Source organism: Triticum aestivum, chromosome 2B, assembly GCF_018294505.1.
Source record: "Triticum aestivum cultivar Chinese Spring chromosome 2B, IWGSC CS RefSeq v2.1, whole genome shotgun sequence".
NCBI classification, from domain to species: Eukaryota; Viridiplantae; Streptophyta; class Magnoliopsida; order Poales; family Poaceae; genus Triticum; species Triticum aestivum.
The window spans coordinates 699,050,094-699,122,011 of record NC_057798.1 but is presented as its reverse complement, the minus strand read 5'-3'; the positions used below and the strand labels follow the sequence as shown (position 1 = coordinate 699,122,011).

General features: G+C 47.2%; 4 protein-coding genes and 2 pseudogenes across 4 annotated transcripts; 1 reads left to right on the top strand and 5 right to left on the bottom strand.

The window, feature by feature from the left end:
• Window positions 1-30,341: 30,341 nt before the first annotated feature.
• LOC123042144 (BTB/POZ and MATH domain-containing protein 1-like) lies at window positions 30,342-31,439 on the bottom strand. The gene has a single exon (XM_044464663.1). It carries the CDS (start codon window positions 31,294-31,296, stop codon window positions 30,343-30,345), a length of 954 nt encoding a protein of 317 aa, XP_044320598.1. The 5' UTR covers window positions 31,297-31,439; the 3' UTR covers window position 30,342.
• A 460-nt stretch (window positions 31,440-31,899) lies between these two features.
• Window positions 31,900-33,659, bottom strand: LOC123042143 (BTB/POZ and MATH domain-containing protein 2-like). Its single transcript, XM_044464662.1, has 2 exons — window positions 33,524-33,659; window positions 31,900-33,313 (listed from the first exon to the last, which is right to left on the bottom strand). The coding sequence occupies exon 2, from the start codon at window positions 33,094-33,096 to the stop codon at window positions 32,008-32,010; it is 1,089 nt and encodes a 362-aa protein (XP_044320597.1). The 5' UTR covers window positions 33,097-33,313; window positions 33,524-33,659; the 3' UTR covers window positions 31,900-32,007.
• Window positions 33,660-35,821: 2,162 nt separating this feature from the next.
• LOC123042142 (BTB/POZ and MATH domain-containing protein 2-like) lies at window positions 35,822-37,233 on the bottom strand. Its single transcript, XM_044464661.1, has one exon. It carries the CDS (start codon window positions 37,049-37,051, stop codon window positions 35,939-35,941), a length of 1,113 nt encoding a protein of 370 aa, XP_044320596.1. The 5' UTR covers window positions 37,052-37,233; the 3' UTR covers window positions 35,822-35,938.
• LOC123042141 (amino acid permease 6-like) lies at window positions 37,233-38,599 on the top strand (annotated as a pseudogene).
• Window positions 38,600-39,452: 853 nt separating this feature from the next.
• LOC123042140 (BTB/POZ and MATH domain-containing protein 1-like) lies at window positions 39,453-40,881 on the bottom strand (annotated as a pseudogene).
• Window positions 40,882-48,436: 7,555 nt separating this feature from the next.
• Window positions 48,437-50,037, bottom strand: LOC123042139 (BTB/POZ and MATH domain-containing protein 2-like). Its single transcript, XM_044464660.1, has 2 exons — window positions 49,801-50,037; window positions 48,437-49,679 (listed from the first exon to the last, which is right to left on the bottom strand). The coding sequence occupies exon 2, from the start codon at window positions 49,625-49,627 to the stop codon at window positions 48,542-48,544; it is 1,086 nt and encodes a 361-aa protein (XP_044320595.1). The 5' UTR covers window positions 49,628-49,679; window positions 49,801-50,037; the 3' UTR covers window positions 48,437-48,541.
• Between the last annotated feature and the right edge of the window lie 21,881 nt (window positions 50,038-71,918).

Below are 71,918 nucleotides of genomic sequence, written 5' to 3'. Positions count from 1 at the left end.
GCATCTCTGGACTAAGTCCTGGGCATCTGCCCGGGCCGTTGGCCAATAAAATCCTGTACGGATTGCCTTTCCTACAAGGGCCCGGGCTGCTGCGTGGTGTCCTCCTAGTCTGGCATGAATTTCAGCCAGGAGGTTTCGCCCTTCCTCTTCGGAGATACACCTTTGAAGGACTCCGGTTGTACTTTTCTTATAAAGTTCTCCCTCATGGACCTTGTAGGCTTTCGATCGCCGGACTATGCAGCGGGCCTCATTTTGGTCTTCGGGAAGTTCCTGCCTAAGCAAGTAGGCTAGGAATGGTTCTGTCCACGGGGCGATTACTGCCATTATGTCGTGGGCTGAAGGTGTTATGTCATCGGCTGAATCGCCGGTTGGCGCGGTTTTTCCGGTTTGTCATTTCCGGACTCCTCTTCCCATAGTACGGATGGCTTGAAGAGCCGTTCCAGGAAGATATTTGGAGGGACAGCGTCACGTTTTGCGCCGATGCGTGCCAGTACGTCGGCTGCTTGGTTATTATCTCGGGCTACGTGATGGAATTCAAGTCCTTCAAACCGAGCTGACATTTTTAGGACAGCGTTGCGATATGCTGCCATTTTCGGATCCTTGGCGTCAAAGTCTCCATTTATTTGGGATATTGCAAGGTTTGAATCCCCGCGCACCTCTAGGCGTTGAATGCCCATGGAGATTGCCATCCGGAGACCATGTAGAAGGGCCTCGTATTCGGCTGCGTTGTTGGAGTCCGTGTACATTATTTGAAGTACGTATTGGACTGTGTCCCCGGTTGGGGACGTCAATACGACGCCAGCCCCCAGTCCGGCCAACATTTTAGAGCCGTCGAAGTGCATAGTCCAATTGGAGTATGCGCCGTACTCTTTAGGGAGTTCGGCTTCGGTCCATTCAGCGACAAAGTCAGCCAAAACTTGTGACTTTATAGCTCGCCGAGGTTTGTAGGTTATATCGAATGGTAAGAGCTCAATGGCCCATTTTGCAATCCTGCCCGTTGCGTCGCGGTTGTTTATAATGTCATTGAGTGGTACTTCGGAGGCCACTGTTATCGAACACTCTTGAAAGTAGTGTCGGAGCTTCCGGGATGCCATGAACACCGCATACGCTATCTTTTGATAGTGCGGGTAACGGGACTTGCAGGGGGTTAACACAGTGGATACGTAGTACACTGGTTTTTGAAGAGGGAATTTATGCCCTTCTGTCTCTCGTTCGACGACGAGTACCGCGCTTACAACTTGATGTGTTGCTGCGATGTATAACAACATTGGTTCGCCCAGGTTGGGCGCAGCCAGGACCGGATTTGTTGCCAATATGGCCTTTATTTCTTCGAGTCCGGCAGTGGCAGCATCCGTCCACTCGAAGTGTTCGGTGCGCCTAAGGAGGCGATAGAGGGGCAGTGCCTTTTCTCCCAAGCGGGAGATAAAGCGGCTTAGAGCTGCCACGCATCCAGTCAATTTTTGTATCTGTTTGAGGTCTTTTGGAATATCCAACTGTGACAGAGCTCGAATCTTGGCCGGGTTTGCTTCAATTCCTCTACCGGATACAATGAAGCCTAGCAGCTTTCCGGCTGGTACGCCGAAAACGCATTTTCCGGATTCAGCTTGATTTCATATGCTCCGAGGTTGTCGAATGTGAGCCTCAAATCGTCTACTAGAGTTTCGACGTGTTTGGTTTTGACGACTACGTCGTCTACGTATGCCTCAACTGTTTTGCCGATCTGGGTGGCCAGACATGTTTGAATCATGCGCTGATATGTTGCGCCGGCGTTTTTAAGTCCGAAGGGCATCGCGTTGAAGCAGAATGGTCCATATGGAGTGATGAATGCCGTTGCGGCTTGGTCTGCTTCCGCCATCTTGATTTGATGGTAGCCAGAGTATGCGTCGAGAAAGCACAATGAATCGTGCCCTGCGGTAGCATCGATTATTTGGTCGATGCGGGGGAGGGGAAAGGGATCCTTTGGGCAAGCCTTATTGAGGTCTTTAAAGTCGACGCATAGGCGCCAGGATTTGTCCTTCTTTGGTACCATTACCAGATTTGCTAGCCAATCCGGATGTTTGATATCTCTGATGAATCCGGCTTCCAATAGTTTGGCTAGCTCTTCTCCCATTGCCTGTCTTTTGGGTTCGGAAAATCGTCGAAGAGCCTGTTTGACTGGCTTGAATCCTTTTAGGATGTTTAGGCTGTGTTCTGCCAATCTGCGTGGGATTCCGGGCATATCCGAGGGATGCCAGGCGAAAATGTCCCAATTTTCCCGAAGGAATTCTCGCAGTGCGGCGTCTACTCGGGGTTCAATTGTGCCCCAATGGAGGCCGTCTTTGTTGGGTCCGTTGGATGGACCTGGAATTTTACTATTTCATCTGCTGGTTTGAAGGAGGTGGACTTGGATCTTTTATCGAGTATCACATCGTCCCTATTCACCGTAGAGCGCAGCGCGGTGAGTTCTTCTGCCGCTAGGGCTTCGGATAGTGCCTCCAGGGCTAGTGCGGCTGTCTTGTTTTCGGCGCGGAGTGCTATGTCCGGATCACTAACGAGAGTGATTATTCCGCCGGGCCCAGGCATTTTGAGCTTCATGTACCCGTAATGGGGTACGGCTTGAAAAATTGTGAATGCCTCTCGTCCTAATATAGTGTGATATCCGCTGTTGAACGGGGCCACTTGGAACGTGACTTCTTCGGATCTGTAATTGTCCGGCGAGCCGAACACCACATCGAGTGTGATTTTTCCGGTGCAGCGCGCTTCCCGGCTAGGGATTATTCCTCTGAAGGTTGTGCTGCTTCGCTCAATACGGCTCCAGTCTATTTCCATTTTTTGAAGAGTTTCCTCGTAGATGAGGTTTAGTCCGCTGCCGCCATCCATGAGGACCTTTGTAACTCGAAAGCCGTCCACTATGGGACTAAGCACCAGTGCGGCTGGTGCTCGGGCTGTTCGGAATTTAGGTTCGTCGCTGGCGTTGAAGGTGATGGCTGTGTCGCTCCATGGGTTTGCTGTTGCTACTTGGTAGACTTCGGCGAGGCCGCGGATTGTTCGTTTTCGCATATTATTTGATGCGAAGGTCTCGAAGACTGTTGATACCGTACCAGTATTGTTGGAGTGGTTTTCCGGGGCTAGAAGCTCCTCGCCACTTTTGGCCACCTGCCGTAATATCCAACAAGCTCGAAGGCTATGTGTTGGGACGGCACCCTCTGTACTGTGAAGCTTACAGGGTCCGCTGAGCCATCCCTCTAGTATGGTTCCGTACCCTCTATGGGGTTTTTGCTTTTTGGTTTTTGTATCTGGGGCCTGAGTATGATGCACCCTTTTGTTGCGGACTAGGGTTGTTTTCGGGGCCGGATTGTCCCAAAACTGGTTTTTGGTTTTCCGGAAACTCTCCATCGCACAGTACTTTCGTACTATGGACGCCAGATCGGTGAAGCGTGTAATTTTACGACGGCTGGTGGCGTTCAATATTCCCTTGTCCGTGCAATTATTGCAAAAGATTGAGATTGCGTTTTCCTCTCGGCAGTCCTTTATCCTGTCCATAACCAGGAGGAATCTGGCCCAGTAGTGATGTACTGTTTCAGCGGGCTCTTGCCGTATTAGAGATAGATCGCATATGTCTGGGCGGGTGGGTGGAATAAAATCTGGATCCCTACCCATCTCGGGGCTTAAGGGCCATGAAGTTTCCAAATTTGGAAGCTTGGATTGCTGGACGTTGTCCAACGAGTCCGGTCCGATGCCTGACTTTAAGTTCAGTGCTCGATCGAAGTCCATTCCTCCGCGGAAATCCTGCATGGAGGGTTCGGGAGCCCGGACATGACTAGTTTTCAATACAGGAGAAGAGTCGCCGCATTGTTCCTCTACCACTGCACGTGGTGGGTGACCTGGGGAGAGTTAATCTCTCTCAGATCGGTTTTAAGCCTAATCTGATTGTAGTCCGTAGCGACTCCCAGGGCGACGATGCGATCCAAGAGCTCGTTGACAGACGAGAGCTCTATCGGATCCAGCCGCTCGGCAAATTCCGAGCTGACGTGAAGATTGCTTTTGACGACTTGAGAAGTCATTGTCGAAGCAGTGGCCGGACAGGCGGTCATAAGAAAACCACCTAGACGGATAGTTTGGCCGGCGGCCAAGGCCCCTTTGGCAAAAATACCATCCTTGAAGACGGGTGGAGGCATCCTTCCTATCGGTGACGACACAGAGGAACTCTCAATGAAAGCACCAATGTCGGTGTCAAAACCGGCGGATCTCGGGTAGGGGGTCCCGAACTGTGCGTCTAGGCGGATGGTAACAGGAGACAAGGGACACGATGTTTTACCCAGGTTCGGGCCCTCTTGATGGAGGTAAAACCCTACGTCCTGCTTGATTAATATTGATGATATGGGTAGTACAAGAGTGGATCTACCACGAGATCAAGGAGGCTAAACCCTAGAAGCTAGCCTATGGTATGATTGTTGTAATGTATGTTGTGTCCTACGGACTAAAGCCCTCCGGTTTATATAGGCACCGGAGAAGGCTAGGGTTACACAGAGTTGGTTACAATGGTAGGAGATCTACATATCCGTATCGCCAAGCTTGCCTTCCACGCCAAGGAAAGTCCCATCCGGACACGGGACGGAGTCTTCAATCTTGTATCTTCGTAGTCTTGGAGTCCGGCAGACGATGATAGTCCGGCTGTCCGGACATCCCCTAGTCCAGGACTCCCTCAGGGCCAGCCCCCCCTTTCCTTCTTCCCTCCCCTCTCTTCCTTCCCTCTCCTACTCCTAATAGGAAAGGGGGGCTGTCGGTGTCAAAACCGGCGGATCTAGGGTAGGGGGTCCCGAACTGTGCGTCTAGGCGGATGGTAACAGGAGACAAGGGACACGATGTTTTTACCCAGGTTCAGGCCCTCTCGATGGAGGTAAAACCCTACTCCTGCTTGATTTATATTGATGATATGGGTAGTACAAGAGTGGATCTACCACGAGATCAAGGAGGCTAAACCCTAGAAGCTAGCCTATGGTATGATTGTTGTAATGGTTGTCGTTCTACGGACTAAAATCCTCCAGTTTATATAGACACCGGAGAGGGCTAGGGTTACACAGAGTCGGTTACAATGGTAGGAGATCTACATATCCGTATCGCCAAGCTTGCCTTCCACGCCAAGGAAAGTCCCATCCGGACACGGGACGAAGTCTTCAATCTTGTATCTTCATAGTCTTGGAGTCCGGCTGACGATGATAGTCCGGCTGTCCGGACACCCCTAGTCCAGGACTCCCTCAGTAGCCCCTGAACCAGGCTTCAATGACGATGAGTCCGGCGCGCATATTGTTCGGCATTGCAAGGCGGGTTCCTCCTCCGAATAATTCATAGAAGATTTGTGAACACCAGGATAGTGTCCGGCTCTGCAAAATAAATTCCACATTCCACCGTAGAGAGAATAATATGTACACAAGTTCAATCTGCTGACGTATTTCGTGGCATGACGCCATCCCACTACCAAGCCTTTACGTTTTTTATTATACCACCTCAGCGCATTTAGCGAAACAGTTTCCTTGGCACGTCTTGTCGAAGCAGAGGTCGTGTTCCCCTTATTCCGGGATTCTCATCAATACGGACGTGGGTAACCCAACCGCGCCATTGATGGTGGTGCTTGGGAGATAAGCGAGTTTTACCAGGCCGGTGGGGATGCATAGTCTTCGTCCGTCCATATATTAGGGGATAAGGATCCACCTTTTTACCTACGCCTTCTTCCTCCTTTGCTTATCCATCTCCGCACACTCGAACTCCAGCACCCAAGTCCGCGCATCTCGCCTCGACCTTCTCTAGGCATGTCCGGAGCGGGAGGCAAGTAGATAGTCTCCTCCGTTACGGAGGAGCACATCGAGAAGTTGTGCGGCGCCAGATAACTGTCCATCGACATCGCGCACAGGCTGCCCGACAAGGGGCAGCTCATCCCCACCCCCAGGCCCCATGAGAGGGTCGTATTCCTTCCCCACTTCCTCCGCGGACTGGGCTTCCCACTTCATCCCTTCGTCCGGGGGCTCATGTACTACTATGGCCTGGATTTCCATGATCTGGTGCCAAACTTCATCCTCAACATCTCGGCGTTTATCGTCGTGTGCGAGGCCTTCCTCTGCATCCAGCCCCGCTTTGGCTTGTGCCTCAAGACCTTCAATGTCAAGCCGAAGGTTGTGAAGGGCGTCCAAGCGGAGTGTGGAGGCGCCATGGCGGGCAAGATGCCCAACGTCCTCTGGCTCGAGGGTGCCTTTGTGGAAACCATCAAAGGGTGGCAATCGGGGTGGTTCTATATCACCGAGCCGCGGGACCCTGAATGGGCAGCGGCCCCCGAGTTCAGATCTGGTGCCCCTATGCAGCTCACCTCCTGGAAAGAGAAGGACTTGCTATGGGGTAGTTCGGAGGAGCTGATCGGACTCCGGTCCTGTCTCCATACCTTGGTGAACAAGAAGCTCAAGCTTGTCAACGTGATCCAGGTCATGCTCGTCCGCCGGATTCTCCCCTGCCAACAACGGGCCTTCAACCTGTGGGAGTTTGATCCGGCACAGCACCGGACCCTGAGCGGGCTCTTCGACACGACGTACGAAGCTGCCTGGAGGGTGCTGTTCAAGGGGGGAGAAGCCCCCGCATCCGCGACTGAAGATCGCGGATTCAGCATGAAACGCCCGGCTGGTGCGGTAAGTTATCCTTTATGGGACACGTATTTCTTTCATAGTTTGACTCTATGTGGGATCTAAAATTCCCAATGCCTTTGACAGGACTGGCAGAGGACGTCCGGACAGGTTAACTGTCCGGCTCCCCTCCCCGAAAAACCAGCGGATGCCCGTTTAACGGGGCTGCTAGTCCCGGCACTTTATGTGGTGCCGGAGAAGAAGGCCAAGAAGAAGGCCACGGGAACCCGAAGGAGTTCCCGGCGCCAGGTGGTATCGGACTCATCGTCCGATGACTCCGAGGCGGACTCCTCCCCCGAAGGCGAGGAGGAGAAAGAAGACTCTCCCCAGGAGGGGGGAGAGAGGAAGAGGAAGGCTTCCCCAATGGGGGAGGCCGAAGGGTCCAAGAGAGGAAGGACCCTTCCTCCGGACAGCTCCGCCAATGCCAACGTTGGCGATGAAGGGTGGCCCTCAAGGGCCAAGCCTCCGGCAAGATCGTAAGTATCCGGACCCCTGAATGGTTTATTTCTTTTCGTGCCACATGTTGTCCTTCTAATGCCGCACACTACCTGTTGTCCGGCCGAGGATGATCTCCCCGCTTCATCAAGCGGGTCCTCGGCTCCGTCGGATGTGGATTCCATTCCGACCGCCTCCACCCCTCGCGATGCCGACGACGCCGAGGTGGGGTCCTAGGAGGGGACCCATCAGGAGGAGGCTCCAGAGGCGCCGCAAGGCAGCCTCCCGGACTCTGCTCTGGACTCCGTGCTGGAACCCGCAGTGGTTCCGGAGTCCGGCAGGCGGCCCCTTCGTAAGAAGGTCAAGACCGTGACACCAGCAGCCTCCGTCCAACTGGAGGCGCCGGACAACTTGTTGGAGGCGCTCGACAGCGCTTCCATCGAGGAAGAACACCGCAGTATCATGAGTGCGGTGATTCAGAAGGTTCAGCTCGCCAAGAGCGGGCTGACCGAAGCCTGCAGTAGCCTTCTAACAGGCTTTGAGGTAATAAGTTTAAAATATGTAATGTGATACCGCATAGACAGTAGCCCCTGATGCTCGGTTCGGTGTTCGGAAAGAAAAACCGGACTAAGGATCTAAAAAAGATATACGCAGGAGTGCTAAAAATTATGTCAATATGGGTTTGCAGGCTGCGCTGCTGACCTCTGTCGCACTGACTGCGGCGGTCGGTGCTTTGAAGCAGGACCTCGAGCGGTCCGAGCAAGAGCTCGGCCTTGCCAAGAAGCAGCTCGAGGACAAAGAAGGTGAGTAACACCACTTTGAAATTTGTACCTTACAGAAAAAGGATTTTGGTTGCAATGGAAATAACAAGGATAACGTGGGTACTGCAGGGGCCACGAACGAGGTGGCAACCCTGAAGGAGGCCGTGTCCATGGCCGAACGCAATGCGGCCGCGGAACGAACGGAGCGAAAGAAGCAGGAGGCGCGGGTGGCGGAGGTGCGGCAAGAGCTCCAGGCTCTCATGGAAAAGCATGAGAGTTTGGAGCGCCACTCGAAGACTCGAGAGTCCGAGCTTGCCTCGGCTCTTGAAAGTGCCAAAGACGCTAAGGCCGAGGCCCATAAGGCCCTCCAGGAGATTGAGGAGGTGAAGAAAATAGCGGCGGGTAAGCCATTTTTCATGCAAAGCAAGCATGTGAATGTAAATTACCTGTTACTTACCCGAATTCGGAGCTCTCCAGGGGTGTTTGCAGATCTGCCTCGCAGCGTGTCTGATGCCGCCGCATTCTACCGGGCTGAGGAGGGGAGCTCAACGGAGAAGGTCTTCTGGTCTCAGTACGCTGAGGCCGGACATCCGGTGCCCCCTAGCGACCAGCTGAAGCAGCTGGTCGAGCTCCACAAGGTAGCCGAGCAGGCCATGAAGGGCCTCATAGTCCGGCTGTGGCCTGGAGAGGCCATGCCTGGGAGCTACTTCGGCCTCGTGCGACGGCTGGTGGATGCGTGCCCCTGGGTGGAGGTCATCAAGCGCTCCGCCTGCATTGAAGGTGCCCGTCGGGCCCTTGCCCGCGCAAAGGTGCACTAGGGCAGGCTGGATGCTGAGAGGCTTCTGACGGACGCGCCGCCAGCGGGCAAGGAGTATCGTACGCCCGAAATGTACTATAAGACTGTCCTGAAGGGTGCCCGCAAGATTGCGGATGAGTGCCCCAGAGATGTAATTATTGAGTAAACTCGCAATGTGTTATCTTGTGCGCTGAAAACTTTGTTCATATGCGCTAAGCAACGCTTATTGATTTAAAATATTACCTTTTGTGTGGCCATTTATAAATCTGAGAGATGGCAAGCCGTCGGCTTCAGCCCCCATGCCACGAGTGCTGGGGTGTTCGGGATAAACTTGAGCACTCTTGTTCCCATTTTTGGGTCCATCTAGGGAGGCGCTCAACACAACGAACAAGGCAACCGGACTTATAATGCTTGAACACTCTCACTTAGCCATAGAATTCTATAATATTAAATTTCGGCTAAGCCCCTAGTATTCGGGAGACCGAGTTCGGGGCGCTATCCACGCCTGGGCCGGACACAGCCGGTTCCTCGCTCGAAGCGGCATAAGTCTTTAGGGACTCGAAAAGACCTCTCGAACAGCAACCAGTCTCTCGCCTTATCATGACAGTCAGTTTTAGCTTTCTCCACTGAGGCGCTCGCCCAGCTCAACCGGGGTGCAATCGCAGTGGTTCTCCCAGTGCTACCTTAGCCGACAGAACGAAACGTAAGGTACCAAAACATGGGAGCCGGGCAAACCCAACTATTGACCCAAGACATGATTCGGAGCCGATGCATATAATGCTATAAGTTCGGGGTGCCGCACTTGTGAAAGTGTTCAGACTTATCACACCATAATGCGGGGAACACAAGCCCCTGGTGTATTCTGCCGTACCAAAATGTATGGGTGCAAGATATCATTAATGAACATATATGTAAAAAAAAGGAATGCAATTATAGGCAAAAAGTGCTGCATTGTTTATTCAAGGAATTTTGCTATGAGTGCAGGATGATACAAATAGTGCGGTAAGCAAGGGATTGGACTAATTAAACATGTCCCCCTCGAGGGGTGGGGCTGCGGACTGGTGTATTTAACAAATTTAATGCTCATAATGGAGACCACTTGAGTGTTCGTCGTAGCCTTTGTCCCTCCCTGGCTGTTGCATCGTGAGTTCGACAGATCTACTGCTGGACAGGGCCTCTGGCGAACGGAGTCCTGTGGAAAAGAAAAAAAAGGAAGAAAAAAAGAGTGACACACTTGGGAGCCCCTGGTGTGGTTAAGCCGCACTCCGGGCCTGTCGTGGTCGTGCCCCTCCCCCTATGCCCATGGTATCTCCAGAGCGTAGTGATGTACGCGAAGAGCTGGTCTTGCAATCATGCGAGGGCTGGGGTTGGGGCCGCATTGCTACGCGTGCTCGGAACGTGCCGGGTGGTCTTGATTGACGTTACTCCGGGCGCGTTTGGTCATGTCCAGTCGTTTAACGGTCGGACTCGAGAATTGCCTTAAAAGGCTGCTCTGTACTTCTGCCATGAGAGCCGCTGTGTGTTCCTCCGTTCGGAGGGAGCGTTCAGTATTTCCGTTGACCGTGATGACTCCACGAGGTCCTGGCATCTTGAGCTTAAGGTATGCATAATGCGGTACCGCGTTGAATTTTGCAAACGCAGTTCGTCCGAGCAGAGCGTGATAGCCGCTGCGGATAGGGATGGTAACGGGGACCCATACCCGCCAAACCCGTGGGGATTTCATCTATTAGGGGGTGGGGATGTGCGGAAAACATCCCCATGGGGATATTTACCAAACTAATTTATTCCCCATAGGGTACAACGGGGATGGGGATGATATCCTATTCCCTAGACCCAATACCCACCGGGGACCCGGTTAGTAACCGTGACACTGCGGTCAATTTTAAAATATTCACAAACAAACTTGCTAAAACAAAAAAAAGCTCTGAAAAAAAACCTTAAACCTGTCTCACATCCTCACCTCAGTTGCCACCATGACCAAGAAGTCAATACGATCTAGATAGGCATTAGCAGGACAAGGACAACACCATGTATGTATGTTGATCATAGGGTGTCATATTATGTATATGAGTATTTGTTTATGGGGATGGGGACCCTAATGGGGCCCCCTTCCCCAGTGGGGCATAGGTATGGGGAAATATCAACCCCAGTCATGTAAACGGGGATGGGGATGGGATGATAGGGAATAGATGGGGATGGAGATGTTGTAGGTATCCCCATAGGGGATTGTCCCCATTGCCATCCCTAGTTGCGGAACGGGACTATGTCGAAGATTAACTCCTCGCTTCGGAAATTATCCGGGGATCCGAAGACCACTTCCAGTGTGACTGAGCCTGTACAATTGGCCTCAACACCTGGTATGACGCCTTTGAAGGTCGTCTTTGTAGGTTTAATCCTTGAGGGGTCTATGCCCATCTTGCGCACTATATCCTGATAAAGCAGGTTCAGGCTGCTGCCGCCGTCCATAAGGACTCTAGTGAGGTCAAATCCATCGACGATTGGGTCTAAAACCAATGCGACGAATCCACCTTGACGGATACTGGTAGGGTGGTCCCTGCGATCGAAAGTGATCGGGCAAGAGGACCATGGGTTGAACTTCGGGGCGACTGGCTCCATCGCATATACATCCCTAAGTGCACGCTTCCGCTCACTCTTGGGTATGTGGGTTGTATATATCATGTTTACCGTCCGCACTTGTGGGGGAAAACCCCTTCTGTCCTCTACTGTTCGGCGGCCGGGTCTCTTCCTCGTCATCGCTATGCAGCCCCTTGTCATTGTTTTCGGCAATAAACTTGCCTGCCTGCTTGAATACCCAACAATATCTGTTGGTGTGATTAGCTGGCTTTTCGGGGGTGCCATGTATCTGGCAAGAGCGGTCGAGTATTCGGTCCAAATTGGACGGACCCGGAGTAGTTCTTTTGAATGGCTTCTTCCACTGACCGGGTTTAGAGCCTCTGAATCCGGCGTTAATTGTCGTATCCTCATTGCTATCGCCGTTAACGCTGCGTTTGTTTTTGTTTCGACGTGACCTGCCATTGTGGTCCTTAGTATCCAGACTGCCAGCATTTTTGCTGAGGTTGTTGCTGCGCGCTAGCCAGCTGTCCTCTCCTGCACAGAAGCGGGTCATAAGTGATGTGAGGGCTGCCATGGATTTCGACTTCTCCTGTCCTAGGTGCCGGGCCAGCCACTCGTCGCGGATGTTATGTTTGAAGGCTGCGAGGACCTCTGCATCCGGACAGTCGATGATTTGATTTTTTCTTTGTTAAGAACCGTGTCCAGAACTGTCTGGCCGATTCGTTTGGCTGTTGAATTATGTGGCTTAAGTCATCGGCGTCTGGTGGTCGCACATATGTGCCCTGGAAGTTGTCGAGGAATGCGGCTTCCAGGTCCTCCCAACACCCAATTGACTCTGTGGCCAAGTTGTTAAGCCAATGCCGAGCTGGTCCTTTAAGCTTGAGTGTGAGATACTTGATGGCGTGTAGATCGTCGCCGCGGGCCATATGGATATGAAGGAGATAATCTTCTATCCAAACCGCGGGGTCTGTTGTGCCATCGTAGGATTCAATGTTCACGGGTTTAAACCCTTCAGGGATTTGATGATCCATTACTTCGTCTGTGAAGCATAGTGGGTGTACGGCGCCTCTATATTGAGCAATATCACGACGTAGCTCAAGAGAGCGTTGTCTGCTGTGTTCGGCCCGGCCGGAGTTGCTGTATCCGGCGCGACGATAGTCGTCGTGGGATGTCGGGCGCCCACGTGATCCGTAGATAGATCTAGATTGTCTTGCATTGTCCTCCAGTATATCCCGCAAGTCCGGCGCATTCCCTCGTGGCTTCGTGCTTTTCGAGCGGTGCCGGGGTACGGTCCTGATGGAGGGCCTAGATGCCTCTCTGTTGCGACCACGGGGTGGTCGGTCTGCCGTATTGTGCGCTGGTGATGAAGGTTTGTATGCTTCCTCCTCTAGTCGAGGGAGCAACTTGCGTTTTGGGTAGCTCTTGGAGGGGCGTTCGAGTTCATACTCTTCGGCCAATAAATTTGGGAATCCAATATGGATTATGACGTGGATTGTATCGATTTATTTTTGGATTTCTATATGTGTAATTACTTCGGAACTTGAACCTGAGTCCAGCTTGAAGCTGTTATTGATGGAGGTAACACGATGTTTTTACCCAGGTTCGGGCCCTCTCGATGGAGGTAAAACACTACTCCTGCTTGATTGATATTGATGATATGGGTAGTACAAGAGTGGATCTACCACGAGATCAAGGAGGCTAAACCCTAGAAGCTAGACTATGGTATTATTGTTGTAATGGTTGTCGTTCTACGGACTAAAACCCTCCGGTTTATATAGACACCGGAGAGGGCTAGGGTTACACAGAGTCGGTTACAATGGTAGGAGATCTCCATATCCGTATCACCAAGCTTGCCTTCCACGCCAAGGAAAGTCCCATCCGGACACGGGACGAAGTCTTCAATCTTGTATCTTCATAGTCTTGGAGTCCGGCTGACGATGACAGTCCGGCTGTCCGGACACCCCCTAGTCCAGGACCCCCTCGTTCCTGAGCCGTGTGCGGTGCCCCCCTCCACCATATTCCACCTCGGTCATATCGTCGCGGAGTTTAGGCGAAGCCCTGCGCCGGTAGAACATCATCATCATCACCACACCGTCGTGCTGACGGAACTCATCCCCGACGCTTTGCTGGATTGGATCCCGGGGAATGTCATCGAGCTGAACGTGTGCTAAATAGGGAGGTGCCGTACGTTCGGTGCTTGGATCGGTCGGATCGTGAAGACGTACGACTACATCAACCGCGTTGTCATAACGCTTCCGCTTAACGGTCTACGAGGGTACATGGACAACACTCTCCCCTCTCATTGCTATGCCATCACCATGATCTTGCGTGTGCGTAGGAATTTTTTTGAAATTACTATGTTACCTAACAGTGGCATCCGAGCCTAGGTTTTATGCGTTGAAGTTATATGCACGAGTAGAACACAAGTGAGTTGTGGGCGATACAAGTCATACTGCTTACCAGCATGTCATACTTTGGTTCGGCGGTATTGTTGGATGAAGCGGCCCGGACCGACATTACGCGTACGCTTACGCGAGACTGGTTCTACCGACGTGCTTTGCACACAGGTGGCTGGTGGGTGTCAGTTTCTCCAACTTTAGTTGAACCGAGTGTGGCTACGCCCGGTCCTTGCGAAGGTTAAAACAACACTAACTTGACGAACTATCGTTGTGGTTTTGATGCGTAGGTAAGAACGGTTCTTGCTAAGCCCGTAGCAGCCACGTAAAACTTGCAACAACAAAGTAGAGGACGTCTAACTTGTTTTTGCAAGGCATGTTGTGATGTGATATGGTCAAGACGTGATGCTATATTTATTGTATGAGATGATCATGTTTTGTAACCGAAGTTATCGGCAACTGGCAGGAGCCATATGGTTGTCGCTTTAATGTATGAAATGCAAACGCCCTGTAATTGCTTTACTTTATCACTAAGCGGTAGTGATAGTCGTAGAAGCAATAGATGGCGTAAACAACAACGATGCTACGATGGAGATCAAGGTGTCGCGCCGGTGACGATGGTGATCATGATGGTGCTTCGGAGATGGAGATCACAAGCACAAGATGATGATGGCCATATCATATCACTTATATTGATTGCATGTGATGTTTATCCTTTATGCATCCTATCTTGCTTTGATTGACGGTAGCATTTTAAGATGATCTCTCACTAAAAATTGTCAAGAAGTGTTCTCCCTGAATATGCACCATTGCCAAAGTTCGTCGTGCCCAGACACCACGTGATGATCGGGTGTGATAAGCTCTACGTCCATCTACAACGGGTGCAAGCCAGTTTTGCACACGTAGAATATTCAGGTTATACTTGACGAGCCTAGCATATGCAGATATGGCCTTGGAACACGGAGACCGAAAGGTCGAGCGTGAATCATATAGTAGATATGATCAACATAGTGATGTTCACCATTGAAAACTACTCCATCTCACGTGATGATCGGTTATGGTTTAGTTGATTTGGATCACGTGATCACTTAGATGACTAGAGAGATATCTGTCTAAGTGGGAGTTCTTAAGTAATATGATTAATTGAACTTAAATTTATCATGAACTTAGTACCTGATAGTATTTTGCTTGTCTATGTTTGTTGTAGATAGATGGCTCGTATTGTTGTTCCGTTGAATTTTAATGCGTTCCTTGAGAAAGCAAAGTTGAAAGAGGATGGTAGCAATTACACGGACTGGGTCCGTAACTTGAGGATTATCCTCATTTCTGCATAGACGAATTACGTCCTGGAAGCACCGTTGGGTGCCAGGCCTGTTGCAGGAGCAACGCCAGATGTTGTGAACGTCTGGCAGAGCAAAGCTGATGACTACTCTATAGTTTAGTGTGCCATGCTTTACGGCTTAGAACCGGGTCTTCAACGACGTTTTGAATGTCATGGAGTATATGAGATGTTCCAGGAGTTGAAGTTAATATTTCAAGCAAATGCCCGGATTGAGAGATATGAAGTCTCCAATAAGTTCTACAGCTGCAAGATGGAGGAGAATAGTTCTGTCAGTGAGCATATACTCAAAATGTCTGGGTATAATAATCACTTGATTCAACTGGGAGTTAATCTTCCGGATGATAGCGTCATTGACAAAATTCTCCAATCACTGCCACCAAGCTACAAGAGCTTCGTGATGAACTATAATATGCAAGGGATGAACAAGACAATTCCCGCGCTCTTCGCAATGCTAAAGGCTGCGGAAGTAGAAATCAAGAAGGAGCATCAAGTGTTGATGGTCAACAAGACCACTAGTTTCAAGAAAAAGGGCAAAGGGAAGAAGAAGGGGAACTTCAAGAAGAACAGCAAGCAAGTTGCTGCTCAAGAGAAGAAACCCAAGTCTGGACCTAAACCTAAAACTGAGTGCTTCTACTGCAAGCAAACTGGTCACTGGAAGCGGAACTGCCCCAAGTATTTGGCGGATAAGAAGGATGGCAAGGTGAACAAAGGTATATGTGATATACATGTTATTGATGTGTACCTTACTAGAGCTCGTAGTAGCACCTGGGTATTTGAAACTGGTTCTGTTGCTAATATTTGCAACTCGAAACAGGGACTACGGAATAAGCAAGCACTGGCCAAGGACGAGGTGACGATGCGCGTGGGAAACGGTTCCAAAGTCGATGTGATCGCGGTCGGCACGCTACCTCTACATCTACCTTCGGGATTAGTTTTAGACCTGAATAATTGTTATTTGGTGCCAGTGTTGAGCATGAACATCATATCTGGATCTTGTTTGATGCGAGACGGATATTCATTTAAATCAGAGAATAATGGTTGTTCTATTTATATGAGTAATATCTTTATGGTCATGCACCCTTGAAGAGTGGTCTATTTTTATTGAATCTCGATAGTAGTGATACACATATTCATAATGTCGAAGCCAAAAGATGCAGAGTTAATAATGATAGTGCAACTTATTTGTGGCACTGCCGTTTAGGTCATATCGGTGTAAAGCGCATGAAGAAACTCCATACTAATGGACTTTTGGAATCACTTGATTATGAATCACTTGGTACTTGCGAACCGTGCCTCATGGGCAAGATGACTAAAACACCGTTCTCCGGTACTATGGAGAGAGCAACAGATTTGTTGGAAATCATACATACAGATGTATGTGGTCCGACGAATGTTGAAGCTCGTGGCGGATATCGTTATTTTCTCACCTTCACAGATGATTTGAGCAGATATGGGTATATCTACTTAATGAAACACAAGTCTGAAACATTTGAAAAGTTCAAAGAATTTCAGAGTGAAGTGGAAAATCATCATAACAAGAAAATAAAGTTTCTACCATCTGATCATGGAGGAGAATATTTGAGTTATGAGTTTGGTTTACATTTGAAACAATGCGGAATAGTTTCGCAACTCACGCCACCCGGAACACCACAACGAAATGGTGTGTCCGAACGTCGTAATCGTACTTTACTAGATATGGTACTCTTACTGATTTACCGCTATCGTTCTGGGGTTATGCTTTAGAGACGGCTGCATTCACGTTGAATAGGGCACCATCAAAATCCGTTGAGATGACGCCTTATGAACTGTGGTTTGTCAAGAAACCAAAGTTGTCGTTTCTTAAAGTTTGGGGCTGCGATGCTTATGTGAAGAAACTTCAGCCAGATAAGCTCGAACCTAAATCGGAGAAATGTGTCTTCATAGGATACCGAAAAGATACTGTTGGGTACACCTTCTATCACAGATCCGAAGGCAAGACATTCGTTGCTAAGAATGGATCCTTTCTAGAAAAAGAGTTTCTCTCGAAAGAAGTGAGTGGGAGGAAAGTAGAACTTGATGAGATAACTATGTCTGCTCCCTTATTGGAAAGTAGTTCATCACGGAAATCGGTTCCTGTGACATCTACACCAATTAGTGAGGAAGTTAATGATATTGATCATGAAACTTCAGATCAAGTTTCTACTGAACCTCGTAGGTCTACCAGAGTAAGATCTGCACCAGAGTGGTACGGTAATCATATTCTGGAAGTCATGTTACTTGACCATGATGAACCTACGAACTATGAGGAAGCGATGATGAGCCCAGATTCCGCAAAATGGCTAGAAGCCATGAAATCTGAGATGGGATCCATGTATGAGAACAAAGTATGGACTTTGATTGACTTGCCCGATGATCGGCAAGCCATTGAGAATAAATGGATCTTTAAGAAGAAGACTGACGCTGACGGTAATGTAATTGTCTATAAAGCTCGACTTGTTGCGAATGTTTTCAACAAGTTCAAGGGGTTGACTACGATGAGACGTTCTCACCCGCAGCGATGCTTAAGTCTGTCCGAATCATGTTAGCGATTGCCGCATTTTATGATTATGAAATATGGCAGATGGATGTCAAAACAGCATTCCTGAATGGATTTCTGGAAGAAGAGTTGTATATGATGCAACCGGAAGGTTTTGTCGATCCTAAGGGAGCTAACAAAGTGTGCAAGCTCCAACGATCAATCTATGGTCTGGTGCAAGCCTCTCGGAGTTGGAATAAATGCTTTGATAGTGTGATCAAGGCATATGGTTTTATACAGACTTTTGGAGAAGCCTGTATTTACAAGAAAGTGAGTGGGAGCTCTGTAGCATTTCTAATATTATATGTGGACGACATATTGTTGATTGGAAATGATATAGAGTTTCTGCATAGCATAAAAGGATACTTGAATAAAAGTTTTTCAATGAAAGACCTCGGTGAAGCTGCTTATATATTGGGCATCAAGATCTATAGAGATAGATCAAGACGCTTGATTGGACTTTCACAATGCACGTACCTTGATAAAGTGTTGAAAAGGTTCAATATGGATCAGGCAAAGAAAGGGTTCTTGCCTGTATTACAAGGTATAAAATTGAGTCAGACTCAATGTCCGACCACTGCAGAAGATAGAGAGAAAATGAAAGGAATTCCCTATGCTTCAGCCATAGGCTCTATCATGTTGCAATGTTGTGTACCAGACCTAATGTGTGCCCTGCTATTAGTTTGGCAGGGAGGTACCAAAGTAATCCAGGAGTGGGTCACTGGACAACGGTCAAGAACATCCTGAAATACCTGAAAACGACTAAGGATATGTTTCTCATATATGGAGGTGACAAAGAGCTAGTCGTAAATGGTTACGTCGATGCAAGCTTAGACACTGATCCGGACGATTCTAAATCGCAAACCGGATACGTATTTTTATTAAACGGTGGAGCTGTAAGTTGGTGTAGTTCTAAACAAAGCGTCGTGGCGGGATCTACATGTGAAGCGGAGTACATAGCTGCTTCGGAAGCAGCAAATGAAGGAGTTTGGATGAAGGAGTTCATTTCCGATCTTGGTGTTATACCTAGTGCATCGAGACCAATGAAGATCTTCTGTGACAATGCTGGTGCAATTGCCTTGGCAAAGGAATCCAGATTTCACAAAAGGACCAAGCACATCAAGAGACGCTTCAATTCCATCCGGGACCATGTCCAAGTGGGAGACATAGAAATTTGCAATATACATACGGATCTGAATGTTGCAGACCCGTTGACTAAGCCCCTCTCACGAGCAAAACATGATCAACACCAAGACTCCATGGGTGTTAGAATCATTACTATGCAATCTAGATTATTGACTCTAGTGCAAGTGGGAGACTGAAGGAAATATGCCCTAGAGGCAATAATAAAGTTATTATTTATTTCCTCATATCATGATAAATGTTTATTATTCATGCTAGAATTGTATTAACCGGAAACATAATACATGTGTGAATACATAGACAAACATAGTGTCACTAGTATGCCTCTACTTGACTAGCTCGTTTATCAAAGATGGTTATGTTTCCTAGCCATGGACAGAAGAGTTGTCATTTGATTAACGGGATCACATCATTGGGAGAATGATGTGATTGACTTGACCCATTCCGTTAGCTCAGCACTTGATCATTTAGTATGTTGCTATTGCTTTCTTCATGACCTATACAAAGTTCCTACAACTATGAGATTGTGCAACTCCCGTTTACTGGAGTAACACTTTGTGTGCTACCAAACGTCACAACGTAACTGGGTGATTATAAAGGTGCTCTATAGGTGTCTCCAAAGGTACATGTTGAGTTGGCATAATTCGAGATTAGGTTTTGTCACTCCAATTGTCGGAGAGGTATCTCTGGGCCCTCTCGGTAATACTCATCACTTAAGCCTTGCAAGCATTGTAACTAATGAGTTAGTTACGGAATGATGTATTACGAAACGAGTAAAGAGACTTGCCAGTAATGAGATTGAACTAGGTATTGGATACCGACGATCGAATCTCGGACAAGTAACACACCGATGACAAAGGGAACAACGTATGTTGTTATGCGGTTTGACCGATAAAGATCTTCGTAGAATATGTAGGAACCAATATGAACATCCAGGTTCCACTATTGGTTATTGATCGGAAATAGTTCTAGGTCATGTCTACATAGTTCTCGAACCCGTAGGGTCCGCACGCTTAACGTTACGATGACAGTTTTATTATGAGTTTATAAGTTTTGATGTACTAAAGTTTGTTTGGAGTCCCGGATGTGATCACGGATATGACGAGGAGTCTCGAAATGGTCGAGACATAAAGATTGATATATTGGACGGATATATTTGGATACCGGAAAGGCTCCTAATGAGATTGGGACTATACCGGAGATCCGGGAGGTTACCGGAACCCCCCGGTAAGTATATGGGCCTTATTGGGCCTTAGAGGAAAGGAGGGAGAAGGAGCAAAGGAGGGGGCGCCCCCCCCCCCAAGCCCAATCCGAATTGGGAGGGGGGCCGGGCCCCCCTTTCCTTCTTCCCTCCCCTCTCTTCCTTCCCTCTCCTACTCCTAATAGGAAAGGGGGGCCAAACCTACTTAGAGTAGGATTGCCCCCCTAGGGCGCGCCTCTCCCCTTGGCCGGCCCCCTCCTCCTCTCCCCCTTTATATACGGGGGAGGGGCACCCCTAAGACACACAAGTTGATCCACGGATTGTTCCTGAGCCATGTGCGATGCCCCCCTCCACCATATTCCACCTCGGTCATATCATTGCGGAGTTTAGGCGAAGCCCTGCGCCGGTAGAACATCATCATCGTCACCACGCCGTCGTGCTGACAGAACTCATCCCCGCCGCTTTGCTGGATTGGAGCCCGAGGAACGTCATCGAGCTGAACGTGTGCTGAACACGGAGGTGCCGTACGTTCGGTGCTTGGATCAGTCGGATCGTGAAGATGTACGACTACATCAACCGCGTTGTCATAACGCTTCCGCTTAACGGTCTACGAGGGTACGTGGACAACACTCTCCCCTCTCGTTGCTATGCCATCACCATGATCTTGCGTGTGCGTAGGAAATTTTTTGAAATTACTACGTTACCTAACAGGCTTTGCCTCCTCTAGTACCGCATGTGGGAGAGCACGACGAGACCCCGCCGCAGATTGGAAGCTGCAAGATTTGGGTGCTGCTATGGCCGAAGAATCTTATTCATTTGGAGCTGGCCGGGAGCAAACCAATAACCACACATCAACAAGCATGTGCGGAGACCACCACCCCGCCTACGCAATTACCAGCTCCTGTAGTGCCGGGTGAGAGCGGCGGACGACGTGATGAAGGGGGTGCAATAGTACTGGCTGATGTAATCGGTCCTGTAGAACAGGGAATGGATGATGAGACGGAGGTCGACCCTATGGGTTTCCCCAATACAAACGCGTATGACTGTGACTAGATATGATGAGTCAACCATATGACGAATCGGTCTATCAGCATGCTAATGAGGATATGGATGATATGCCCAGGCAGGAAGGTCGTTGGAAGGATTGCAAAAAGTCTCTCTTCATGAATTCCTCACAGGACACACCTGAAGATGCCGCCTCAACACAGGCTCAACTAGCCGGGGTTCGTACAGTGCTTAGCCTGGGAACCCTGGGGCAGGGGTTAAGGAAGGGTCTGGAAGGTGTGCCCAAGAAAAGGGAGAGGAAGAGATCGAGGAAGATAACTGCCTCCAAACAAGCCAGAGCACATAGCAGCCAGACGATGGATTCTGAAGAGCGTGTACCCGTGAAAGGTGCAGCCATGTTCCATCTCACGGGCGAGCCGATGCTACCGCCGAAACCGCTGGAGGCACTATCAGGGGATCTCAGGAGATTGCACGACCATGTGCTGTCGACTGAGAAAAGTCTACTAGCCTCAAAGGATCCAGGATATCCGACATACGCGGCTCGTGTGCCTGAGGGGAAGTGCTACGTCGACACACGACCCGCGGAGGTGTTCTTCCTGCGGTTTGACCATATATTTGAGATGTTTCTGACAAGGCGGCTCGATTTTACAATCGTCCGCCTTTTGCCGCTACATATGAGCTCCGTCATGAAGAGTGAAGAAGTCTCGCAAATCTGTGTGGCGGATCCGTACTACATGCACAAGTCTTTCTTGAGTCTCGGCGACTTTGAGCGTGAAACTGCTAGGGACTACCTCCAAAACTTCATGGTACAGAATAAGGACCAGGAAATTGTCCTCGTGCCTTATCATCCAAAGTAAGTCAGTTCCGGACAACCCTTTCGTACATTTCAATCATTCCTTCTCGCTCATATGGAGAATAATTTGAGGTGTCTTTTCCCCGTAGCAACGGGCACGCCGTCCTTATCGTTCTTTACCCGCAAGTCTCCCATGCCATGTATTTTGACCCTTCTAGAGACTACGAGAAAAGGACTACACTCACATAATGAATATTCTAGACGATGCTCTCCAAGGCTTCAGCATTAGAGGTGGCCACATGCAGATCAGGAAACAAAGAAACAAGAATATGGGTTTCGCGCATAAAACTAACTTCTCCTGCATCCATGTCCCAAAACCAAGCAAGAAGGATGGATTCTACATCGTCCATCTCATTATTCAGTTCAACACGGATCACCAAAAGCTTCGCATGACAAGCAGAAATGATGATCATATCCACAAGTGGCTAGAATCTCATGGAGAAGCGGATTATAAACTTAGAGATGACTTCTTTTGCATCCAAAGGGACATTGCGACGATCATCATGAAAGAAGTAGTCGATGAGAAGGGGATGTTCCACCACGGCCCTATATCGTGAGCTGACATCCGAACTTGCATAGGCATGCAATGTCTAGACCTCACGCTGTTCAAGAAGCTAGGCTCCATCCTCGATGATATGGAAGTATGGAACTTCTAGTGATTTATGATGCCCATGATGATGATATGTGTCGGTTGAACTTGTATACTTTTTGTAGCGATGAAACTTTGTGATGTCCACGGTCCCTGCTGAACTTGCATAACACTACTTTGTTAGTTTGCGTACGATGACCTGCGTACCTCTTGTTAATTAGTTTGTGTACTGTATGTTGCATCTAGTTGCTAACCCTTTCTTTTTCGTGCTGCTCTAGTATATTTTGTTGCATATGATTGTACATCCTCTTCATGAAGATGCATCTCTAATAGGTACCTAGTTTCTTGATGGCGAGATGGCAGTGCTATGTCGTGTACAAAGGGAAGGTTCCGGGGGTGTACAACGAGTGGCCTGAGTGTCAGGCGCAAGTGAATGGGTTCTCGGGCGCCAGCCATAAAGGCTTCAAAAGCAGACAAGAAGGAGAAGCTAGTTACTTGAGGTTCACGCTAGTGCGAGAGAGGACTCGTAACCGCCACCTCATGTACTGCATAGTTCCGCTCTCACTCATAGTGATAGCTCTTCTCGCGTATACCTTTGTTTAGATGGATGACGTTGTAGTTGCAAGCATTCGAGACTTGCATGTATCACTATTTTCAATATGATGACAAGATACCACTTTTGTGTTGGATGATGATTATGATGAGACTATTTGTATGTATATACTATGATTACATTTGTGGTCTGCAGGCATTTGTATGTGTATCATGATGACATTTGTATGTGCTAAAGATTCTTCTATAAAGCCTGTTCAAATACAAAAAAAATATGCAAAAAAACAAAAACTACTAAAATTAGCAGTAGCGAGTGGAGAAAAGTTAGCAGCAGCGTGATAGTAGCAGTAGTGCGCACAGGAGAAGCACACTATAGCTATTAGCAGTAGCGAGCTCCATGGAAGAGCGCTGCCGCTACACTTGTATATCTGTAGCGCGGGCACGCACGCGCTGCTGCTCTGGGTTAGCTGTAGCGCCGCCTCCCGCGCTACTGATATACCTAGAACCCGCGCTGCTGCTAGGCTTTTCCCTAGTAGTGTGTCTGCCATAAAAAATTTTCCAACGGGCAGTCAAGAAAGAGGTGTTTGATGGATTCATCCCGATCACAACAACTACATCTTGTAGGTCCTGTCTAGTTGCGTTTTGCCAAGTTGTGCTTAGTTAAAATGACTTGTTTATGTACAAACCACACAAACACTTTAACTTTCAAAGGTGCGTTGACTTTCCAAACATGTTTCGAACTAGGAATGTAGTTTGAATTGATAACATCCAGATACATGGATTTAACCGTAAACTCTCCATTCCTAGTTAGCTTCCAACACAACTGGTCGGGCCGTTGAGAAAGCTGAACATCCATCAGTCTACTCACAAGATGAAGCCAGGCTTCCCAACAGTTTCCGGCTAGCGTCCTCCTGAAGTGAATATTGAGTACTGAAGTACTTTCGCAATGTAAGCGTCTCTTCGTTGAACAATGCTATAAAGTGAAGGATATTGAAGCGCGAGGGGTGTTTCCCCTAGCCATATATCCTCCCGGAATCTCATAGTGGTACCGTTTCCGACTATAAACTTTATCCTATTGAAAAAAACTGATTTAACTCTCATTAGTCCTTTCCAAAAAGGCGAGTCCGTCATCCTAACTATCGCCTGGGACAAAGTTTTGGAATGAAGGTACTTATTATGTAGAATCTGCGCCCATGTGGCCTCCGTCCTTACAGATAACTTAAACAGCCACTTACTGAGAAGACATCTGTTCTTCACCTCAAGATTTTCAATACCTTGACCCCCTTGGTCTTTTGGTCTACAAGTAATATCCTATTTGGCGAGTCTATATTTGCGCTTCAGTTCATCACTCTGCCAGAAGAAGCGGGATCGATAGAAGTCTAGCCTTTTCCGAACTCCAACTGATATCTCGAAAAAGGACAAGAGAAACATGGGCATACTCGTGAGAACCAAATTAATAAGAATTAATCGGCCTCCGTATGACATCAGCTTGCCCTTCCAGCAGCTCAATCTCTTCTCAAATCGATCCTCAATGCACTTCCATTCTCTGTTTGTCAGCTTACAATGGTGAATTGGTATACCCAAATACGTGAAAGGTAAAGCCCCCAATTCGCACCCGAACAATTGTTTGTAACCATCTTGTTCCTCATTAGCTCTTCCAAAACAGAACAGTTCGCTTTTATGGAAGTTAATCTTTAACCAGGTCAATTGTTCGAATAAGCATAACACCAGCTTCATGTTTCTCGCTTTTGCCAAGTCATGCTCCATAAAGATGATAGTATCATCGGCGTACTGTAGGATAGACACACCTCCATCAACTAGATGAGGAACCAGGCCACCTACCTGACCAGCATCCTTAGCCCTTACTATTAGAATCGACAACATGTCAACTACTATGTTGAACAGAATAGGTGACATCGGATCTCCTTGTCTCAGGCCCTTATATGTCCGGAAGTAGTGACCTACCTCGCCATTCACTTTAATTCCAACACTCCCTTTTTGCGTGAAAGCTTCTACCTGGTGTCGCCAGGACATCAAAACCTTTCATACGCAAGGCCTGTTGAAAAAATGTCCATTTGACTTTATCGAACGCTTTCTCTAAATCCACTCTGAAAACAACTCCGTCTAGTTTTTTCGTGTGAATTTCATGAAGCGTTTCATGAAGGACCACAACCCCTTCTAGGATGTTTTTGTCTGGCATGAAAGCAGTTTGGGACGGCTGCACCACAGAGTGCGCAATCTGCGTGAGTCTATTGGTCCCAACCTTGGTGAAAATTTTGAATCTAACATTAAGAAGACAGATCGGCCTGAATTGCTCAATTCTCACAGCCTCTGTTTTCTTAGGAAGCAAAGTTATCGTTCCAAAATTCGGATGAAACAACTGAGTTGTCCAGAGAACAAATCATGGAATATCGGTATCAAATCCCCTTTAATAATATGCCAGCACTTTTTATAAAACTCCGCCGAAAATCCATCCGGCCCTGGAGCTTTATTATTCTTCATCTGTGAAATAGCTTCAAACACCTCTTTCTCCGAAAATGGGGCGGTCAAATATCATTCTTATCCACAGCAAGTTGAGGAACATCCTCAACCCTCGACTCATCCAAGGATATGAAATTATCCTCCGAAGGCCCAAACAGTTGCTTTTAGTACTCGGTAATGTATAATTTTAGGATTTTCCTGTCCTAAAATCGTTCCTTCGTCTTGCTCAAGCTGAAAGATTCTTTTCTTTCTGTGCTTGCCATGGGCGATCATATGAAAGAATTGAGTATTAGCATCCCCTTGGACAACTTTGCGAACCTTAGCTCGCAATGCCCACTTCAATTCCTCCTCTCACAGGAGTTCTTTCAATCTCATCTCCGCGTCTACTTTAGCATGTAGCTCTGTTGTCTCTAGAATTGTGGACTCGGCTTTTAAATCTAGGGACTGAATAAGTGTAAGGAGCCTTTCCTTTTCAATCTTATAAATCCCACTAAGATGCTTAGCCCACCCACCCACGTAAGAAACTTCTCAAGTGTCGTATCTTATTATGCCATCTTTCAACAGAAGTCCTCCCTCCTGCATCTTTAGACCATTCCCTGGCTATCAGATTCAGAAAACCTTCTCTTTCAAACCACGCCAATTCGAAAGAAAAGGTATTTTTATTCCCCACATGTATCGCCTCACCAGAGTCAACCAGCAAAGGGGTGTGGTCGGAGATTCCGCGTGATAACGCTTGGACTGTTGCCAGGGGAAATTTATGCTCCCATTCAACGCTCGCGAGGACTCAATCCATCTTCTCAAACGTCGGGTTTGGCAGAGTATTAGCCCAAGTGAATTTTCTACCTAAAAGCTCTATCTCTCTCAGATCCAAGCTTTCAATAATGGTATTAAACATGAACAACCACCTGCCGTCAAAGTTTGTTCTTTTCCTCGCTCCTTCTAATAATGTTAAAGTCGCCCCCAGCCGAGATTGGAAGCTGTTCAGAACCGCAAATTCGGGCAAGATCTGCCAAAAAATCTGGTTTGAGTTCTGACTGCGCGGCACCATATACCGCCACCAGTGCCCAATTAAACCCATCGGCCTTCGATCTAACCCGAAACTTAGTGGCAAAATCTCCCATAACCACGCTTCGGACTTCCAGCGACTCGCATCTAACCCCAAGTATAACCACGCTTCGGACTTCCACCTGATCTTCCTCTTGAAGGTAGGTAGTGCCAATCAAAATCGACACCTCCCAATAAAGTACTTAGAAACTGTGAAGAGTATTTGTCTCTTCTAGTTTCAGAGAGGGCGATAAAATCCAACCTATGTTCGATAGAAGCATCCGCTAGAAACCTTCTTTTAGCCAAGTCTGTCAGACCTCTGCTATTCCAAAAGATTCCTCTCATATTTCATCATGAAATTTTTTAGTAGTACGGTTCCTAGCACTTCTACGCACTGCCGAAGCTGGATAAATCTTTCGCTTCCACTTGCGTTTAGGCTTGTTTTGATCCTCCACCCGGTCCTCACAACCAGGCTCCGTGGACCTAACTGCCTGAGCCTCGATAGGGGTAGTGTCCCTTAGGGATATACAACCATCATCCTCCTCTGTCTCAGGAAGGCATGGGGCAAGATCCGCACAAAAATTATCGAGCACCCTGACTCCCAACGCATCTATGTCAGAATCGTTCGTTGGTTTGACCGCTGCTAAGTTTCAAATCAATTCTAAAGCGCGTTCCGCTGCAAGATCCAGGATATCATTAACGGATTTAGAGATTTCACTATCATTACTACCTAGTGAAACTCCTAACTGATTTGCATTATGAATAATCTCATCATTAGAAAAATACAGAATGGATTTGGAAGTGTTGACCAACATACCAGTAGTGACCTCAATGTCACGAAGTTTGGCCGCCCGCATGGCGCACCTCTGCTGCATGTCATCTACATCCGGCTGATCCTGGAGGCGGCAACTCATCTGTCGCCCCTCAGATACAGGATCCAGAATCACTCCAAAAGCAATGATCTCCTTTCGAGTGGCCCCATTTGGGGTAAGGCCTCCAGCCCCACCCCCAACGCACAACGGGGCTGCAACACCCGGAGAAGCGCCAAGAGCCGTCGCATGCATCGGCGAGGTACCCAACGCACCCCGCGTCGTCAGCCGGCACCCGGCGCCAGGGGACGCAGCGAGGGGCACCGCCTCCAAAGGCGCGTGAGGGGGAGTGAGTGCGGGTGCTGCCTGCCCACGCTCCCTACCCGACCCAGCCCTCTAACTGGAGGGAGACGCGGCCAACATGGCCAGCGTCGCCTGGATCACCACCTGCTGCTCAGCGGGCGTGGGCCGGCTCCCGGAGCCCATGGACGCCGCAGGAGCGGCCACCCTGACCGCCACAGGAGAAGTAGGGCCGAGGCCACCTGCTCGGGTCCCCCTCCCAAACCGGTCCCAACACTTATCCGCGATGTAGTCAATATCGCGCCCGGCATCAACGGAGTCCTCATCCGTGGAGAAACAATGGGAGAAGTGGGAGAACGAGGGGCCTCCTGCCGACGATCCCCCCCCCCCCCTGAACGAAGTCATCTCAGAGACAATCGCAACCAAGCACCCATCCACAGAGGCATCTGCATCAGCAAAGTCCAGGGGAGGGAGTGTGCGTTCTAGCACCCCATCACACTCCATCCAATCGCTCCAAAGGGGGTCGAAGTTCCTTTGTTTCTTCGCTTGCTTAAAGGTAAACCGCAAAGTCCTCAAAGTGTATTACTTTTTTGCTTATCTTCCTACTCTTCCACTATCCAGAGCCTTTGAACAATCTTCCTCGGATCAGACAAACTACTCCACAGAGAGAGTCATTACAAATCCTACTCTTTTTCAGAAACTCCACATATTCCACTCCTAGGCCCTAGACCACTTGCTCTGTCTTTTTTTTTGAAAAGGGGGATATATTAATATCATGATGATATTAATTACACCTAGCCTCTGCACCTACATGATGTCGCAAAGACATTCAGGATGCACACAACTAAAGAAGAAAAAAAGAAAAGAAAAAACAATGGTCCCACCATAGCGATCAACTCCTCATCAACAGCAGCACTCCTACCTCCACCAAATACAACACCCGGAAAATATAAAAGGTCTCCAAAAACAATGCCTCCAAGAAGGGAACAGTGCATCACAGCGCCGTCGTTGCCTGGTCCAAGATTTTAGATTTTCACCCTGGAGAAAGTCCGCACTCTCAAAAACAATTCCTTTAGCAAGGCAATCGCCAGGCACAACCAATGAAGGTCAGACCTTAGGTTTTCACCCTGAAAGTCACGACTTTGGTACCCGAGGAGTACCTAAAAATATAAAATCCTCCGGTGTTCCCGCTCCCACTTATTACTGCTGCTCCATAGAGTTATCTAACACCTGGCTAACTCCATTGCCTCGAAGGCTCCGTTCATGTAATTGATCCTTCGATCTCGGCCACCATAACTTTCTCCACCGCTGTCTCCACCATGAAAATCGAGAAGTCGAAATGTCCCAAGGTGTCATCAGCCAATAGAGCTTCGCGCCACGCCTTCAGAACCTCGTAGGCTGATATGGACGTGCACGACCAGAAACTAACCGATTTAGATATGCTGAGCAAAATCTCCGGCGGTCGTTCCGGAACACGTCGATGGCTAGATCAAGAAGGAGCGATCATGCAGGTCGTTAATGTGATACGAGAAGAGCACGGGACCGCCACCTTTATCATCACGGCAGCAGGCCCCCATGCTGCCCCGATCCAACCTGTCGCCGCCAGGCCGGGCACTGGCACCAGGCCAGGCATCTCCAGCAGACGAGTGGCGCTCGAGAGGACAACGGGACGAGGCTGGGCCAGATTCCTCTGGCACCACACACATGGACGGCGCTGCTGCTCGAAAGAGCTGGACATGGCCGCGCTTGACGTCCCTCGAGTAGTTGCCAAAGAAACAGGCAATCAACCCAGATCTTGCCCACGTCTCCTCCGAGCAACGCACAACTCCGCCATGGGAATGTCAGCATCGCATATAGCGGCTGGGCACCACCACATAAGAGAGTCGACTCCACCAGCACAGCCAGGGAGCGACGTCACTGACCGCCGCGCGCGTTTTTGCTTGGTTCGATTCTTCAATAGTAACAGTGCACTAGAAATCCAGAATTAGGGAAGAATTTCACTTTCCCGGCCTCTGCACCAACTAAGGATGTATACGGCCTTTTATGTATGAGTACTAGGATTTTTAATCTCGGTTACGCACCGAGTCTAGTCCTCAATAAATGCGTGAGTATCAGGAAGGTCTCGTCCTCAAGAATAAATAGGAACCTAAATTCGCCTCCGTGAGGATTTAAACCCAGGTGTTGGGTTTGTACATCCACTCCCGCAACCAGTTGAACTTGCTCTGTCTTCTTGTACTGCCCGAATATTCCAAACGATTTTTTGGTTGGAATTTTTGACCGACTTCCAGAAGTGTGCGCATGTGTGTCCTCGATTGGTCCGTCAGAGCCTCCTAACAATATTTAGTCAGGCCTTTCAAGCTTTTCGAAAGTTGCCACCTTGAGTTTTGTTCAGCGATTCCGAGCTGATCACTCAGAGCCTCTGAGTTGTGCGAGAAAGTATGCAACGGTCAGATTTTTAGTCTAGTTTATATATACCCCTGCATATCCCACCAGATTACTCGAAGAAACTCCATTCAAATCCTACTTCCAAGAGCAAAGTACATTATCTCTTTAATCACAAGAGCGGAGAATTTGTTACGAACCAAAAATCAAGTTTGGGATTTTTGTTTTGTTTTTCATTTGAACCATAGAAATAAATGACCTGCATTGAATTGATATATGGTAAAGAGACTCTATGGTAAAAGGACTCAAAAAATAAGCAGCACAAATACGAGTACTAGGTGAAATTTAAGTAAATCAAAGAATCTTCTACCGGTACAATTTTTCTATATAGTCTATGGCGTACAGTTATTTATGAGATAACCCTACAATTTCGTAACACAAATTAACTTCATATAGGCACAAGATCATCTTATCAAATTCACATGCAAGGCACCCTGGCGAATAAAATCTCCTGCATGAGATGAGGACAGCTTGCCTCCAGATGTTTGAATACATCTGAATCTGTTTTCTTCACAGCTTCAAGTGTCTTCCCTGAGGCTAGAAACTCAATACAAGCTTTTTTGAGAACCCTGCAGTTATGTTGCTCTGCTAAAGTTAGCGTTGTCGTGACTGTCTTCAAGTCGATGCTATCACACAATTTACCTTCACACATAACCCTCAACCTGTCCACTCCATATAGATCCGCCGCAACTAGTAGGTGTTGTAGATTTTCAGTTTTGCCTTCTTCATAACGATCCATCATGCAATCTGTGTATATAAAGTGAAGAAGCGACTCGAATACTTGTGGCTCAATGTCGTCAATCTCGATGCACCGAGTTGAGTTTTCTTTCATCGGACCAAAGAGCTCTGCCTTGAAAACCGGAGACCGTGCAGCCAACAAACATCTGTGGGCATTGAACAATTGGCCGCGAACACTAAATGTCACATCTGCACCATCTCCATCCACATGCATGTGCCGGAGATGCTCTTGCAGATTCGTCGGTGGAGCCACGGCAAGGTTCGTCTTAAGCTCCGTGCGAGATTCTTTTATGATGGTGAGTACGCACCTTATGGTAAATGAGCCATAGTAAAGGTCCGGCACTGATTTCAGCTTTGAATTGTCGAAAAATTTGGTGTAGCCGAAACCGTCACTAGTATGAGCTGGAGAAAAGATGTGGTCGACTAGAGCATTGGTTACTTGGCCGTGTTTCTCCAGAACGCTTAATGTGAACTTTGTCCTCACACCTTTTGAATCCGGTGAGCAGAGATGGTGTAAAAACACTGACCCTTTGCCGGCGTAGTCTTTGGTGACTCCGTCCGGATAGAGCCTGATATTCCAGTTGTAGCCACCGACGCAGAATGTGCTCGAGCTGACGAACTTGCCGACGCCCATGCCAACGATTAGCTAGTAGTTGATAATCTCAAAATCGTGGGTCCCCATGAAGCTCTCCGTGAGGCATCTCGACGCCGTCTCGAACAGAGACTGGCCAGGCTTAGCTGAGGAAGACGATCTGTTACCCATGGCAACGGTAGAAGCAAGACTAAAGAGCGAGAGGTCACCACCGATGATGTGTTGGTCTTGTGTGTATATATAATAAGGAATCTAGCTTTATGTTACAGGTATAACCGTGTTACATATATGTACACACAGGAAGGTGCTATTGTATTCGGATTGAGAAATCCTAATGTGTTTGTGTGTAGATAAGAAATACAACGAGGACGCGCAGACCTACCAGGATACAGAATCTGAATTGTATAGCAATTCCTCAATTTTCTTTTTAATAAAATTTCTGAATATGTTTGTGTCAAAAAGCCCCAAAGAAAATACTCCAATATTGGACACATGACACATGAGTCATTGCCAGGAGTGTAGCTAGGCACGATAAACGCAGACACATGAGGCTCCAATATTGAAGTGATTATATACCAAGAATCAAGGGAGAACAATAACATGACTATACCAATGTAAATATATATATTCTGAAGTTGAAATGTAGGTGACCCAACACAATAACTGAAATCTCAAATTTTGTATAAATCAACGCTACACAGACTAAGTACTAAATACTGGTCACATGATCATTTAATTTCTAGACAAACGAGACTAGCCACTCAAGACACAGGACACCTTATCTAAAATATCCTTCATGAGCAAAGGGCAGCTTGCCATCAGATGCTTAAATCCATCCGTTGCCATGATATCTCCTAGCCTGTTTTGTGAGGTCATGAACCCAATGCATGCTTCTTTTAGATCTCTACAGTGGTGCTGCTCCGCCAGAACCAACGTGGTTGCCACCGTTTCCAGGTCGATGCTGTCACGCAGCCTTCCTTCGCAGATAACTCTTAGCCTCTCCAACCCGTATCGATCTGCCGCAACCAACAAGTGCTGCATGTTTGTAGTTTTACCTTCTTTGCTGTCCCAATCATCTAGTATAGAATCCGTGTATATAAAGTGAAGAAGCGCCTCGAAGATTGGTGGCTCGATGTCGTCAATCGTGATGCTTTCTGTTGCCTTCTCAGTCATTGGACCAAAGAGCTCCGCCTTGAAGACCGGAGACCGTGCAGCTAACAAGTATCTGTGGGCACTGAACAACTGCCCAGATACACTGAATTTCACATCTGCTCCTTGTCCATCCTTCCACATCTGCTGGAGATGGTCTTGTAGATTTGGCCGCGGAACCACGAAAAGGTTCCTCTTGAGTTCTGTTCGCGGTTCTTTTATCACGGTAAGAACACACCGTATGGTGAAGTAACCACCTGTGGCATCCGACGATGATTTCAGCAGCCTCGATTTCTCGACAAATTTAGAAAAGCCAAAATCATCAATTGGCGAAGAGAAGGTATGCTCCAACGAGCCGAAGCTTGTTACTAGGACTTTGCCCTCCTTTTCCAACATGTTCAAGGTGAACTTGGTCCTGACACCTTTCGGTTGGCTGGAACAATACAAAAAGGCTGAAGCATTACCGGCACACTCGGCATTATTGCCATCTGGGTAGAACCTGATAGTCCAATCGTGACCACCAACGCTGAAGATGCATGAGCTGATGTATTTGCCAACACCCATGCCGGCGAGCAGCGAGTAACAGGCTACCTCGAAATTGTGGGTGGCAGTTAAGCTCTCCGTGAAGCATCTGGACGAGGTCTCTGATGGGCTGTGGCCATGGTTAGCGATAGCGGTGGAGTTTTTTGCCATGGCCCCAAAGAGATGGAGAAACGATGAGAGGACGATGGGTGTTTGATCTTGGTACGGTCGTGGGGACGTCTCTTTCTCGAGAATCACGGGATATTATTTCCCTTTCTTAGCATCCCTGATTACAGTGGCGAAGCTGATCAGAAAAAACTGGGCCGGCCAGACTAAAGAACAGCACGACCATTTTTTGAAATTCTGAATGTGAAACCTATCCTGCAATCTGTAAAATGTAAAGAACAATTAAGCAGTCAATTGAGTCGAACAATTAGGCTGTCTACTGAAGCAATTGTAATCAAATCAATTCTTCTCTGAGTGTGAGTGGCCTTGGCCATGGCTACCAACATTGCAATTTGTATAAGATGTAAGGAACAATCGAGTGAAAAATCAGGCTATTAATTATAAAATGGCTAACTAGGAATTTGGGGAATACCTGCGTGTTCCCAATCTGATGTCTTGCACAGGGGCAGCTTCGTTGGGGGGAGGAGAGCAGTCGTACGAGAAGGAGCGCAAAGGGCAGTGAGCCGGCACGACGGCGCAGCCGGGAGGATGTCGCCGATTGCTCGCTGCGAAGGCGACGCTACCTCCTGGAGGATCCGCTGCTACACAGATAATTGGATCAATCGTGCCCTGCTTGGTTAGTGGACCGCAGGTGGGCTGGGCTCATAGGTAAAAATGAAGACCATGCAATTCCTGGGCGGGCCGTAGACCAGTTTGGTCTCAAGAAAGAGCACCCCCTCTACATGATTAATGGCCCCTAAAAAAACTGATTAATGATTACCAGCACAAATGCCCTTGCATTGCAAGTTTGCAACAGAAGACATTATTACGGGTCTCATGCCTTGACTTATTTCCGTTCGTCCTATTATCCTCTTCCCTGTCCGCCATTAACATCTCCTCCACACACTCTGTATCTCGGCCCTCGATGCCTTGGCCCCCACTGTCCTCCTTCTCGTTTCTAGTGGCGACATTAGTCGGCGAGGTGCAGTGGCGCGGCATGCCATGCGTGGCGGTGCCTGGGGCACATCGGCGTTCGTGGCGACGGCGGCATCGCGGTTGTTGTGGCGTGCGTAACTGTGGCGCAACACGACGTGCATGCATGGCGGCGCCCGACAGCTACGGCGTGGTGGTGACGGTCTAGCGTGAAGGCGCCCAGCGGTAGCCATGATGTGGCATGGTGGAGGCACAGCAACAACCCAACGCGGCGCATCGTGAAGTTTCAGGTGGTTATCCGTCCATAAGAAAGCTTTTTTCTGTAAACACGCGAGACGGAAATGATGATTATAGAGGATTCTATAATTTAAAATTCAGATTTACAGAGCAGTTGTTGGAGTTCTTTTAAGGGTACGGGAGCTATTGTAGTTGCTCTAACAACATAATCATGGATCAAATCCAATTTCGTTACTAAAGCACCGTCTATTAAGAGAAGTTTGTTACATCTGTTCGTTTTTATTATCTTCCATTGATTTATTTTAAATTTTATTTGCGCAAAATCCTATCCCTTTCCTTCGGTATTAGGGATTTTTTTTTTCATTTGGTAATGGTAAACTAAAAGCGTAGTACCACTTCAAAATTTGAGCATTTTTTGGTTAAGTTTAAGAAAGTGTTTTTTCTACATCAAGGGACATTGCACCCACCAATGGCAACATAGAATAAAATCTGAAACTTTGTGGCTTTGATTATAACCAAATGTTTTATTTCTTGCTAAATTTGGTGGCCAAATGACATGGAGTCCTATACAATTTTTTTTTTGCTCAAAGTATGTGCACTGTTTGAGTAGAAATCTGTACTGCGTTTGTATGGAGATCATTTCATGCTATTTATCCACCAAACTTTGCAAGCACGTAAAACATTTGTTTATAATCACTGTCACGAAGCTTAAGATTTTTTTGCTATTTGTTTTGATTTTACTGTTCATCATGGGAGCAATGAATTTGGGTGTGGTCATCACTTTTCCAATATCTTTCATGAGCATACCGGTGTGTATTGTCGTACTATTTTTTTTTTGAAGAAAAACTCCTGATCTATACATTTTTTTTTGAAGAAAAACTTCCGATCTATACATCAGCTGTAAAGGTAGTACAAAGAACATCAAAAATAAAAATTATATCCAGGTCCATAGACCACCTAGCGACCACTACAAGCACTGAAGCGAGCCGAAGGCGCGCCGCTGTCATCACTCCTCCATCACCAGCGTCGCGCAAAGCTTTTTGTAGTAGACAGTCGGGAAATAGGCCCTACAGGACCAGCGCACCAGAACAACAATCGCTACCAATGAAGAGAAGCATAGATTGGAAGGACCCAACTTGTAGACACAGGAACACAGACGAACGAAGACTGGATCCATGTGGATCCATCGAAAGCTAAGGCCGACCGAATCCCATGAGATCTGCCGGAGACAAATCTCCACACGCCCTCCGGTGATGCTAGAAGCACCGCCGGGACGGGGGCTAGGCAGGGAGAACCTTATTTCATCTTCAGAGAGCCGCCACCATCTCATCTCTCTGAGTAGGGCACAAACCCTAACAAAACTTTCTTTTTCAAAAACAGAACCCTCCCGCGGGCAAGGCCCAAGATCCACTGCGCCTCCATGGCCATAAGGCTAGAGAAGACGAGGCAGACCGGCACCAGCGCCGACGGGATGCACTCAAAACACTAGCAGTAGGTGCCTTACGCTCGTGCGAACGTGTCGTAGTATATATAGAAGTGATTATACTTATATAACGAGAAAGGTAGAACAATAACATGATTCTAGCTGAAGTTGAAATGTAGATAACGAACACAATGATTGAAATCTAAAAATCGGTATAATCATCTACTTAGTACTACATACTGGTGACATGATCATTTAATTTCTAGACAAACGAGACTTTTCACTCAAGACACAGGACACCTTGTCCAAAATATCCTTCGTGAGCAAAGGGCAGCTTGCCATCAGATGCTTGAATCCATCCGTTGCCACGACATTTCCTAGCCTGTTTTGTGAGGTCATGAACTCAATGCAGGCTTTTTTGAGATCGCCGCAATGGTGCTGCTCCGCCAGAACCAGCGTGGTCGCGACTGTTTCCACGCCGATGCTGTCACACAGCCTGCTTTCGCACATAATTCTCAGCCTCTCCAATCCGTATCGATCCGCCGCAACTAGCAAGTGCTGCATTTTTTCAGTTTCATCTTTGTTGTCCCCATCATCTTGGACGGAATCCGTGTACATGAAGTGAAGAAGCGCCTCGAAGATTGGTGGCTCGACGTCGTAGATCTTGATGCTCTCTACCGCGCTCTCCTTCATAGACCCAAAGAGCTCCGCCTTGAAGACTGGAGACCGTGCAGCTAACAAGTATCTGTGGGCGCTGAACAACTGGCCAGATACACTGAATGTCACATCTGCTCCTTGTCCTTCCTTCCACATCTGATGGAGATGATCTTGCAGGTTTGGCTGCGGAACCACAAGAAGGTTCCTCTTGACCTCGGTCCGTGGTTCTCTTATCACGGTAAGAACACACCGTATAATGAAGTAGCCATTGTTTGCCTTGGACGACGATGATTTCAGCAGTCTCGATTTCTCGACGAATTTAGAATAACCAAAATCATAACTTGGCGAAGAGAAGGTGTGGTTCACCAAACCGTATCTTGTTGCTAGCACTTTGCCCTCTTTTTCCAGCGTGTTCAAGGTGAACTTAGCCCTCACACCTTCCAGTTGGCTGACACAATACAAAAAGGCTGAAGTGTTACCGGCACAGTCGTCCGATTCACCATCTGGGTAGAACCTGATAGTCCAGTCGTAGCCACCGACGCTGAAGACGCAGGAGCTGATGTACTTGCCGACGCCCAAGCCGTCGAGCAGCGGGTAACTGGCCACCTCGAAATCGTGGGCGGCGGTGAAGCTCTCCGTGGAGGATCTGGACGACGTCGCCCGTAGGCCATAGTTATTAACGACGGCCCGGGAGTTGTTGGCCGTGGCCATGGCAAAGATGAGAGAAGCGACGATGGTTGATGGGGGTACGTGCGCCTGTCCCAGCTGATCTTTTTATCGACGATGGACCTTACCTTGTTTCCTTAATAACGACTTCTATCTCGCTCCGTCTCCGGTTATAAAATCATAAGTTGGAACAAATCAAATCCGAGTAGTACATATAGTCATCCAATCCAAGTCGATTTAGGCAATTCGATCGACTGTAGACGGAACGGAGTAAATCATCCTGCTGCTATAAGATGCTGCCCGGTGCGCGCATCGGCTCCGGCGTGCTGTCCCTGCCCTGGTCAGTGGCGCAGCTCGGCTTGGTCGCCGGGCCTGCCACACTCAGTCGTCTTCGCCGGCGTCATGTACTACACCTCCGTGCTCCTCACCGCAGCGATGGCGCCATAGCCGGGAAGAAGAACTACACCTACATCGAGGCCGTGGAGTCCTACACTCCTACCTAGGCAGCGGCGAAGTGTGGTTCTGCGGCCTCTGCCAGTACGCCAATCTTGTCGGAACCGTAATCAGGTACACCATCACGGCGTCGACCAGCGCCGCGGCTCTATACAAGGCCAACTGCCTCCACAACAGCGGCCACTCCGTCGACTGTGGCGTGTACACCACCATGTACATGGTCCTCTTCGGGATCTCCCAGGTCATCTTCCCCCAGCTCCCCAACCTCCACGAGATGGCGTGGCTGTCTATCCTGGCCGCGGTCATGTCCTTCTCCTACTCCACGATCGGCGTTGGCCTCTCCCTGGCGCAGACCATATCAGGTCCTACCGGCAAGACGACCATGGGTGGCACTGTCATTGGGGTAGACGTCGCAAGTTCCGCCCAGAAGATATGGCTGACACTGCAAGCGCTCGGCAACATCGCATTCGCCTACTCGTACTCCATGGTCCTTATAGAAATCCAGGACACGGTCTAGGCGCCTCCGGCCGAGAACAAGACGATGAGGAAGGCGAACCTCATGGGGGTCTCCACCACCACAGCCTTCTATACATGCTCTGCAGCTGCCTTGGCTACGCCACCTTTGGCAACATGCTCACCAGGTTCGGCTTCTCCGAGCCCTTCTGGCTCATCGACTTCACCAACATCTGCATCGCCGTGCACCTCGCCAGCATCTACCAGGTTTACTGCAAGCAGATCTACGCCACCGTGGAGAGCTGGGCCGTGGCACGGTGTCCAGGCTTGGACTTCATCGTCCGCCAGAACCATCCCTTTGGCGCCCACAAGTTCGGCGTCAGCAAGTTCAGGCTGGTATGGAGGACAGCGTTCGTCCTCGTGAGCACGGTCCTCGCCATCTTGCTGCCCTTCTTCAACGACATCCTTGGCCTCCTCGGCGCGCTCGGGTTCTCGCCGCTCACCGTGTACTTCCCTATGGAGATGCACATCCGGCAACGCAAAGTGAAAAGGTCCTCCTGGAAGTGGGTGGCGCTACAGGGCCTGAGCTTCATGTGTTTCGCGGTAACGGTGGGCGTGACTCTGGCGTCGGTGCAGGGGATCACCCAATCGCTCAAAAGCTATGTGCTGTTCAAGACCAAGTTGTGAACAAGATAGCTTGGTTAAGTGAATATATTCATTCGCCTCTGTTTGTGCAAGCCTTTTATCTGGAAAAGCTTCTTGTTTTGTGCATTTGTGTGTTTGGTTGAAGCATTTACATAAACCCAAAAAAATGATGCTCTATTTACTCTTTTTGGAATCACGAAGGAGGATTGCATGTCTAATATTAAGAGATAGATAGAGAGGGACAAAAAGGTTCACAAAAACCAAGTGACGACAGGACCAAGGAGCACTACCAGATACCGTACCTCAAACCTACCTACCACACACCTATAGGCAATAGAAACAAGCTTTGTTGTTGTCAAATACTAGAAGTACCAGAGAGGAATGCCATGAATGTGCCAAGATTTCTAGAGAAAAAGAGACCTGAGGCAAGTTTTCTTGCCGTCAAATACTAGGAGTTATTATGCCATGAAGTAGTAACCAAACTCGTACGGTAAGAAACCAAAAATAACATCAAGATGCAAACACAATCGTCACAATATCATGGTAACACGTACAAGCTGAAACATTGTTAACTGAACATGGATTGAAATAGGCGATCTGCATAATTAGTTGCGCATATGATAGCTTTACCTCTTAAGAGCATCCACAGTGTGATGTTTTGCTGCCTCTAAGGCAGCCTCTAAGGCCATAGAGGCAGACGCTATACACTGTGAGAACAGCCTCTAAGCCAAATTTGCTTAGCATCGATGCTATGCTTGGAGGCAGCCTCCAACTCTGTCCATGCAATAAAATAATTTACTGGCCCTACATGTCATAGAAGAAGAGTATGCATGTGTCATGTCAAGACGATGAAAAGGAGCCCCTTGGTAATCAATATATTATACATAGTGGGGACATCTTAGAGGCTGGTAACATTTGCTATACACTGCGGAATTTTGAGCTGACTCTAACAGGAGGACGTGGGTCCCAGCTTGGAGGCAAGCCAGCCTCTAAACGTTATGGATGCCCTAACAGGACTAGCCACCACGGGACACCATGTCCAGTAACTCCTTCATGACCAAAGGACAGCTTGCTACCAAATGCTTGGAACCATCGGTTGCCATAACAGCTTGTAGAACATTCCGTGGAGCCATAAACTCAACACAAGCTTCTTTGAGGACCTGGCAATGGTGTTGCTCTGCTAAAACCAATGTTGTTGCAACAGTCTCCACGTCAATGCACTCAGACAATTTACTTTCACACATCCCATTTAACCTATCCAATCCATATCTATCCGAGGCAACTAGCAGATGCTGCAGTTTTGCAATTTCACCTTCTTTGCTGTGCTCATCAACTAGCAGGGAATCTGTGTATATGAAGTGAAGAAGCGCCTCAAAGATTTCAGGGTCTTGTCATCAATTTTGATGCAATATGTTTCCTTCTCCTTCATCGGACCCAAGAGCTCCGCCTTGAAAACCAGAGACCGTGCAGCCAACAAGCATCTGTGAGCTTTGAACAATTTGCCACCCACACTGAATGCCACATCTGCTCCTTGTCCATCCTTCCACATTTGGCAGAGCTGGTCTTGCAGATTTGGCTGCGGAACGACAACAGTGTTCCTCTTAACCTCGGTGCGAGGTTCTTTTATCACGGTGAGAACACAGCGTATAATGAAGAAGCCATTGTTGGCTTGCGACAATGATTTCAGTTTCGCTTTCGCAACGAATCTGAAGTAGCCCCAATATGACTTTGCTGAGGAAAAGACATGATCTATCTCATCACATTTAGTTAATTGTGCCTCGCCATCTTTCTCTAGCATGTTTAAGGTCAACTTAGTCCTGACATTACAAGTGTCATTCTGTTGGATGACACGGTCAAGAAAGACTGATGTGTAGTCAGCGTAGTCTGCCATCCTCCCATCCGGGTAGAAATTGATAAACCACTCAAAGCCAGCCACGCTGAAGTAGCTTGAGCGAACGTGCTTGCCGACGCCGATGCCATCCAGCAACCGGTAATTGGCCACCTCAAAATCATGCACCGCAGTGACACTCTCCGTCAAGCATGTGGACGATGTCTTGGGTAGCTGGCCATGGCTAACTTCAGAGGTGGATTTGGTGGCCATGGTGAACAAAAACGCAACGGGTGTTGCAGGCTTGCGAAGCAGACAGAACTTGCTCTGAACAAAAATTCAGTTTACAAGCTAGCAGATATGGGCCTTAAACTGAGAGATCAACAGGTTTCAACCGGCGAAATCGGACCTTGAACGAAACACAGCCCAGATTTGAATCTGGTAACAATGAGATGTCAACACCAAGCACGCCACCATTTGGTTAACGCATAGTAGCTTCCCATCTACAAAAGTTGACGAAAATTCAAATCGGGAAAAAATTTAAGATCTGAACCAAGCCTACCAAACACTAAAGATAAAGATGGTTCACGACGAACGGGCAGCGGCGCACCGTGGTAGAGAAGGCGACGGAGCTGCGGGAGGGCGGCACGCCGAGGAAAAAGACTCGACAGGCGAGGACGCGACGGGCAATCCACGGCAACGTCGCCAGGAGAGGACGCAATCGGCGGCGAGCCCGCAGTTGGTGGAGGCTGAGAGGAAGAAACCCCAGCCGCCGCCGTCCCTTGGAAGCGTTGGGGACTGTCGACTAGAGGCGCACCAGACGGGCTGAGAGAGTCTACAAAGAAACGAGTTTTCAGTGAAACCAGCCCATGAGAAACTGCGCTCGCGGTCCAGTCCCCAGTGGCCTTCAATTTTTCCATCCTACATGCCGACAACTCATAGCTCTCGATTCATCTAAAAAAAGTAGCTCCGGATTGTCTAAAAAAAAAGAGTAGCTCCGGATCAGAAGCCCGATAGAAAAATGGCGCACCCACCAAAAATGCGCATTTCTCTCTCTCTCTCTCTCTCTCTCTCTCTCTCTCTCTCTCTCTCTCTCTCTCTCTCTCTCTCTCTCTCACACACACACACACACACACACCCAATAATGCGCCATGATGGTCGTGCGGGACCACTCCTCCTCCTGATTGCTGAGCCTTCGAGAGAGAACCATCTGCATTTGCCTTTATCCAACCTTCAGCGAGACCACACACCAAGGTGCGGGATCGAGCAGTGGTGATGACCTTGGGGTCCCTCATGGATCGTTTTCATTCTTCTGCCAACCAAAGCACCTATCAGTGATGAGTTTTTGTTCATCAATTCTTTTCCTATTTCTGGCGTTCTTCCTAGCGATCCACAACTCATACAGAGCCTTTAGAGTTAATTCTTTATCCTCTTCTGATGCACGCCCTAGCTAGTCCATGAACCATGATTGTATGTTTCTTGGGGTTTCAATGTCATCAGGTATACAGGCTAGCGGAGCCCCGACCGCACCCCCTTGATATCTTCTAGTTTTTTTTTTGAGTGAGGGCATCTTTAAAACTAGTGGACGATCATCTCCTCCCTACGGCACGCCACGGAGAAGACCCCAGGCTTGATCATGTGACACCGAAGCTCCTATCCCACCGTTTGCCCATCAAAATGATTCGCCAACAGTGGATCTTCACTTTACCCGAAACGTTTATACTCCACAGGTCCAACCAGCTCCTATGGTTGATCACCATAGGAGCCCGAGAGGACGACAAAGCTTTCAGAGACAAGGACAAGTGAGACGCTAACTAGATATAGAAGACATCGTTCTTTGTGCAACTCCATGCTCCTTCCTACTTCCGCCAACAAGAACTCGCTTGATATCGCATGCATTACTCTCTTTGAACACCATGTCGAGTTTCTCTTCATCCTATCCCAATCCTTGGCTGTTCAGGAGGTCGGCCACACGAGTAATATGATCATGATAGTAGCACCCAGCGGTACTAAGCTTTTAGATCGGGGAATCCATTTGTCGTGCATGATATTTATTTGTGATCCATCTCCGATGCGCCAAATACAGTTGTGGCTAAGTAAATCTCAACCACACATTAAACTCCACCAAGTGTACAAGCATCCCAGTGGACACGTCACTGACATGATGTCGGAATCTCTAAAGTACCTTGCTTTGAGAATCCGGGCACATAGAGGGTTAGGAACCAAAATAATTCTCCAAACTTGTTTTGCTAAGAGGGCTTGGTTGAAGAGTTCAAAATTAAACCCCAACCTTCCTTCATACTTTCTTTTGCACATTTTGTCCCATGCCACCCAATGGACCTTGTTCTCGCCATCAGCTGCTCCCCACCAGAATTTTGAAGAGATAGATTTCAAGTTCCCGCACATTTTCTTGGAGAGCTAGATGCAACTAATAGTATATGCAGGCATTGCTCTATGAAATTCACACTTTTTGACTCTCAATCCAAGTACTTTCTTCACTACCTTGACAAGCCTTGTCCCTTCCACCCAGAGACCTTTGCCCTAGAACTTTCTCTCACATGCTTAAAGTAACCATCCCTTGACTTCCCCACCACCGCCGGTAGGCCCAAATACCATTCAAACAAAGCAGCCGAGTCAATGCCTATCACACTAGTAGAAAAAGGACCTAATGTGAGACACATTAGTGTCGGTTCGATTTTGGCCCGGTACTAATGGTACCATTAGTGCCGGTTCGAACGGCTATGCATTAATGCCGGTTCGTTTTGAACCTTTAGTGCCGGTTCGTGCCACGAACCGGTACTAAAGGGGTGGTGGCAGGCTGGCGTCAGACCGGGGGCCCGCGATCACCTTTAGTACCGGTTTGTGGCACAAACCGGTACTAAAGGGCTAACCTTTAGTACCGGTTCGTGCCACGAACCGGTACTAAAGGGGTTTGACCTATAGTACCGGTTCGTGGCACAAACCGGTACTAAAGGGCAATTTTCAATCTCTACCCCCCCCCCCCGGTATATCGTCATTTCAGTTTTGAAAAATACAAAAGAAAATGATAAAAAATTTAAAAATAAAATTCTTCGAGATGTAGTTATACTACTACATCTACTAGTTAGGAAAATTAAAAAACTTAAATTTGGACATGTTTTGCAAAATGTGTAGGGAAAATGTAAAACGGCTATAACTTTTGCATACGATGTCGGAAAAAAACGTATAATATATCAAAAAATTCAGCACGAAAATCTGCATTTGATTTTGACAGCATATGGCCTGTTTGCAATTTTTTAGAATCCTCAAATTCCAAAAGGAGAAAAAGATATGCTCAAATTTAATTTTTTTTATTTTGGTTAAATCTGGTCAAACTATGGTCAAACTACTTATTCAAGAAGTATTAATGTTACTACATACTTACTCAAGAATATTAGTGTTACTAAATAATTATTTCAATTTTTTGAATTTTGGTCAAATCTGGTCAAACTATGGTCAAACTGTGGTCAAACTATGGTCAAACTTATTTAAGAAATATTAGTGTTACTAAATAATTAATTTTTTTTAGAATAATAGTTTCAAACTCAAACGGTGAAATGTCTGACCTAATGCTCAAGCTAAAGTGCTGAGGGTTAATAGGATTTACAGCTTACATTTGTCAGAAAACAACAAGTGCAGACTTGGGAAGTAGGGGGAATAGAACTCCGAAGTTAAGAGTGCTCAGGCTGGGGGAGTGAGAGGATGGGTGACCGGTCGGAAAGTTAGATGATTTGGAATGAGTGATCCACACTTGAGTAGTTAAGAGGGGCGATTAGAGACTAAATCATCAAATAATTCAAAAAATTGAAAATAAAAAAAATCAATTTTTTTTCAAAAATTTCAAAAAAAAATTCAGAAAAAATATCTTTAGTACCGGTTGGTAACACCAACCGGTATTAAAGGTCCCCCATACCACGGCGCGAGCTCACGCCACGTGGTGGGCCTTTAGTGGCGGTTCGTGCCGAACCGGTACTAAGGGGGCGCCTTTAGTCTCCACTCTTTAGTGCCGGTTGCAGAACCGGTATTAAAGGCCCTTATGAACCGGTATTAAAGCTCCGTTTTCTACTAGTGTCACATGCTTAAGATGATCCTTCATGTTTCCGTGGCATCTCTTCCCAAAGAAAATAGAGGAATTCTGAAGATTCACTTGTGACCTGACGCTTCTTCTTTGTACACATGATATTCCTCAGTTTAATTCATTATCCGCAGACGCTTCCAAGAAAACAATGGTATCATCAGCAAATAGGAGATGGGTCAAATGGGGTCCGTGCTCCCAAATGACACTCCCGGGACTTCCCTTGCAAGCTGCGCCTGTTTCAATAAAGCAAAAAAACCTTCCACACAAAATAAAAATAGATATAGTGAGAGCGGATCCCCTTACCCGAGACCCCTGAACAGAGCAAAACCATCTAACAAATCTCCATTAAGCTTAAGCTTAACCGTGAACCTCGCCGACCTCAGACATATCATAATCATGGATGTCCATGCCTGAGAGAAACAAAAATGGTTGAGCATCCTCTCCAAAAGAATCCACTCCACACGATCGTATGCTTTCATCATGTCCAACTTCACATCACAAAAAGAGGTTTCTTACATTTCCCCATTCTCATTGCGTGCACGCATTCATAAGCCGCCAGCATATTAACCTCAAACTTCCTACAACACACCCTGGCAATAGAAACAACAATTACAGAAGAAAATAGGCGGATTCAGTAGTGGGAGTTGGCAAACACCCATTTTCGTGCATCAGTTTTTATTGGGTAGATGCATGCTATGCTGCATTAAGTTGAAAACATTACTGAACACCCTTCTTTTTCTTTCGAACTTTGAGCATAATTGTTTTGGTGCCAAAAATTGGCATGACAACGTTTGGCATTGTGCCAAATACTGACTACTAATTGGTTGGTTACCAAGTTTTTTTGTCCATCTCACATAAAGCTACTAATTGTTTTTTTTCCTCATATATGGTTGCTCTTAAAATAGAGAAATTTTTCTTTAAGTTGGCAAACTAAAATATAAACTACAATCATGTAAAATTGTTTACTCTATAATTGTCTAAAATAAATGAATCTGAAGTTACCGTTTACACGGTTGTACGGTAAAGCATGATGTACTATGTAAACTAGATGATACCCGGCGCGTTGCTGTAGGAATTTGTAGTATTACATATGGATAAAATAAATAGTGATAAATAATGATATGGAACCTTTTATAGAATTTGCAGTTTTAAATATATGTTTTTGAACCTTTTGTGGAATGATATGAGAAGTCGGTTCCTAAAAATCCAAAGAAAAGTTGTGTATTACTGCCTAATTAGAATGCATCGCTAACACAGAATAGAAGGAGCGTATAGTTGAGATGCAACCTAGTACCCATTTGAGAGAATAACCAAAGGTGTACAAAATGGCATGATTCCTGAGTAGGACAACATATACACTCCATTTAGTCACACCTTTTTTAATAGGATTTGAGCCAGCATAGAATAATTAAACCAAATGATGATCAGAACATGCCATACTTGATCCTCTCAGCAAGGATGTACCTTTTCGACTATGAGTGTCATCAAACTAGAACAATCATATAATGAGATATTGTAACCACATAAAAGAATTATTCTTACATTTGTCAAGAGATGCTATAGATTTGAAGACATAATATCCCAAGTGCTTAACCTTACAGAAGATCGATTGATTGTAATTATACATGCACATGCTTGAAACTTAACGTCGGTTACTATTCCAGCATCTATCTCCGAATGAAAACATATCAGATAAACAATAATTAGAGCTCCTTGCTGTTGGAAATATTAGCACCTTGTCAATTAATCTAATTCACGAGTGGACAGTAAGTATGGCAAATCACAGTATGCACCTCATATCAATACCTAACCATGTGAGCAAGTACAATACATATAATGGAGACATCTATGAACACAACTTATAAGGCTAGCACATGAATGAGTAAATGGGAGATGAACAAATCATACCCTCAGGTTGGCCAGGCCAACGCAACGGCGGAAGCAGCAGCCTCGGCGTCATCCATGGCCTTCTTCTTCTTGGCAGCGACGACGACTATGGTGTCGATGAAGGGGATGTAGTGGAAGCAAAGGAGGACGAAGAAGGGGATGGATCGGGGGCAATCGCCGAGACACTCCCCAAAAACCTTATTGTTGTCTCCCGGACAGGATCTCGAACGACAGGGTTTCGAAGGCACCTGCTCTCCTAACCAACCGTGCACACGATCATCAGGATGGGATCATTGTAAACAACACAAAGAGAGGAACAATAGATGACAGTTAGGGTTATGCGGGAGGGAGTGAGTTAGTGTTCACTCCACAGGTTAGCGCCTCCTTATACAGGTCGACAGGTAGATGGGCCTGCCTTAGGCCCACGACCGAGTCGACGCGCCCCCGAGAAGGGAGTAGTCATGCCCCGAAAGCCGGACAGCCCATGGTCGACTCGTTAATTAATCCACAATTAATGAACCATTTCTGACTTGCAAAAATAAGGCACGGCTCGTTCCGCAACCCACGGCGCACGTGGGGCGGGGCGGCGGAGGAGGAGTGCGCGTATACCACTCCTCTCCCAATGGCAAGTGGTAGAGCAACCCTTATAAAGGGGTCTCAATTCTCTTCAACTAGCAAGATGGTACTAAACTTTCCACCACCTCCCATGCACCTAAATGGGCTTAGAAATTAACTAGCGATTATTGTTTTATATGGGCCAAAACTCATCTATAATCCAACACTTCCCTCCCTTTGGATGAAATACACGTGCCTCGGACGCCTAGAAACGATCAAACAAAATCTTCTATTTTGAACACCTACAGTAGAAGAACGACAATGGTACCACTCAGGTATTAGATCGATCTCATGTCACTGTGGAATAATACAGCCATGAAAGAACAGATTGAAGATGAACTGCACTATGTTGTATTCTCTGATTCTACAAATCATAGGAAAGCAACAAAAATACCAATATGATTTATACTAATGCGTGTGTGAGAGAGAGATGCAAGACTGTAGTTGCAGGTAGTACATGGTAAGTTTCATCTGTTTATTCCTTCTAGAAGAATACATAAACTAAAATGTCTTTTCACCATCTAGTGCTTCTAATCAAAACCAATCAGGTCGGAGAGATGAGCACGATCCATCGTATCTCGATAATGTAGGTGAGAGAGACAGACCAGACTTGCTGACGCGGAGGAAGTGGCTGGAGGCGGAACAAAGCTTCTTTTTCTAAACATTAGGCTTCCTAGTACCAGACACGAACTGAGCTTCCGAGTCAAGCTAACTCGAAAATTTTGTTCAGATCTAAGGATATAGAGAGGAAGGAGAGCCCCCACCTTTGGTGCAGTTGATGTTGGAGGAGGACGCTGACGGTGGCACATGTTGCCCACCGGGAGCTCTGGTGGACGCCGGGGTGCGTGGCTTGGGGCAGCGGAGCCTACGGAACTTGGATGTAACTGGTTGTGTGCTTGCTTGTTGCACTAATTCTCCTTCGCTTCGATTTGTGTCGTTCGCGCATAGTAACTTGCTGGTCCACGCGTGCATGCATGCAGCTCTCGCTCGCGCAAATCGCGGCTGGCGTGGCCAGTACCGGGCTAATCAATCAGATCGATTGACTGCTCTTTCCAAACTTAATGTTGACATGGCAGGAAGCTTACATGGACAATGTGCATGTTGAGAGAATTTATAGTGGTGGATTTCAACTTCTTAATGTAAGTTGTATAGCTCATTCAAGAATTATTCCACAAAGCTCATTAGTTAAATTTTGGACAATTGTACTACTATAATACATGAATAATATTTTCACTACAATAAATTCAATCATACAGCAAAAATCTGAATAAATGAATAATAAAGTGCATGGCCAACAGCGCATTATCTTGCAGTTTATACTGCCAACGTATGAGCCAAGCACTCCCTTACAGAAAAGGAAAACAGCCTTTTCGTCAAACAGGAGTTATGCCATGAAGTACTAATAATCAAACTGATATGGTAAAAATATCATCAAAAATTCAAACACGAATCATCACACTAACATGGTAATTAACAAGTCATAGGTAACTGAGCATGGATTGAAAATAGCAGTCTGCATAACTATTTGCACATATGATAATTTGAGCTCTTAACGGGACTAGCCACTACGGGACACCATGTCTAATAACTCCTTCATGACAAAAGGGCAGCTTGCTACCAAATGCTTGAAACCATCTGTTGCCATGGCAGCTTGCAGAACATTCCGTGGAGCCATAAACTCAACACAAGCTTCTTTGAGATCCTTGCAGTGGTGTTGCTCTGCCAAAACCAGTGTTGTTGCAACAGTCTCTACGTCAATGCACTCAGACAATTTACTTTCACACATCACCTTTAGCCTATCCAATCCATATCGATCCGAGGCAACTAGCAGATGCTGCAGTTTTGCAGGTTTGCTTTCTTTGCAGTGCTCATCGACTAGCATGGAATCTGTGTATATGAAGTGGAGAAGCGCCTCAAATATTTCAGGGTCGATGTCGTCGATTTTAATGCACTGTGTTTCTTTCTCCTTCATCGGACCAAAGAGCTCCGCCTTGAAAACCAGAGACCGTGCAGCCAACAAGCATCCGTGAGCTTTGAATAATTGGCCACCCACGCTGAATGTCACATCTGCTCCCTGTCCATCCTTCCGCAGTTGCCGGAGCTGGTCTTGTAGATTCGGTTGCGGAACCGCAACAGTGTTCCTCTTAACCTCCGTGCGAGATTCTTTTATCACGGTGAGAACACAGCGTATAATCAAGTAGCCATTGTTGGACCACGACAATGATTTCAGCTTCGATTTCTCAACGAATTTTGCGTGGCCATTAAATGGGTTTGCCCCCCAAAAGACATGGTCTATCTCATCGAATGTGGTTACTTGGGCTTCGCTGTCTTTCTCCAGCTTGTTTAAGGTGAACTTAGTCCTCACACAATGCGTGTCGTTCGCTCGGATGACACGTTGCAGAAAGGCCGACGCATGGCCAGCATAGTCCAGAGTCCACCCATCCGGGAAGAAACTGATAAACCATTCAAAGCCAGCGACGCTGAAGTGGCTTGAGAGAACGTACTTGGTGACACCGATGCCATCAAGCAACCGGCAACTGGTCACCTCGAAATCATGCTGCGTGGTGAAGCTCTCCGTCAAGCATCTGGACGATGTCTTGGGTAGCTGGCCTTGATTAACTTCAGAGCCGGAGTTGCTGGCCATGCTGAACAAAAATGCAACGGGTATTGCAGGCTTGCAAAGGACACAGAACTTCCTGTGACAAAATTCAGATTACAATCCAACAAACATGAGCTTTAAACAATAATCAGGCCTTCAAGGAAAAACATCCCAAGTTTTAAATAGGGAAAGAAACTAAGATCAGAACCAAGCCTCACCTTGGTGGTTCAAGGCGAACGGACAGAGGCGCGCGGTGGTAGAAAAGGCGACGGAGCTGCTGGAGGACGGTGCGCCCAGGAAAAAGACTCGACAGCCGAGGGCGCGGCGGGCAAGGCACAACCACCTCGCCAGTAGACGACAGCAATCCTGCACGCTGATCGGGTCTAACCGACGGCGAGCCCGCAGGTGGCGGTGGATGAGAGGAAGAAACCCCAGCCGCCGGCGTGCCTTGGAAGCGATGGGGAGTAGTCGACTAGAGGCGCACCAGACGGGCTTAGAGATGCTACTTTGTGGCTGGGCAAGAACAGGGCCGGCCCTGTGTTTCGGGAGGCCCTAGGCGAACTCGACGACATGGGCCCCTATGTCCTAAGTCCTAAGACAATATATATGTATGCGTATATTATATATATAACTTATTAAAAGTAATTTCCAATCACACATCTTTAGTTTAAAATATGACTATAATAATTCAAATGACTCCATCGAGAACAATAATAACCAAATTCGAACCGACTCCATAAAAAACAATGATACTAAAAAGATCGCAAAATGAAACTAAGATGACATGATTACCTCAAATAAGAACGAAATTACTTAACTTTCTGGAGTAAAAAGCATATGAAAAGTGTCTACCAATGGTGTCCTTCTCGAACTCCAGATCCGGTACTCTAATAGGTCCCTTCTCAATTAAAATATTCCTTTTGCTATTGTCAAGAACTTCCCATGTTCTTGGATCAAAAATAATGAAAGGGAATCTTCCTGTTCATCATTAGAGGAAGGCTGCAAATCTTCCTCCTCCATTGTACTGTCAGCATCAACTTCAAAATTTATTTGCTCCCCTGTGCTCGCACCATCTTCATTCACCTCAACATCTGGATTTTCATGCTCAGAAGTAGTTTCTTGCCCTTCTTCTTCACTAACATCAACATTGCTTGAAGATGTAAAGAAGTTATTCAAAGAACCCTTCAGTGCTAGAATTTTCAGATCACTTTTTTTCTTTTTCCTCCTTTTTTCAGCACCCGACAATTGCTTCTTTTTAGGTAACATGGCAGGCTAATGTCCTAAAAAATCATGAAGAAAAGATCAAAAGAGCATACAAAGAATTAGGAATTTATAGATCGGATGATTGGAACCCTAGACATGTTATATAGAATGACAAAAAATTGATAGATTGGATTACAATACGTACATACTAAATAAAGAATAAATAAACTACTGAGATAGTGAGATTCTCAAATTCAGGTTTGGGGATGGACAGGAAACATGGATGCGTACTTGTTGACTTCCAGTCGGATGCGTACTCGTATAGGTATTGCTGTATTACCGTGGTGCCGGATGCCGCCTGCCTGCCGGACTGCTGTGTGGCGGCGACGGCGAGCCGATGAGGCGAGGGCGACGCGGCAAGGGCCAAGGGGCAAGGCGCCGAGCGACGAGCGAGAAGGCCGACGGGCGTGCGAGGGCGACGAGGAAACGTAGAAACCAGCGTGAGTCACGGCACCGCTTGGCCTTCGCGTATCCGGCGATCGCTAGCTAGCTAGCTATATCTGGGCCTCCTAGCCCATCCTATTTCTTTTCTTTAATTCTTTTGTAAAAAAAAATTTGCTTTTTGCTGGGCTATAGTATATGTATATACTCCATCATGCCCCCCCCCCTCGCCAGGGCCCTGGGCCGTCGCCCCGTCGCCCATGCCCCAGGGCCGGCCCTGGGCAAGAAAAGAAAAGAGTTTTCAGTGAAACCGGCCCATGAGAAACTAGGCTTGGTCTGGAGCCGAGTGGGCTTCAGTTTTCCTTCTTTAAGATCACACTGTTGCTGTGCGGAAATTAACTGAAATAAGAGCAACTCTAGCACACCTTGCAAAAGGTCCCGACCCGCAAAATAGCCGCCAAAATGCGGGTCGGCATGGAAAATCCCGTTCGAACAGACCCCGCAAACGCGGCCGGCCTGTAAAAATTTTTGAGGGGGCGCGGCAAAAACTTTACCCCAACCCGCGAATACGCGGGTCCCCTCCCCCCCCCCCCCCCCCCGGGCCGTCGGTGCCCTGCATATAGGGGAACGGTTTGTGGGGGAGGGCATTTCAGCCTGCACTTTTCCCCACCAACCACCTCCCCTCTCCCCCTCGCCCCGCCACCGCCCAAGATTCCGGCAAAAGTAGCAGGCGGGAGCACGCCGAAAGGCCGCCGCACGCACGAGGTTGCCCTCCGCCCACCCCCCTCCCCCTCCTCCTGCGTCGGTGGGCTGGGAAGTTGTGGATCTGCGGCCCTTCATCACGGGCAGCTGGATTTGGCTTTCCCGGCCGCCGGTGGCTGCGCCAAGCGATGGAATGGTCGGAGAGCATCTCACGCAGCCCCGACAAAGGCGCATCGCCGCATGCAGGTGCGGGTTCATCCTCCCGCTACCGCCGCCGGTTTGCGGGCATGGATTCGACCAGTTGTCCGTCGGGCTCGGCCCTCGCGTAGAGGCTCTGTGGCTCGCCGATGCCGCTCATACAGTGCGACGACTGCGTGCGAACAATGCTACGGCTGACTTCGAGCACGCCGAAGCACCCCAGATGGGTGTTCTTTAAATGCAAAAAACGACGGGGTACGTGTTGTTTCATTCGGGTCATTTCGACAGCTCATTTTTTGTTCAATTATGTTAGCTCATTTCGAACATCATCATGTGTCTAGGAAGATGGATGCTCGTTTTGGTTTTGGGAAGGCGAATACATTGATTTATTGATAGAAACAAAATTGATAGACGTTCGTGCACTCATTAGTACAATCGAAGGCAATATAGCGCATGCATGTGCAACTAGAGGGGAAGCAACGTCTACTTCTCTAGAACCAAATAAGAAGAATGAAGAATGCAAGATCAAGAATCCGCAGATCAACAATGAGTGCATGGAGAAAATATTGCTTCAACTAGTAGGAGCGGTTATGGAAGTTTGAAGCCTTCTAAAATTCATAATTGTGGTTCTTATTTTCTTTGGTCTTGCTATTCTAGCAAAGATTTGGAGATGTCCTACGTATCCAATGTGGTTGAAAAAGTAAAGAAATGCAAATTAAGGTGCAAATTGAGGTGCAAAATTACGTTTTGCGGGCCGGGGGGGCGGCCGCAGAGGCAGACCCCGCAAAGCCGACCCGTGAAAGAGGATACAGGTCGGCTTTGCGGGGTCTGCCTTTGCGGCTGTTCGCGCCGGACTGCAAAACCGTTTTTCCGCAAACTGCATACACATTTTGCGGTTCGGCAGGATGCAGGGTCTGCTAGAGATGCTCTAACGAACTCACTAGTAGCCTTAAATACCTAAAAAAAACTATTAGCCTAAAAAACCGACATCACTAGTTCCTAAAAACTGAAATCACTAGTTGAGCGGTGCCCCTTACAAAAGTCACCCCACCTACTTAGACGCTGACAAACTGCACACAACGCATTGCATATGTCTCATTTATCGCAATCTGTGTGTTTTTCTTTTGTTCATATATTCATTTATTTAAAACAATTTATCTTTTGAATGTGCGTCTAAATCTTGAACCGTTTGTACCGTCGGATTTCTCGCATTGAGATTTATGGCCTCAATAGTGAGACCCACATTGACCAGAAGAGTCAATTGAGTATTTCCTCGCTCCGTGGTGAAGCGACAAGTTCCAAATGTAAGGAAACGACGCTTGACGGCAAACTAATGGCAACTCCCCGTGACAGAGTGAGTGGCATAGACCAAGTTTCTTTGCAAGCGTTAGTGGCACAAACAAAAACATGCAAGTTTGAGTAGCAGGAACCCAAATATGCAACTTGCAGAAATGGCACGAACCAAATTTTCCTTAAACAACGGAGATGCAACGCATGGCAGCTAATGAGTGGATTTTGCATAGTTTTAGATAAACTTGATTTCTGGTGTAACAAACTAAAATCATGTTTGTGTTGTCTAACAGAAACACAGATATAGAAAACTGAGTTCTCCAAAACCCCCAAAACCCAGCTTGTAGAAATACGACTAATTGACGTTTTTGTATAAACTAGTTTTCGACGTCGACAATCATTGAACAGGAGAGATGGCCCGAACGTGGCCGTCGTCCTGTGGAACGACGACACATCACGAGCACCGGGACGTCCACGCACGAGCGAGACGACGCGCCGGAAGTCGGCAACGAGCTCGCCGCTTGGGGATAGGATGTGGCCGTCGTCGTGTGGCATGGCGACGCATCACGATCAGAGCGTCATCCACGGCACGAGCGAAGAGACGTCGGAAGTCCACGCGGCTGGGCGAGCTCGCCGCTCTGGACGGGCGTCATGTGTGGCATGAAGACCCGTTACAAGCACCACGACGTCTTCTACAGGCATGAGCGAGGCGACGCTGTAAGTCGGCATGTTTGGGCGACCGAGCGCCGAGCAGCATCAAAACATCATGCACGACAAGAGGCGACATTGTAACGCCAGTGGTGGAGCTAGACAGAATTAACTGGGAGGGCGAATGGTAAAAGCTAAAAAAAATCTGATCTAAACACTCACAGTAATATTTTGTCCACAAGTTGGGCACATGGAGGAAGGAGCAACCCCGGAGTGCATGTTTCATTGGCTCAACCCTCATGTTGGGGCATGAACCCTACACATCCAGATTGACTGGAGGGAATTTTTTACGAACCGCTTTGCCATTGAATGGCGTATCTATCCTTTCTTATTTCCCCCATCCAAACATGGAATTCCATAGACTTACTTTAACAGAAAACTAACTAGAACAGGTTGTCCTAACAATCCTCTAATAACTGGTGTTCTAAATCTCACATCCAATTCTTGGTATCCAAACAACCACAGCTTATTCTAATACCAAAAAAAATGCATTGTGGACACGAAAATTGCTAAGGGTCCACAATGCATTTTTTTTCAAGAAGGGGGGACTCCCCGGCCTCTGCATCAGAACGATGCATACAGCCACCTTTATAAGTAAGCAAATAGGGTTATTTCTGAAAAGCATATAGGGTTATTTGAAAAGTGTTTTTCAATGGAAAACCTGGATTAGGCTACTTGAACAATAAGCATCAAGGTCTATAAGATAGATCAAAATGCTTAATAGTACTTTCAAATTAGCACGTACCTTGACATGATCTTGAAGGTGTTCAAGATGGATCAGTCAAAGAAGGAGTTCTTGCCTGAGATGTAAGGTATGAAGTTAAGACTTAAAAGCTCGACCACGGCAGAATAGAGAGAAAGGACGAAGGTCGTCCCCTATACTTCAGATGTAGGCTCTATAGTATGCTATGCTGTGTACCGCACCGAAAGTGTGCCTTGCCATGAGTCAGTCAAGGGGTACAAGAATGATCCAGAAATGGATCATTGGACAGCGGTCAAAATTGTCCTTGAAGTAAATAAGGACATGTTTCTCGATTATGGAGGTGATAAAGAGTTCGGCGTATAGGGTTACGTCGATGCAAGCTTTAACACCTATCCAAATGACTCTGAGTAGCAAACCGGATACGTATAGTGGAGCAACCATTTGGAATAGCTCCAAGTGGAGCGTGGCAGCAGCGTTTACAATATGACCTAGAGATTTGCGAAGTACATACGGATCTGAATGTTGCAGACCCGTTGACTAAAACCTCTCTCACAAGCAAAACATGATCAAACCCCAGAACTCATTGAGTCTTAATCACATGATGATGTGAACTAGTTTAATGACACTAGTAAACTCTTTGGATGTTGGTCACATGGTGATGTGACCTGTGAGTGTTAATCACATGGCGATGTGAACTAGATTATTGACTCTAGTGCAAGTGGGAGACTGTTGGAAATATGCCCTAGAGTCAATAATAAAAGTATTATTATATTTCCTTGTTCATGATAATTGTCTTTTATTCATGCTATAACTGTATTATCCGAAAATCGTAATACACGTGTGAATACATAGACCACAATATGTCCCTAGTGAGCCTCTAGTTGACTAGCTCGTTGTGATCAACAGATAGTCATGGTTTCCTGGCTATGGACATTGGATGTCGTTGATAACAGGATCACATCATTAGGAGAATGATGTGATGGACAAGACCCAATCCTAAGCATAGCACAAAGATCGTGTAGTTCGTTTGCTAGAGCTTTTCCAATGTCAAGTATCTCTTCCTTGGACCATGAGATTGTGTAACTCCCGGATACCGTAAGAGTGCTTTGGGTGTATCAAACATCACAACGTAACTGGGTGACTATAAAGGTGCACTACAGGTATCTCCGAAAGTGTCTGTTGGGTTGACACGGATCGAGACTAGGATTTATCACTCCGTGTAAACGGAGAGGTATCTCTGGGCCCACTCGGTAGGACATCATCATAATGTGCACAATGTGACTAAGGGGTTGATCACAGGATGATGTGTTACGGAACGAGTAAAGAGACTTGCCGGTAACGAGATTGAACAAGGTATCGGTATACCGACGATCGAATCTCGGGCAAGTACAATACCGTTAGACAAAGGGAATTGTATACGGGATCGACTGAGTCCTTGACATCGTGGTTCATCCGATGAGATCATCGTGGAACATGTGGGAGCCAACATGGGTATCCAGATCCCGCTGTTGGTTATTGACCGGAGAACGTCTCGGTCATGTCTACATGTCTCCCGAACCCGTAGGGTCTACACACTTAAGGTTCGATGACGCTAGGGTTATAAAGGAAGTTTGTATATGGTTACCGAATGTTGTTCGGAGTCCCGGATGAGATCTCGGACGTCACGAGGAGTTCCGGAATGGTCCGGAGGTAAAGATTTATATATTGGAAGTCCTGTTTTGGTCACCGGAAAAGTTTCGGGTTTTTCCGGTAACGTACCGGGACCACCGGGAGGGTCCCGGGGGTCCACCAAGTGGGACCACCAACCCTGGAGGGCTGCATGGGACAAGTGTGGGAGGGGACCAGCCCCAGGTGGGCTGGTGCACCCCCCCACAGGGCCCAAGGCGCAGGAAGTGGGGAAAGGGGGCAAACCCTAGGGCAGATGGGCCCTAAGGCCCACCCTGGGTGCGCCTCCCCCCTCTCCCCTTCTGGCCGCCACCCAGATGGGATCTGGGGGCTGCCGCCACCCCTGGGGAGGGAACCCTAGAGGGGGTGCAGCCCCCTCCCCTCCCCCTATAAATACTAGAGGTCTGGGGGTTGTCCAACAGATGAGAACTTCTCCTCTTGGCGCAGCCCTTCCCTTCTCCCTTCTCCTCATATCTCGCGGTGCTTGGCGAAGCCCTGCTAGACTACCACGCTCCTCCATCACCACAACGCCGTTGTGCTGCTGCTGGATGGAGTCTTCCTCAACCTCTCCCTCTCTCCTTGCTGGATCAAGGCATGGGAGACGTCACCGGGCTGTACGTGTGTTGAACGCGGAGGTGCCGTCCGTTCGGCACTAGGATCTCCGGTGATTTGGATCACGACGAGTACGACTGCTTCAACCCCGTTCTCTTGAACGCTTTCGCTTAGCGATCTACAAGGGTATGTAGATGCACTCTCCTTCCCCTCGTTGTTGGTTTCTCCATAGATAGATCTTGGTGACACGTAGGAAAATTTTGAATTTCTGCTACGTTCCCCAACAGTGGCATCATGAGCTAGGTCTATTGCGTAGATTCTTTGCACGAGTAGAACACAAAGTAGTTGTGGGCGTTGATTATGTTCAATATGCTTACCGTTACTAGTCAAATCTTGTTTCGACGGTATTGTGGGATGAAGCGGCCCGGACCGACCTTACACGTACACTTACGTGAGACAGGTTCCACCGATTGACATGCACTTGGTGCATAAGGTGGCTAGCGGGTGCCAGTCTCTCCCACTTTAGTCGGAACGGATTCGATGAAAAGGGTCCTTATGAAGGGTAAATAGCAATTGACATATCACGTTGTGGTTTTGCGTAGGTAAGAAACGTTCTTGCTAGAAACCCATAGCAGCCACGTAAAACATGCAAACAACAATTAGAGGACGTCTAACTTGTTTTTGCAGGGTATGATATGTGATGTGATATGGCCAAGAAGAATGTGATGAATGATATGTGATGTATGAGATTGATCATGTTCTTGTAATAGGCATCACGACTTGCATGTCGATGAGTATGACAACCGGCAGGAGCCATAGGAGTTGTCTCAATTTATTGTATGACCTGCGTGTCATTGAACAACGCCATGTAATTACTTTACTTTATTGCTAACCGATAGCCATAGTAGTAGAAGTAATAGTTGGCGAGACAACTTCATGAAGACACGATGATGGAGATCATGATGATGAAGATCATGGTGTCATGCCGGTGACGATGATGATCATGGAGCCCCGAAGATGGAGATCAAAAGGAGCAAAATGATATTGGCCATATCATGTCACTATTTGATTGCATGTGATGTTTATCATGTTTATGCATCTTGTTTACTTAGAACGACAGTAGTAAATAAGATGATCCCTTACAAAAAATTCAAGAAGTGTTCTCCCCTAACTGTGCACCGTTGCTAAAGTTCGTCGCTTCTAAGCACCACGTGATGATCGGGTGTGATGGATTCTTACGTTCACATACAACGGGTGTAAGACAGATTTACACACGCGAAACACTTAGGGTTAACTTGACGAGCCTAGCATGTACAGACATGGCCTCGGAACACAGAGACCGAAAGGTCGAGCATGAGTCGTATAGTAGATACGATCAACATGAAGATGTTCACCGACGATGACTAGTCCGTCTCACGTGATGATCGGACACGGCCTAGTTGACTCGGATCATGTAATCACTTAGATGACTAGAGGGATGTCTATCTGAGTGGGAGTTCATAAGATGAACTTAATTATCCTGAACATAGTCAAAAGATCTTTGCAAATTATGTTGTAAGCTCACACTTTAGTTCCACTGTTTAGATATGTTCCTAGAGAAAATATAGTTGAAAGTTGACAGTAGCGATTATGCGGACAGTAGAAAGCTTATGTCCTTAATGCACCGCTCAGTGTGCTGAACCCCAAACGTCGTTTGTGGATGTTGCGAACATCGGACATACACGTTTTGATAACTACGTGATAGTTCAGATAAACGGTTTAGAATTGAGGCACCAAAGATGTTTTCGAAACGTCGCGGAACATATGAGATGTTTCGAGGGCTGAAATTGAGATTTCAGGCTCATGCCCACGTCAAGAGGTATGAGACCTCCGACGATTTTCTTAGCCTGCAAACTAAGGGAGAAAAGATCAATCGTTGAGCTTGTGCTCAGATTGTCTGACTGCAACAATCACTTGAATAGAGTGGGAGTTGATCTTCCAGATGAGATAGTGATGTTTCTCCAAAGTCATTGCCACCAAGCTGCTAGAACTTCGTGATGAGCTATAATATGTCAGGGATAGATATGATGATCCTTGAGGTATTCGCGATGTTTGACACCACGAAAGTAGAAATCAAGAAGGAGCATCAATTGTTGATGGTTGGTGAAACCACTAGTTTCAAGAAGGGCAAGGGCAAGAAGGGATACTTCATGAAATGGCAAATCAGATGCTGCTCTAGTGAAGAAACCCAAGGTTGAACCCAAACCCGAGACTAAGTGCTTCTGTAATAAGAGGAACGGGCACTGAAGCGGAACCACCCTATATACTTGGTAGATGAGAAGGCTGGCAAGGTCGATAGAAGTATATTGGATATACATTATGTTAATGTGTACTTTACTAGTACTCCTAGTAGCACCAGGGTATGAGATACTGGTTCGGTTGCTAAGTGTTAGTAACTCGAAATAAAAGAGCTACGGAATAAACGGAGACTAGCTAAAGGTGAGCTGACGATATGTGTTGGAAGTATTTCCAAGTTTGATGTGATCAAACATCGCACGCTCCCTCTACCATCAAGATTAGTATTAAACCTGAATGGTTGTCATTTGGTGTTTGCGTTGAGCATAGATATGATTGGATTATGTCTATCGCAATACGGTTATTCATTTAAGGAGAATAATGGTTACTCTGTTTATTTGAATAATACCTTCAATGGTCTTGCACCTGAAACGAATGGTTTATTGAATCTCGATCGTAGTGATACACATTTTCATGCCAAAAGATATAAGATAATAATGATAGTACCACTTACTTGTGGCATTGCGATGTAAGTCATATTGGTATAAAACGCATGAAGAAGCTCCATGTTGATGGATTTTTGGACTCACTCGTTTTTGAAAAGTTTGAGACATGCGAACCATGTCTATTGGTGTATACGCATGAAGAAACTCCATGCAGATGGATCATTTGGACTCACTTGATTTTGAATCACTTGAGATATGCAAATCATACCACATGGGCAAGATGACTGAAAAGCCTCGTTTTCAGTAAGATGGAACGAGATAGCAACTTGTTGGAAGTAACACATTTTTGATGTGTGCAGTCCAATGAGTGCTGAGGCATGCAGTGAATATCGTTATGTTCTTACTTCACAGATGATTCGAGTAGATGTTGAGTATATTTACTTGATGAAACAGAAGTCTGAATTATTGAATGGTTCAAGTAATTTCAGAGTGAAGTTGAAGATCGTCGTGACAAGAGGATAAAATGTCTATGATATGATCATAGAGATGAGTATCTGAGTTACGAGCTTTGGCACGCAATTAAGACATTGTGGAAATTGTTTCACAATTAATACCGCCTGGAACACCATAGTTTGATGGTGTGTCCGAACATCATAGTTGCACCCTATTGGATATGGTGCGTACCATGATGTCTCTTATCGAATTACCACTATCGTTTATGGGTTAGGCATTAGAGACAATCACATTCACTTTAAATAGGGAACCACGTAATTCCGTCGAGATGACACCGTATGAACTATGGTTTAGAGAAACCTAAGCTGTCATTTCTTAAAGGTTTGGGGCTGCGACGCTTATGTGAAAAAGTTTCAGGTTGATAAGCTCGAACCCAAAGCGGATAAAATGCATCTTCATAGGACACCCAAAACAGTTGGGTATACCTCCTAATTCAGATCCGAAAGCAATAGGGATTGTTTCTTGAATCGGGTCCTTTCTCGAGGAAAAGTTTGTCTCGAAAAGTTGAGTGGGAGGATGGTGGAGACTTGATATGGTTATTGAACCGTCACTACAACTAGTGTGTAGCAGGGCACAGGAAGTTGTTCCTGTGGCACCTACACCAATTGAAGTAGAAGCTTATGATAGTGATCATGAAACTTCGGATCAAGTCACTACCGTACCTCATAGGGTGACAAGGATGCGTACTGCTTCAGAGTGGTATAGTAATCTTGTCTTGAAGGTCATGTTGCTAGACAACAATGAACCTACGAGCTATGGAGAAGCAATGGTGGGCACAAATTCCGACAAATGGCTAGAAGCCATGAAATCCGAGATAGGATCCATGTATCAGAACAAAGCATGGACTTTGGTGGACTTGCCCGATGATCGGAAAGCCATTGAGATAAATGGATCTTTAAGAAGAAGACGGACGTGGACGGTGATGTCACCGTCTATGAAGCTCGACTTGTGGCGAAGAGTTTTTTCACAAGTTCAGGGAGTTGACTACGATGAGATTTTCTCATCCGTAGGCGATGCTTAAGTCCGTTGGAATCATGTTAGCATTAGCTGCATTATGAAATCTGGCAGATGGATGTCAAAACGAGTTTTCTTACCAGTCTTCGTAAGGAAAGGTTGTATGTGATACAATCCGAAAGTTTTTGTCGATCCTAAGGATGCTAAAAGGTATGATGTCTCCAGCGATCCTTCTAAGGACTGGAGTAAGCATCTCGGAGTTGGAATGTACGTTTTGATGAGATGATCAAAGATTTTGGGTTTATACAAAAGTTTATGAGAAACTTGTATTTCCAAAGAAGTGAGTGGGAGCACTATAGAATTTCTGATGAGTATATGTTATTGACATATTGTTGATCAGAAATGATGTAGAATTTCTGGAAAGCATATAGGGTTATTTGAAAAGTGTTTTTCAATGGAAAACCTGGATTAGGCTACTTGAACAATAAGCATCAAGGTCTATAAGATAGATCAAAATGCTTAATAGTACTTTCAAATGAGCACGTACCTTGACATGATCTTGAAGGTGTTCAAGATGGATCAGTCAAAGAAGGAGTTCTTGCCTGAGATGTAAGGTATGAAGTTAAGACTTAAAAGCTCGACCACGGCAGAATAGAGAGAAAGGACGAAGGTCGTCCCCTATACTTCAGACGTAGGCTCTATAGTATGCTATGCTGTGTACCGCACCGGAAGTGTGCCTTGCCATGAGTCAGTCAAGGGGTACAAGAATGATCCAGGAATGGATCATTGGACAGCGGTCAAAATTGTCCTTGGAGTAAATAAGGACATGTTTCTCGATTATGGAGGTGATAAAGAGTTCGGCGTATAGGGTTACGTCGATGCAAGCTTTAACACCTATCCGAATGACTCTGAGTAGCAAACCGGATACGTATAGTGGAGCAACCATTTGGAATAGCTCCAAGTGGAGCGTGGCAGCAGCGTTTACAATATGACCTAGAGATTTGCGAAGTACATACGGATCTGAATGTTGCAGACCCGTTGACTAAAACCTCTCTCACAAGCAAAACATGATCAAACCCCAGAACTCATTGAGTCTTAATCACATGATGATGTGAACTAGTTTAATGACACTAGTAAACTCTTTGGATGTTGGTCACATGGTGATGTGACCTGTGAGTGTTAATCACATGGCGATGTGAACTAGATTATTGACTCTAGTGCAAGTGGGAGACTGTTGGAAATATGCCCTAGAGTCAATAATAAAAGTATTATTATATTTCCTTGTTCATGATAATTGTCTTTTATTCATGCTATAACTGTATTATCCGGAAATCGTAATACACGTGTGAATACATAGACCACAATATGTCCCTAGTGAGCCTCTAGTTGACTAGCTCGTTGTGATCAACAGATAGTCATGGTTTCCTGGCTATGGACATTGGATGTCGTTGATAACGGGATCACATCATTAGGAGAATGATGTGATGGACAAGACCCAATCCTAAGCATAGCACAAAGATCGTGTAGTTCGTTTGCTAGAGCTTTTCCAATGTCAAGTATCTCTTCCTTGGACCATGAGATCGTGTAACTCCCGGATACCGTAGGAGTGCTTTGGGTGTATCAAACATCACAACGTAACTGGGTGACTATAAAGGTGCACTACAGGTATCTCCGAAAGTGTCTGTTGGGTTGACACGGATCGAGACTGGGATTTATCACTCCGTGTGAACGGAGAGGTATCTCTGGGCCCACTCGGTAGGACATCATCATAATGTGCACAATGTGACCAAGGGGTTGATCACGGGATGATGTGTTACGGAACGAGTAAAGAGACTTGCCGGTAACGAGATTGAACAAGGTATCGGTATACCGACGATCGAATCTCGGGCAAGTACAATACCGTTAGACAAAGGGAATTGTATACGGGATCGACTGAGTCCTTGACATCGTGGTTCATCCGATGAGATCATCGTGGAACATGTGGGAGCCAACATGGGTATCCAGATCCCGCTGTTGGTTATTGACCGGAGAACGTCTCGGTCATGTCTACATGTCTCCCGAACCCGTAGGGTCAACACACTTAAGGTTCGATGACGCTAGGGTTATAAAGGAAGTTTGTATGTGGTTACCGAATGTTGTTCGGAGTCCCGGATGAGATCCCGGACGTCATGAGGAGTTCCGGAATGGTCCGGAGGTAATGATTTATATATTGGAAGTCCTGTTTTGGTCACCGGAAAAGTTTCGGGTTTTTCCGGTAACGTACCGGGACCACCGGGAGGGTCCCGGGGGTCCACCAAGTGGGACCACCAACCCTGGAGGGCTGCATGGGACAAGTGTTGGAGGGGACCAGCCCCAGGTGGGCTGGTGCGCCCCCCATAGGGCCCAAGGCGCAGGAAGTGGGGAAAGGGGGCAAACCCTAGGGCAGATGGGCCCTAAGGCCCACCCTGGGTGCACCTCCCCCCTCTCCCCTTCTGACCGCCACCCAGATGGGATCTGGGGGCTGCCGCCACCCAGATGGGATCTAGGGGCTGCCGCCACCCCTGGGGAGGGAACCCTAGAGGGGTCGTAGCCCCCTCCCCTCTCCCTATAAATACTAGAGGTCTGGGGGCTGCCCAACAGATGAGAACTTCTCCTCTTGGCGCAGCCCTTCCCTTCTCCCTTCTGCTCATATCTCGCGGTGCTTGGCGAAGCCCTGCTAGACTACCACGCTCCTCCATCACCACCACGCCGTTGTGCTGCTGCTGGATGGAGTCTTCCTTAACCTCTCCCTCTCTCCTTGCTGGATCAAGGCATGGGAGACGTCAGCGGGCTGTACGTGTGTTGAACGCGGAGGTGCCGTCTGTTCGGCACTAGGATCTTCGGTGATTTGGATCACGACGAGTATGACTCCTTCAACCCCGTTCTCTTGAACGCTTCCGCTTAGCGATCTACAAGGGTATGTAGATGCACTCTCCTTCCCCTCGTTGCTGGTTTCTCCATAGATAGATCTTGGTGATACGTAGGAAAATTTTGAATTTCTGCTACGTTCCCCAACATAAAGACTCCCATTACATAAGTTGGTAGTGCCTGTGCAACGGACTTGATCAAAACTTCGCGTCCCGGCTGTGCTAAAAGCCCATCTCCCCACTGCATTAGACGTTTGGTGAGGCTTGTTTGCAGGTTCTGAAAACGGCCCTTTGACATGCGCTCCTCCGGCGTTGGAAGCCCTAAGTATCTTTCCTCAAAATGTGGGTTAATAATCTGCAAAGCAGACCGTACCTCCTCCTGAACCCCCTCCGGGCAAGCATCTCCAAATAATATGAAACATTTATCATAGTTTAAAAGTTGTCCCGTTGCGCGCCCAAATTCATCCAGTACCACTCTCACCTTTTCAGCTTGATTTCTTGACGCCTCAAAAAATAGTAGGGTGTCATCCGCAAACAGCAAGTGTGATATGCCCGGAGCACCTCTACATATTCTAACTGGGGTGATCTCCCCCTCTTCCACCTTGCTATTCAGTAAGGTCGATAATCCATACGCAACGAATAAGCATAAGAACGGGGAAAGGGGGTCTCCTTGCCGCAGCCCACGCGACGGTGCAAACAAATCCAAGATGGTTCCATTAAAATTTACCGAATATCTCACCGACGTGACACAAGTCATAATCCAGTCGACCCATCGTTGAGAGAAACCCATCTTTTGCATCACTTGCCTCAAGAAAACCCAATCAACCCTGTCATATGCTTTGGATAGATCAAGCTTGTAGGCACAAAAACTCTTCGTCGGATCCTTCTCTTGCTTGATATAATGGATGCACTCAAAAACAACCAAAGCATTGTCAGTGATCATCCTCCCCGGAATAAAAGCACTCTGTTCTGGTGAAATAATGCCATCCAAAAGAGGTCGCAGCCTATTTACCAAGAACTTGGAGATCACTTTGTATATGACATTGCATAAACTTATAGGCCTATATTCTGTTAACTTAGAGGGATTAGCTACTTTAGGAATTAGAACAATAGAAGTAGAGTTTACCCCCTCCGGCATAACACCCGTGCGGAAAAAGTCCTTCACTGCCGCCAGAACCCCATCCTTTATGGCACCCCAATTTCGCTGGAAGAACCTAGCCGGGAGGCCATCCGGTCCTGGCGCCTTGAGCGGCCCAATTTGAAAAAGTGCATCCGATATTTCCTTGTCAGTAAAAGGCGCACACAGCTTGATATTATCAGCCTCAGTCACCTTAGCTCCCATAAGACCTAGTACAGGTGTAGTATCAAGAGAGGGGTCGGCCGAAAAAATATTCTGGAAGTATTCCTTCGCCATCACGCTCATAGTTTCAAAATCCGAATGAACCACCCCAATACTGTCTGTTAGTTCCTGAATTTTATTTTTCCTTGCCCTCCAGACTGCCTTACTCTGAAAGTATCTGGTGTTTCTGTCTCCTTCCTTCAACCATGTTATCCTAGATCTTTGGAGCCACATCATCTCCTCCTGATAAAGCAACTCGTTCATCCTATCCGTAACTCTTGTGATATCTTGCCTATCCGTGTTCATGTGCATCAATTCTTCTAACTGGGATCGTGACTTTGCCAACTCCCGAATGACATTACCAAATTTCTTGCTCCATAAGCATAAGGAGGACAAGGTTTTAGTCAACGCGTCATGTAACCGATGCAAATTCTGTACACTTCCCACCGCCTCCCATGCATCTCTTATCACCTCCGGGAGCGTCGAATCCCTTTCCCAAAAACCTTCATAACGTCTTTGTTTAGATCTGGCCGCTCCTTGATCAGCTGACCCTTTGAGTACTATAGCAACATGGTCAGAGCACGGAGACGGTACATGTGTAACTGACGAAAACGCAAATAAGTTCCTCCATGTATTTGTAGCCACCGCTTTGTCCAGCCTAACTTGCACATTCGCAAAACCTGCTCTCTTATTATCATATGTAAATGGTAAGCCCACAAAACCCAGATCCACTAGGCCACAAATCTCCAACGTGTCCCGGAAGGCGAGCATTTGTGGTTCTGATCTTGGTATCGCTGAGAAATGCTCATAATTCCACATAGCCTCATTGAAATCACCTACCACCAGCCAAGGTAGGTCACTGATATTTTTCAATCTCTGCATCTTCTCCCACATGATATGTCGATTCTCCATGCGTGGTTCACCATACACACACGTCAGCCTCCATTGAACTGCACCGTCCTGCACCCGCACTAGGGCATCAATAAAACGTTCTTCCTTGTCCAAGATTTCCACCACATACGTCTCGTTCCAGTACAGGGCCAGACCTCCACTCAGTCCATTGCAATCCATGCTCGTAAACCCTTTTAGACCTAGGCGCCCTCTGATTCTTCTCATCCTGTCAGCTTTCTGTCTAGTTTCACACAAGAAAACCAAAGTGGGGGAATGCGACTGACATATAGTCGCCAATTCTCGAACTGTCCGGGGATTCCCCCCTCCCCGGCAGTTCCAGCTCAAGATATTCATTGGCCTCGGCGGTCCTCCATCTCGGAGGCCGTCTCGGACGCCACATCCATATCCTCACAATCTTCATCACGACCTTGTTTCCTTCTCTTCACAATCGGTGCTTTACCTGGGGTGGTCAAAAGCTCCGCGTCATTTCTCTCTGATGAACTACCTCCCTCTATCATCAGAATTGTGCTTGAGACCTTGCCGGCCAGGTGAGGGACCGGCTGCCCACGAACACACACCGTGCCATCACTAGCAACCAGTCTTTTCCGAGTTGATCGAAGATCCTCCTCCCCCATGTTCTGCCCCTGGGGGGCAGTAGCAATGCTATCCATACCCGAGTGCATTCCATCTTCCTCCCTCCGTTCCACCTGAGGCTCTGATCTACCCCGACCTCCTCAACCTACACCTCTCCCTCCTGCGCCTCCCCTACTAGCTCCACCCATCCCTCCTCTCCCTTTGCCACCCACTCCACCTCCACCTCCCCGGCCACTCCCTGCTCCACCCAGCGGTGGTTCATTACTCCAATGGAGCCAATCACCCCACTCGCAAACCGAAGGGTCATGAACACCATCTCCACATTCTTCAACCACATGCCCCATGCAACCACAGAAGTAGCAAAAATCTGGCAATTTCTCATAGCTGACCGGGTATCTCTTGAACTCTTTCAAAGTGATAGGAACAAATCTCACCAAGGGTTTATTAACGTCCACAAAGACTCTGACCCATAGGAAGCTAGACGGATTGATCCTTCCTTCGTTGACAGCCACTGTGAAAGGCGGTCGGCCAACCTTCTTCGCGACCTTCTCAGCCAGCTCCTTCTTCCTCGTTAAGCCATCCGGGAGGCCTTTGATTCTAGCCCAAAGGGGGTACATGTTCAGCTCATACTCTGCAACATTGGTGAAACCATCGTACTCTACAATAACAACCGGATCTCTACGGAATTGACATGGTCCTCCTTCCATCACCCGCTTCCAATCCCCCAAACAATGACATTGTGCAAGGAATAGATTTGGTCCCTTGATATTGAAGGTAACACCTTGCGCACAGGACCACGCGTTCCTCAAAGAATTCAGTACGGCCGCATGGCTGAACGGCCTCATCGTGTGAACCCTAAACAAACACAACCATCACACCTCTTTGATCAAATCATCCACCTCCCCCGATAGATCCAAATCCTCCTCCTCCTCTCCATGGAGTTTCAACCCCTCAAAAGCATCTTCCAGCGCCGGATCTTGCCCAAGAGACTCCCAGTCCTGCACGTCCTCCTGGTCATCGTCCGCCCCGACGTCCGCTCCCACTCCATCCAAGGCAGCTACATCAGTTGGTATGCTGGCCGAGGATCCGCTCCCCTGACTTCTTCCTTCTTCGCCCTTCCCATCTAAACCTAGCCCCGCCCGATCTTCCTTCGTCCCTCCCCCTGTCCCTGCTTGCGACTCCTTCTCCATGGTGGTGGAACTCTTGATCCCGATCCCTAGGCCTGTCGATCGCCGGTCGAAAACGGGCAAACGACGGTAGGGTTTAGTGGTGGACTCCGACGTCGCCGTCGGAGGAGGAGGTGGACTCTAGGACATACGCCATGTTTCAAAAATATATAGTGTGGGCATTTTTGACCCATGAACAGTGGATATCTTTTTGCTCGCCGACATCTAAACTACTGTTTAAATTCATATTTATATTTGTAGTAGGTGTAGACTGCTTTTTTCAGGTCAGTGAAATGTTAGCCTACATTTTTTAACTTTATTAAATTATGTATATGTTACCTCCAGACATTCTCTTTGAAATCATTCTCTAAATAATTTCTTTTTTAAATTCATTTTACTTGTAGCATGTTGTTACTGAAGATGTTGGTTTTTCATATTTGATCTACTTACTAGCCCATTTTTTGGCGCTTTTTTAATGTGCATAGGAGTTGGTTTTGTGGAGTTTGTTTGAGCCGTTCTAACCACGAGAGAGCCAGGAAGCAGCTTAAGCATGTGGAGTTTGTCTGAACCGTTTTAACTCAGCATCCTCTGTTTTATTTTATTTTTATTTTTTATTTTTTTATCCTTGTTTTCTTATTACTTTTTGTCACGATACAACCCTATGTTTATTAACCTTGTTTTCTTATTACTTTTTTCACAATACCACCATTTGCCCGACATTATGCTTGCAACTGCAAGTGTCGTCCTCGTTTGCAATTGCATGCCTACACACCCAATTGCAACTGATTTATTGCTTTTGTCGGTGGTCTGGGGAGACGTAGGGGGCCGGTAGTTGCATGTATGACAATAGGCATGCAACTGTAAGTGTCTCCTTGTACGCAATTGCATATGAACATGGCAGATTGCAACTGACATTTTGTTTTGTTGGCTGGTAGCGGGAGAGGGAGGGGGGTTGCATGCCTGACACCAGGCTTGCAATTGCAAGTGTCGCCCTCGACTGCAATTGGCCTTGTGTTTTTGTCCGATGCCGACGGGAAATACGGGGGGCAGTTGCATACCCAGCACTAGGCTTGCAACTACAAGTTTCGCTCTTGACTGCAACTGCGTGCCTACAGACCAACTGCAACTGAACTTTTGTTTTGTTGGTGGGCGGCAGGAGAGGGGGTCAGTTGCATGTCCGACACTAGGGTTGCAACTGCAAGTATCACCCCTAGAATGCAATTGCATGCCTATACACTCAACTGCAACTAACATTTTTGTGGTCGGTGGTCTTTGGGAAAGGGGAGTTGCAAGCCCGACACTAGGCTTGCAACTACAAGTGTCGCCCTCGACTGCAATCGCATGTTACACACCCAATTGCAATTGATCTTTTGATTTGTCGATGGTCGGTGGGAGACGGGGCGGGGGGAGGGGGAGTTGCATGTCCGACACTAAGCATGCAACTGCAAGTGTCGCCTTGTCTACAATTGCATGTCAACACACCACAATGCAACTGACGTTTTGTTTTGTCGGTGGACAGTGGGAGGGGGCCGGGGCAGTTGCATGCCCGACACTAGGCTTGCAACTGCAAGTGTAGCCCACGACTGCAATTTGCATGTCTCCCTGTTGGCTGCAACTGTCCTTGTATTTTTGTCGAAAGCCGGTGGGAGATGAGGGGGGGCAGTTGCATGCCCGACACTAGGCTTGCAACTACAAGTGTCGCCCTCAAGTGCAATTTCTTGTCTCCCTCATGACTTCAACTGGCCTTGTGTTTTTTACGGAGGACGACAGGAGAGGAAGGGGGCAGTTGCATGCCCGACACTAGGCTTGCAACTGCAAGTGTCGCCCCCGACTACAACTTAGTGGTGTTTGTTGGGGCGGTGGAGGCACCTAGACACGCAACTGCAAGTGTCATTTCAGACTGCAATTCTTGGTATCCAAACAACCACAGCTTATTCTAAATCCAAACAAAACAACCTAGACACAAACAAAGAAATAAACATCCTCTAATAACTGGTTTTCTAAATCTCACATCCAATTCTTAGTATCCAAACAACCACAGCTTATTCTAATGCCAAAAATCCCTCGTATCATATGCATTTAGCAATTTTCGTGTCCACAATGCATAGTTCTGATCTTTAGCTGTTTTATCAAGTTCATTGCACAACTTTTAGTTTTGATTAGTTTCACTTTGTTTTGTTGTCTTTGTAGGTGTATTGGCATTTCCATGGAGTTGGCACATAAAAAAAGACCAAGTTGGGGCCAAAACGGAGGATTTTGAGGCATCAGATTCTGGTCCTATGGAGATTTTGATACTTTGGCATTTTCAATAGTCTCCAAATTGAAGATCCAATATAACGGGTGCATCAGGCTTTCCGGGACGAATCCAATGAACCCAAGAACGCCAAAATTGAAGTTTGTATGAAGAAATGATGACCAATACATGAACTGCATGGGCAGTTCCACAAAAAGAAGAAGACGTGTGATATGGCCGTGGCTAGTCGTACCAACTCTCTTACCTACCCCCGGAGGCTGTGAAATCACCCATAACTTCCGCGATTCTTCACTGACTTTGTCCTCGTTTATTCCTAAGCGATCACTGACGACCAAGGGAGGTACTGGGAGAGGATTTGGCTCCCCTGGAGCCCTAGATGACGCAGGAGGAGTCATATCTACAGAGGAGATCCCTGGAGGCCTCCTATATATTCATCTCCAACCCTAGTCGCCGACATTCATGTTCAACAACTTCATCACATGTTGTCATACATCCATTGTTGTAGAAGAGTTATCTCCACCTTAGAGGAAGAGCCAAGGCATGGAAGAAGGAAGGAGGACACATTGTTAACGCCCGACGTCGACCGAAGGGCCGGTGCCGTCTTCATCGACACCGACATTCCTCTCTTTCCCCCAACACCATGTTGGGTTGTAACTTGTTTCTCCCCTCTATGTTTTCCATCCATATGTTTGAGTAATTCAATTAGTTCTCAGGGAATAATGATGAACTCTAGTATGTATTAGAACCGAACGCCTACCCGAGATGCAATACCTACTTAGTATGTTTGAGTTAATGTTCTTTGATGTTTTGTAAGGTCAACGACTAAACATTTGCATTTATGGACGGAAGGTTGTTACTATCATCGTGATGGTGGGTTAAGGAGGCATATGTAGCGAAAGTACTTCCTCCCTCCTTCCTTGACCTTCTATTGGGGAATTACTGAAGACCTCCTTTTAGCCGCGTCCAAGGAGAGGGACCCTTAATCCCTGTTGTTGTAACCTGAATGTGGGGAGAAACAGTGACAGTGTATGTGAATGTGATTTCTTTTGAGTTCTTTTACAGTGCATCTAACTATTTTGGACTTCATTTTTATGATCCAATGATGGTGGAGATAAGGCAATACTACATCCAAAAATGTGTAGTATATTTAGGTGTAGCCCTGGCCATCTCCGGCCCGGCCCTGTCGGTCCACCCAGGCCCGACCCTAAAATCCAGGGCCTAGGCCCGATGGGCTTGCCTGTGGGCCGGGCTTGGGCCTGAGTTTTGAGCCCACCAGCAGGGCCTGACGGGCTTGGGCTTGGCATATTGGCATTTTAAGGAAGAGGCCCGGCCCACGACCCTAAGCCCTAAGGGCTTTTCAGGGCTTTTTATCAGATGGGCCGGGCTTGGGCTTGAAAAAGTAGGCCCGATGGTAGGGCCTGGGAGGGCCTGGGCCTTAGTTTTCTGCCGTGGGCTTTTTAAGGCCCGGCCCATGGCTAGGTATATTTAGGTGTCAAAGACACTTTGGGCATTTTTTTTACTGTATTATAGAATCCCGCAACCAGCTTTCTCTTGGTTA

What these genes read in the sequence shown, in the direction of transcription:
- LOC123042144 (XM_044464663.1), bottom strand. Translation starts at nt 31,296, where the DNA reads ATGGGCGTCGGCAAGTTCGTCAGCTCGAGCACATTCTGCGTCGGTGGC.
- LOC123042143 (XM_044464662.1), bottom strand. Translation starts at nt 33,096, where the DNA reads ATGGCAAAAAACTCCACCGCTATCGCTAACCATGGCCACAGCCCATCA.
- LOC123042142 (XM_044464661.1), bottom strand. Translation starts at nt 37,051, where the DNA reads ATGGCCACGGCCAACAACTCCCGGGCCGTCGTTAATAACTATGGCCTA.
- LOC123042139 (XM_044464660.1), bottom strand. Translation starts at nt 49,627, where the DNA reads ATGGCCAGCAACTCCGGCTCTGAAGTTAATCAAGGCCAGCTACCCAAG.